Below are 69912 nucleotides of genomic sequence, written 5' to 3' on the forward strand. Positions count from 1 at the left end.
CCGGTTCCCCCAGCAGGGAAACATCTCCCTGATCTGGGCTTCTGCTGCTATATAGCAAAGCTCGCTAGGAGCTGGGTGGGCTTTAACGCCCCTTCCTACCGAAGCCTTCCCCCGGCACCGCGGACTATCACTGCTTCTACGCGCATTGATACATTAGCGCCGTGAGCAGCGTTCCCCTCCCACCCGGCGCCTGCGCTCCGCTCACGTGGTGCTGCACGCCCCCACCCCCCGGGGGGCGGGGCGGTGCGCGGCCATGGCGGCCCCGGCGGCCCCGGCGCGGCGGTTTCTGCTGCTGCTGGCGCAGGAGCACCTCGAGTTCCGGCTGCCGGTGAGCGGCGCGCGGGGCCGAGCTGACCCCGCGGCTCCCCTCCCCGTGCCCCTCCGCGCTTCCGAAGAGCCTCGGGAGAGGAGAAACTGGGTCGGGGAACGAGAACGGGAAGAGCTGGTTATTAGCGATAGGATGAGGGCGTGAGGGGTTCGAACTAAAAGAGGGAAGGTTTAAACTAGCTATTAAAAAGAAATCGTGTGTGCTGAGGGTGGTGAAACGCTGGTGAAACGCTGGGATGGGCCGCCTGGGTGGGTGGTGGGTGTCCCATCCCTGGGAAACATCCAAGGGCCGGTGGGACGGCGCTCTGAGCTGATGCCCTGAAAGTCCCAACTCAGTAGTCAATGCCAATTTGATTATTAAGCAAGTATAGCATTAATACATAATACGACACACAGGGAAGCGTTTCATCTCCTGCGTGTCCGTTGAGGCTGGTTACAGGGCTTTTATACGGGTTAAACATACATATTCATATAGATTCTGAGAAACACTGGTTACATATTCCTGGAAATATTGGCTAAACATACATAGAACTCATATCGGCCACTCTCGAATTTACATCACGGTTACTTTGTGCCTTCAGAATCCTCTGATGCTTTTTATCTTATCCCCTTCCTCACTGTGTCCTCTTGGTGAGCTCAGGTCTGCCCTTTGTTCCTGCTGCAGGAATGTCATTTCAACCACTTGATTTGTTCCTTGTTGCAGCTAGTAAACGAGCTAAGCTCCTGTTAAAATCCCATTCTTCCTAACTGCAAGCTGGCCAAAATTTGTTTCTTATTTATTCTTTCCTTCAGAACAACCTGATGGAGGCCCTGGGGGACTGGACTAGATGACTTTCATGGTCTCTTCCAACCCAAACCATTCTGTGATTTTGTGTCTCGTTTTGGTGATTTAGTTTGTTCAGCTGTGTAGCTGCTCCTGGCAGTGGATGGTGTGGGTACTTAAGTGGTTGGTGCTGTCCCAGTGACATGCAAGGTCTTCTCCGTCCTGGGTGCTTATAAAGCTGTGTGAGACGAGAGGGTATGAATGTCTTAGTTTTCTGGAGGAGGACACAGAAAGCAGCCAGGAAAGGGCTTCTCTGAAGACCTAGGGCCTGCCATGCAGATTGGGATGGAGCAAAGACCTCCAAGCCCTTGGCTGGTATCCTGGTTGTGAGCCTTCTCTTTGTCCTGCTGGTTACACTGAGGGCTGCTCCCTTCTGGTTTTTGATTCTGAGCTTGTCCCTGTGCAGTCAAAAGAGTTTTTGCCACTGTGACAGATGTGGGATCGGAGAGGAGACCTAATTCTGCAATAGGATTGCAGCATGTCAGGTGTAGGAGCCAGTGAGCCCTGCCTTGAGTACAGCAGTCTGCTTCTCATTGACACATTTATGCCAGTTGGTTGCAAAATTTGGGGTGCAGCGTTTGTTCTCTGTCATTAAATTGATTTTACCTTATCAAGTGGCACTTACAGAGATTATTAAAACAGAAAGCAATTGTAACTTCTCTGATGCTCCCTGGTGTTTTTTATAAGTGCTTGGTGGATGTCTAGTTTAGCATACAGTCAGTTTCCCTGCTTATAAGAAAATTGTCTTGTTAGCAAATTTAACTTGTGATTATTTTTTGTTCCCCGTGGTGACTTACGGGGTTACTACACACTCTACAACCACTTGAAAGGAAGTAGTAGTGAGGTGCTGTTGGCCTCTTCTCCCAAGTAAAAAAGGATAGGACGAGAAGACAATGGTCTCAAGTTGTTGCAGGGGAGGTTTGGAATGGAAAGGGTTGCCAAGCATTGAAACAGGCTGCTCAGGGAAGTGGTTGATTCACCATCCCTGGAGGTATTTAAAAGACATGTAGATGTGGTGCTTAGGGACATGGTTTAGTGGTGGAGTTGGCAGTGCTAGGTTTAAGGTTGGACTTGATGATCTTAAAGGTCTTTTTCAGTGATTCTGTGGTTCTGTGATTTCTTGCAAAGGGGCTACATGAAAACACCCCTGACATTTGCCTCTCATTTCAGTTCCAAAGCCTTTTTAGTGGATGTTTTTTTGAATTAATAGCTTGTATGTTGAGATTTGCTGTTTTGCGAGTTCAATTTACAGTCTTTGATATAATTTACTCTGGAAAAGACACCTACTGAAGTAATCTGTTGAGATACCTGTAAAGGAGAGAGGTAACAGTAAAGAGATAGATGCTGAGTGCTGGTCCTGGCTCTGGTTCAGAGTGTTACTAGTGAGGCATTGCTTTTACATGAATTAGTCAGACAAATATTTTAAGAATAGATGGAAGACAATGCTAAATGGTGGCATTTGATTACTGAAATTTACCTGAAGACCTTATTTTGTTGTACAACTTTTCGTAATGTAATTGCCTGTTCCTTTGCAACTGAACTCAGCGAAAGGTAGTCAGGTGCTTTTATAACAGGAGAGCCTGAATTTTTTTTTTTTTCCAGTTCATGAGCAATACATACAAACTGAATTAATTTGTGATCCTCTGCCCTGTCCACACAACCACTCTTAAGAGAGTTTCGCTGTCATTTCCCCATTTACCATTTGTAAATTGGTAATAAAGAGCATTCTTCTGCTGCTGTCTCGAAGATTTTGTTCATAGTACCTGTGAATTTATAGTATGCTGCTTTTTTTTCATTTTTTTTTTTCTTCCTTTCTTTAAAACATCAGTTATTGCTCCTAAAGCTTACCCTTTATATTTTCATTTTAGGAAATAACATCTTTGCTCTCACTTTATGGTGGACAGTTCAGCAGTGAGCAGGAAATTCGTGTAAATGTACGTATGGACCATATATTTTACTTGGGTGCATGTATGGCGTACAAGTATGTTCTTTATATTCTTTATAATAATCATATTTATTAAAAACAGTTGGCTGAATACATTTTTAAGTTTCTTAGGAAATTAAGGTATCTTCCTAATTCTCAGTTTCAGTAGGGACTCATTGTTGAGTAAAAGATGCACAAAATGCACCTCAGAAGGTTTTCATTTAGTAGTGTGAAAAGAAACAATGCCATCTGCTGGGAGTCTCTCTTTCCTTTCCAAATAGCTGAACCATGACAACACGCAGCAGCAGTTTGAGTTTGGTGTTTGCCTCCAAATCAACTGGGCAGTGTATCTGAAATAGTGAAGCTAGGAAGCTGTATTGATTCTGGTCTCAGTGCTTAAGTTGGAGAACGTTACTCAGTTCTAGTTACTCATTGTGCGAAGTGTTAGAATTTTTAGAGGGTGACTAACCTGGAGGAGCATGCACAAACAAATAATATTCTAACAAGTCAACAATATGGTGGGAAAATGAAATACTCGCATTTTCTGTACAATTAAAAGATTTTTTGTTTTTTTTTTTTAATTTTTTGTCTTCAGCATGCATATTCTGATTTTATAGAACAGAATTGTTTAATTGTGTGATTTGTATGACGTCTTCCACCTAGGCATTTGCAACACTTCTCTTTCTTTCAGTCTCCGTTTTGGATTCTCAATATTTCTTCGGAAGACATGGCAAGGGGACTAATGAAACGGACAGTATGTGCAAAGTAAGAGGTGAAAAATGTTATAAATTATAATGTAGGCTGTGGAAAACTGTTCTACTATATTGTGGCAAATATTAATTTTGTATGGAGTCTTAAACAGTCTCTGATTGGCTCTTGAATTTAGATGGTGTCATTGAAGCCAGTAGGGCTGACTACGTAGCACACTTGTCCTCCTTAGTATATGATCAACACAGCATCTTGAAATGGTGTTCTTCACTGCAGAGCCAGAACTTCTTTTGTAGCGCCACTGACATTTTAGTTGGCTTGAATAATATTTAGTTACTGGCTTGTTTTAAAATTGATATGGAATTAAAGTTAGAAACGGTGATGCATAAAAACTGAAGATCAAGATTGGAAGACAAAGGTAGTGGTTCCTTGTATCTCCCTCCTAGTGCTGGTATCTAAGCCCTCAGCCCAGGCCACTGGGGTAGAGGTCATTCTAGAAAATTCAAGAGCAAAAGAATATGCCAGAGAGTGATTGTTCCAGCTGCTTTTGGTCCTTTTTAGAGGTGTCTGAGTAATATGATTTTTAGTGAGGCTTGATAGATACATCAGAGAGATGGTTTGGGATGAGAAGCAGCATAACTGTGGTGTGGCTTTGTGATGTACTAACCCTGGAGTGTCTGTGTTGTCCTGTTCAGGGTGGGTTTGGGCATCTCTTGGGAGCTTTTTGTGTCAGGTATTCAGTTTTGTCTACAGTTACTTGGGCTGTCTGCTCCTGCCTAAAGAAACCTCATGTATACAAAATTGTCCTTATGACAGTATGTTTCCAGTGGGAGTAAACTGTACTGCTCTTCAAAAAGCAGCTGTAGGCAACTAAGGAAGTAAAACATGACAAAACAGCTTGCTGACGTTCAATATGCCGTGCTCTTTTAACTAGTGCATGCTCATTTTATGTAGAAAGCATTACTGACCCATGATTATTTTTCCATATCTACTACTCATTCTGGGGAGATATGTTAGAGTAAGATTGCTGTAGCATCTCCCTTGTGCTGCTAAAGAATATTAAAAGGTCTGAAGCATACATTTATCTAAATAAAATCTCACCATCGCTTTATGCTTTTTTTTCCCAACACATACGTAAGTGTAAGAAGTAAGAAATCAACCTAAAGGTGTTGTAAGAGCTTCTCCAACAGCGGAATGTAATTCAAAGGTTAATATTAGATTTTCTATAGTACAGTCTATGCTGTCAGCATTTCCATTGCTCCGTCTTGAAATATAGTTTAAATTCTCACAGTGGATGAATCGAATGCTTTAGGAAAAAATCAGACACTGTGAAAAATGTACTTTTTGCGGGGTTAATGCAGGCTAGAAATGTAGTCTTAAGTAACTGATTAAGGAAAGGAATCATTTAACAAAATGGCTTACTACTGGGCTTTGGTGTCTGCTATTGTCACTTAGTAAAATGTGATTCTCTCTTATTTTCCTTTGAGTGAGCTAAACCTTTGAACGTTTTGAAGATTTAATTTCAAGAGTCACCTTTGAAAAGGTACTGCACAGCACTGTTAATCTTAAGGCTGTGTTTATGGTGTGTCTAACAATGTATGCAGTGACACTAGAATTTCTGTACTAAAAAGATTTTTTCCTTTGATATGGTAAGGACGCTTGGCTGAGATATTTGAATGCTGGGGGAAAGGTCTATGATGCGGTGTTGTGCTTTCACTTCAGTAGCATCAATCATCTCATCTTCCAAGGCAGTGCATTTCTTAAAGCCAGCAATATGGAAACAGTATTGCTTTCTGCTCTACTGTCATGAGACCTCACCTGGAGTACTGCATTCAGTTCTGGAGTGCTCAGTTCAGGAAGGACATGAATTGGTTCGAGTGAGTCCAGAGGGAGGGCCATGAAGATGATCAGAGTGCTGGAGCACCTCCCATATTGAGGACAGGCTGAGAGAATTTGGCTTGTGTAGCATAGAGAAGAGATGGCTCTGAGGAGACCTTATGGCAGCCTTCCAGTACTTAAAGGGAGCCTACAGGAAAACTGGGGAGGAGTTCTTTATCAGGGATTGCAGTGATAGGATGAGGAGTAATGGTTTTAAGCTGAAAGAGGGTGGATTCAGCCTTGATATTAGGAAGATTTTTTTTCCTGTGAAGGTGGCTCAAGGCACCAGAACAGATTGCGCAGGGAAGTCATGGATGCCCCATCCCTGCAGGTGTTCAAGGCCAGTCTGGATGAGGCTTTGAGCAGCCTGGTCTGGTGGGAGGTATCCCTGCCCATGGCAGGGGGCTGGAACTGGATGATCTTTAAGGTCCCTTCCAAGCCAAACCGTTCTGTGATTCTATGAAAGCATGATATTTAAACATCTGATGATATCAGACATTATAACCACTTCTTAAAATGGGGTAGAACCTCTGATGTTACCATTACATGTAAGATGTTACAGTTTTCATGGTTTATTTTACTCTATGACATTTTGAAAGTCTTGACCTTTATTAGCCCAATGTGTACTTACCCCATAAAATTGATAGGTACAAATGAATTTTGTCTTGTTTGTTGGTATTGCTGTGTGCCAGGAAAAGGTCTTGTGATATCCAGGGGTATGAAGACTGAAATTTACCTTTCAGTATATGTTACCAAACAAAAAAGCTTCATCGAAATAGCAGTTTAGGACTAAATTAAGTGTGTCTGTGTTAAAAATAAAACTTAAGTATGGGTGAAGAGTTAAATAACGCAGTTCAGTACTCTATGAAGCAACACCTTAAATATATTGGCCAAGGGATTAAAAGAATGAGGTATCTGCAAGGCATTTTTTTTCCCCCACCCTCTGTGCCTGCACTCTCAAAGTCTTTGTAATTTCAGGTCTATATTTGAACTGTGGGGTCATGGAAGGACTGCAGGAGAGCTCTATGCGTCTTTGAAGAACTATCCAATGGACAAAATGGTATGCACGTGAAGGATCTGTATAATAGGGTACCTTAACCACACTGAGTAGCACTGGAGCTGTACTAATGAAAACATCTTTGCCTTTTTTTCAGTTTCCATATCTACAATCAGATTCTACTTACAAAATACGAATACATACGTTTAATAAAACACTGACCCAGGCACAGAAGATACAAAAGATAGATGTAAGTAGATGTTTAAGAAAACTTCGGCGTACAATGTAAGGTATTCATGTTTTGCTTACTCCATGTCATCAATGTTGTCTAGAGTGTATTTAAGTTTGGGTTTCTTGAAGATCTTAAAGCAGTTTAAAGCTTATGCCTTATCAGCAGATCTGTAAATGAGATCTTTGTGTCTGAATTAACGACATTCTCCTCAAAATTCATTACTTGATTGGTTTTTTTTCTTTTGTGAACAGACCACGTAAGGCAAAGACAAACAAATGTCACTACTGGTTTCAGCCCAGTGTGCTGGTGAGACTGAAGCTTGATGCCCAAAATTGTGAGATTCAAATGGTTAGGTGGTAGATTTTTAGAAAATCTGTTGTTTGATCTCCATATTAGGTGGTTTTTTTTTTTTTTTGCAGAATGTGGAACAAGCCAGTTCAGTGACTTCAGTTGCAAGCTGTGGATAGTGTGCCGATTTCATGTTCTGTCATGCTCTTGTCTGCGCTTGTGCTCTCCTTCTAACTGCATCAGTATTTTAATTAGGAAACCTTCCTAAATTACTGTTAATTTTTGCTTTTCTACATTCTATTTTAGAAGCTATTTGTCCTATTTACTTTATTTAGAGAGACTAAAATTATCTGTGTTAATAGTAGCTAACTTCTCCTGCCTGCTCAGTTTTTGTGTAAGTGGAATAATGCTGAGTATGTAAATAGATGTAGCTGCACATCACTGAAATTTTAAATCCTGTTGCTCATCATCAGTGTTGTTTTTATAATTTCAGAATTGCATAGTTAATATGCACAGTTCATTTCCTCTAAAGTTGGGTTCTGATCAGTTGATACAAAATATTATGGTCTCTGATTTCTAATTCTTAATAATTTGAGCTATCTTTATTCGCAGAAAGGCATTTCAGAAATCCAGAAGAAACTGAGAATGTAGTTTTAGTACTAATCACTCATTTCTCACAAATGGAATTGCAGGTTTTTTTGTTTGTATTTTTTTTTGGTTTTTTGCTTGTTTGTTTGTTTTGGTTTTGTGGGTTGCATATTTAAAAAAATTGACTTTGTTTTCTTTTTGTCTCTGTTTTTCTTTATTGTATAGGCCCTTGAATTTCTGCCATTCAAAGGAAAAGTAAATTTAAAGAATCCAGAACACGTCTTCTGGATTTTGGAAGACTATGGTATGGATCCTAATAATGTTCCAGAAGAGCCTTTTCATCTTTATTTTGGTAGATGGGTGCGTGAGTATGCTTGTTTCAGTTCTTACGAAATTGTATTTTCAATTACTTGTGTTCTTCAATTGAAGTGTAAAACATTAAGTTGAATTTTCAGTGGAAGCAGGCAATATTACTGTAACTGAGTCTGTCACTGCATGATGCAATGATGAGAGCCTTGAAAGTCCTTATTGTGACTAGGAAAAACCAGGTTAATTGAGCAATTTAGAGATGGAAAAAATTGAAGTTTGTATCTGGTAAAACACCTTACCTTGCCCTCCACTGTGAGAACTCAACACAGCAGTGAGTCTCTGCACAGCTACAGTGGTGTATTAGGTTATTGTGGGCTCAGGTGGAGCTAAAAGCACCAGCAGCTTGTGTCAAATATGAAGAAAGGTTTACAGGAGCTGTAGATGGCTTGCAGCCCTACTGAGTTGCATCAGGCCTGCTGGGGCATTCGGTGCTTCGAGTGGTCCTGACAGGCTGCTCAACAGAAAGGCGCAGACTCATCCTTGAGGCTTTGGACATCAGCAGGTCCAGTGCACAGGTCGGTGCCTGCCTGAGAGGACACTGACAGTGCAGTGATGTACAGTAGGAACCGTGCTTAAAAACTGTCTAGCTGACATTAGAAGACCTTACTAAGAATTTTCTTGCCCGTTGGGTGTATGTGCTCCAAACCTGCTGCATTTTTGGACTATCTGTGATCTGATCTTTTGTGTCTTGTGAGGAAAAAGTGGGTCCGCAGAGGACATATTTCAGAGTGACACCAGCCACTGGTGGGAATATGTACTTGCAATGTGCTTGGTCAAGGGCAGTTGGAAGGAAGGAGAAGCACTACTGAATTGTACAGCTATGGTCAAGGACTGTGTACAGAGAAGTTGGAGATCCAAGTGATCTCTTAACATATGTGAATGTTCTCCATGCCTGTGATTAATGTGAAAGCACCCTGGCTTGTGGCAATACTGCGGAACACTACAGCTGTTTTCCCATCTGTGCTGCATTCCTGGAGTGTTTAAAAATGAGTAAACCAACCTGAAAAAACAGGCAAGTGTGTTTCGTTTATCAAGGAAGACTGATGGTGACTGGAACTGGGGAATATTGTTGGAAGAGCTTTTGAATGCGTTTTCTTCCAGACTGCTTTGGTCTTTTTCAATATATTTTATAAGCCTCATATAAAAATGTTGGCATTCGGTCTTTGTTTTTCCAGTTAATTCTGATCTGTCAATGCTAACCTCCATTTAGATTTTGAGCATGACAGAAAAGCTAGTGAAGATGGAAGTTCTGTGTGACCTTAAACATGTGTATGTAGCATGCATTTCTACTCCTCATAATTTTGAAATTCTTTTAACTCTGAATTGCCAGGAATTGTTTTTCTGGTACCTAGAATAATAGCAAAGTTGCTCTTATTTTTATTTCTTCATAAGAATTTTCCCTCTAAATTGTTTGTAAATTTTTGACCTGCGTCTTAAAGAATTTATCTAGGTGTTGGACCAAGGTGTTGTTTCTTGGAAAGAAGCCTGTCATATTTTCAGACAGCAGAAAACAAGATGATGTGTTACAAAACGAAGAGTTACCTGTTTGTTGGATGGTGTAACTTAAGCAAGTCCATTAGCCTGTCTGCTTATATCTTGCATCTAAGGCCTGACAGTGATTAAAACATGTTTCAACAGATTGCAGACGGCCAAAGAGAACTTATCGAGTCCTACAGTGTAAAAAAGAGACACTTTATTGGAAATACAAGCATGGATGCCTGCCTGTCTTTCATTATGGCAAACCACGGGAGAGTAAAACCCAATGATCTTGTGTATGATCCATTTGTTGGAACAGGTATATTTCTTTTTTTTTCCCTACGGGTGGGAAGAGCTGGGAGATTGTTTTACTGATCGCACTGCAGAATCATAGAATGGTTTGGACTGGAAGGGACCATGGTGGTCATCTAGTCCAAATTCCCTGCAATGTACACACTTCTTCCTGGCACAGTGGCTTCTGGTACTTGACTGATAATCAAAATGATATCAAAATATCAAAATGATATCAAAAGCAAAATGGTGATTATAAAAGGAATCTTTCGTTAACTTAAAAGGGATTTTAGGAGAGGGAAACCAACTTCAGAAGAAGCAGTTAATTTTGCACTGCTAGCAAGACCATGTTCACTGTATTGTTTTATATAACATGGCTGAAACTAAGAGTTCATGGTCATGGGCTGCTTAAACTGAGATTTGGCTAGAGAGCTCCCAGCACTCACTTCCAGAACGTTACAAGCAGCAGCATTTGTGGAGGTTCAGAGGAGTACTGAGGGCATTTCTGGTCATATAACACAAGAACAGTAGTTAGGTTATGGCATTCAATAGTGATCAGTTCCTTGTACCATCACATCTTGTTTCCGGGGTAGTATCCTTCACATTGTCTGTTCGCCCTTAGCTGAACTTTTCTTAGTTAGGCCAGGAGGGGGAGCTTTTATTCCATGTAACACTGTGTGTGGTGTGGAAGTACTTCTTGCCTAAGCGAAACTCAGCTGTTTTGTAGGTGAAATAGAAGTTCTATTGTGTCAGGTTGTACCATTTAATCATACAAGAATATATTGTGTTAAGCTACCAATAGTAGTTTCTTCAAACGCATAACAAAGACTGTGTTTGTAACCTGGATTTTGCTAAATATCTATTAAGACAACATTTGATGTGCATAAAATTAAGAATATTTACATTAATGAGAGTATGGAGAGAATTCACTGCAGAAATCACTGTAGAGAATTTAGAGACAGAGGATACAACAATACAGGGTCACTGGTAGGACAAATTCTCATTGGCATGTGGCTTTTCTGTGCCATAGAAACCAGATCAGTGTTATAATATTTTCAGAAACACAAGGCTTCAGTGAACTATATCATTGTGCCTTAAATTTTTGTTCATATATGACCTGATTTTTAATGCATGCTAATGTCTTATGAAATTCCCTCTTCCTCCTGATGCTTGTGTTCCTTGCAGATGGGTAGTGGTCTTTGAAAGGTTGAGGAAATTCCATTACTTCATTTCTAAGTAGTTTGCTTAATTTCAGTGTCTATGGTTTTGTGTCTTTTTTTACAAAAATCTGCTGAACCTAAATCACGAAAAAAGTTCTCAGAGAGCATTCATTCTCTTGGGAGTGAAAATTGAACAAAAAAATAAAACAAGTGTAAATTTAGAGGAAGAAAAATCACATAGAAGTAGCGAAGCTATAGAAATTCAAGATAAATGTTAAGTCCTGTTTCAGTTCAAAAGATAACATATACAAACTTTTTTTCCAAATTGCCTAATGATTTTAATTGTGTTTTTTTTTGTGGTTTTATTGCGCTGGACATCTGTAGTGCATAGATACCAGACTAAAGGTACATAGGGACACCTGAGATACTGGGTGGCACACCATTTGTCAGTGAAGTGTATTTATGATTAAACAACTAAATGGTGGCTTTTGCGCTTGCTTTTGGTGAGTAAACCCCAGGAATTTCAATAGTCTCTTGAATTCTTTTAGAGGATTTTCAGGATTGTCAGTGCAACAGTCCCCTGCCACTGGAAATTTGGGAGGTAGTTCAGAGTTGAGAGTGATGCAGTGAGTTGGAGATGATGGATTTTGACAGAACATACGTTCTAGATTTGAGGAGTGTTTTGAAGAAGCTGCAGTTCAGATTTCTTTATTGGTGTAACTATAATACCTGCCTTGGTTTCTTTTTGATTTTTACACTGAAAAGGTAAATAGTGCCAAATTAGAATGATCTTGCAAAATGGTGTTTGCTTGTTGGAAACAAACTGTTTTTGCTGAGTGAACTACATGTCTTCCAAATTAGTGTAGGAGTAGACAGTTTGAATTTAGCCTTGGAGTAAAAAGTGCTTTTGACCAGGCTGGTTTAGGAGACTTGATTCTCATTTTGTAAAACAGAACTGGAATGGCCAGGATTATTTTTGAGTTGTAAAATGTAACTTCCATAAACTCTTTAGTTATTCTTTCCTCAGTGTTGGAGTCTTAGAGGTTTCTTGAAGAATAAGTCCAGTTTTTCACCTGAATACTTTTTACTTCTGCCTAGACGATCCTCTCTGATTATCTCAGTCAGATTATTGTTTGTACCTTGTGAAGATGTTTGTCCTTAGTTTTCCCATAGCCAGCTTGTGATACTGCATAATGACAGGAAGTTTTTCTTCAGCATCTGGAGGATGGTGGTATGACCAGACCCTCATCTGTGCTGCAGAGGGAGTGGAATAGTATAGGACTGAAAGGCATGAAGTTCTGTGCCATCATCATTCTGCTTATAGTCATCAGGGGACACAGTGATCCTCTGATTAACCTTTCATATACATCTGATGCAGTAGGTCAAAGGGCTGGCCATATTTAAGTATTCAAGTATTTATGCTGGCTGTATTTAAGTATTCCTGCACCTTCTGTGTGCACACAATTAAATTGGCACCAGCTGAGATTTATTAAAAGCTGTAAGTTCATGTTTTCCTAACTTTTTCCTCCTCCGTAATTAAAAACAGTCTTAGATGGGCAAAGTACTTTCTTCTTACTTTTTTTATAGGATTGGGTGGTATTCCATACTTGGGGTTAGGGCTAGCTAAATTTGTCTTGACCCTCTGGAGGTACTGCCCATCTGTTCTGAGGGATTGCAGCCAAGAAGGGAAATGGGTGACTCCTCTGGGGTGAGTAACCTTGGTTTTCCCTGATCCATTTCACAAAAAAAAAGCAGAGGAATTTTTTTTCTTTCTCCCTAACCTTCAGTTTTGGTAGAGTTCATAGGGTGTGGGAGTTTTCCAGTGTCCTGAGCTGGGATATTTAGCCAGTGCATGCAGTGCATGTCATGGATTACTTGGTGCTGAGTGGGTTGCAAGAGTCAGTGCAGGCACACGAGATGCTCCTCTCCATGTTGCTGGTGAGTGGGAGAGTCAGTGTCACCCGCTGAAAATACAGAAAACCATAAACACTCCCAAGAACAGTGTCTAGAGTTAAGGAGTGACATAGGGTATAGCAAGATGAGGAAGACCAAATATAGCATACAAGGGACTTAGTATTATTGTCTCTGATTACAGTTGCGTAGTGATTCTAACCAATAGGTAGTTTTAATCCTTTTTTTATTTTCTTCTTTCTTTTTTTTTTTTTGTTTGCTTGAGTCTAGCTTTGAGTCTAGTGTGCTACTGGTGTTCCTGAGCAAAATATTCTAGTGCAGATAATATCTATGAATCTATGACAGCAGTTTGTGGTTTTCCCCTTTTCTCCCCTTCATAGGTGGCCTGCTTATCTCCTCAGCACACTTTGGAGCATATGTGTGTGGTTCTGATATAGATTACAACACAATCCATGGATTAGGTATGTTACACATTTCTAAACTGCTGAAATCTTACTCTCTGGAATTTAAGAATACTGATGATAGTGGATGATACTTAGTGGGTTTTAAAACAACCTTAATCTTCACGGGATTTATTTAGTCATGCTTATTTTTATTGACCAATTTTTATGTATCCTGACTAAACTATTCTCTTAATTTTTAAGCAGGAACTATATATTAAGAGAAATAATGAAAACAATTAAGAGTTCTGGATACTAGTTACCACAGCTGTGTGCTTTCTTAGCCTGTGCTGCAGGAAGCTTCTTGTAACCTAACCCAGGAAGTCTAATCCCATTCTCATTTCTCTGAAAAACTGCCATGCAAATTTTATCTGACTTATTGGAGAGGGATTATGACTGATAGTGAGAACATCTTCCAAACCAATATTTTTGTGTTCTGCAACGCTCTGTGTAGATGTTGCTGCAGAACTTTTCTTATGCGTTTTTATTTCTTGCTGTTTGTGAAGTTTATCACAAACCCTTGTGACGGTGAGTAGTATAATGTATGAGAAACTCTTTTTTTGTATATGATTTTTAATTATTTTCCTTTAAAATGAATAGCAGAGTATAGGAACACTTTTCCTATAAAATGTTTTATTGTTGAGTGTGCTTTTTTTTTCCTGTTCTGTGCCCCACCCTCCCAGGCAAGGCAACCAGAAAGAACCAGAAATGGAGAGGGCCAGATGAAAATATTAGAGCTAATCTCCGACAGTATGGTTTAGAGAAATATTACGTTGATGCACTAGTCTCTGATTCTTCAAGACCAATATGGCGAAAAGGGATGCTGTTTGATGCAATCATTACGGATCGTGAGTTAGTCAATGCTTTTTGTTGCCTAATAACAGTGGCTAAAAGGTTATTGCCTATGTGTATGCCTGTGTACATTGATTTAGTGTCTTGATCAGTGCTCAGATCTGCAGCTTTTGTATTGCCCAAAATGACTGTTGAGAGTAACACTGTGGAAATTGTATCTGCATTTGACATCTCTGCATTTATTTTAAGCTTAGTTATAAATGTGTAACAAAGCTGGTAATAAAATACTTTCTTCCATGGAGAGAATATTGTTTGCCAGTAGAAATGGATGTGGCTGAAAATCGTCGTTTGAAGAAGTCTCATTCAGTAAAGGCATAACTGTATTGATGGATGGAGACTTCTTATCAGAATGCTCCATATTGCTCTTAGGACTTGGTCTGCAACCACTGAAATCTTCCAGGCAGCTCTGGTGGACTTCTGGAGACTTTTGTTACGTGCTCATTGGAATGCTTCCATAGAGAAATTTTAATGCATTTCCGATACGCTTTACTAGAAACACTAGCAGTTTGGAAGGATCCTCTGCTCCTTTAGCAACCTGTGTAGTTAGCACCATTTGTCATGCCTGAGAAGGCGCAGAGGCTAAGGAAATAAAGACCTTGATACAACACTGATCTCTAGTGTTGGCTCTTATGCTGACACATTCATATTAATTAGGAGTAGGGAGTGTGGCTTTTCTTTGTACTAATTTTTATTTGGCCTGTTTGGCAATAAGACAATGCATAATATTAGTATGACTTAGAACTGAGTTTGCAAATTGTGTCACAGCTTCGGCATTTACAAAATGGTGATACTGATGCTTCCATGATGCTGAAACAAATCTCACAAAAGAACAATTGTGTTGAAAATGAAATAAATACATTGTGCTATTAGAAATGTGCAAAAATGTATGAGAAAAAGCTGTCTATGGCTCTTAGCTGTGCGAGAATTACCATTTGTGCAATGTGTAGGCAGTAAATTCCGATAGGTACAATTTCATTTTGAAAAAGGTTAGCTACGTGCTGGAAAGGAGATGTTTGTGTCTCTCAGACAGAAGAGAATAGGATTATTTGTTGCTGTTGGAAATGTAAGGAGTATCTTTTAATGAATGTAACAGAAAAGCATTGTACTTTGTAGCATAGCAAAGGTCTAGGCTGCTGGAAGCCTCTTACTGCTGAAGGGCTTTCTTTGAAACAGTTTTAAAGTAACCTCTTGGAGCAAGAAACTTTTTAGTAGATCTTGAGGAAATTACCCTTGCCAACTTCTGCTTTGTAAAAGCTGTTCTTTTTTTTTAACTTTACCTAAGTCACATTTTGTGCACTATTGTGTATGTAGAATATAATTATATGTTATTTGACAAAGGTTCTCATCTCTGCGTTATGCATTTGCTTTGTATAGCACCATATGGTATTAGAGAAGCTACTCGCAGAACAGCTTCGCAAAAGGAAACAGTTAAGTCAGCTGAGAGAAGGTAGGTAAGCTGTTTTGTCTGTTGTAGAATATAGAAGTCTTAAAGGAAATCCAGTCACAATTTTTTTTAGAATCTTTATTATTTCTTGGTTGGCTGTCAGCAGTTAAAAAAAAAAAAGACGGTAATAGTAATTAAAGAAGAAAAGCCCTTTTTGTTCTCTTTGCAAAACTAGTATGCGACTTCCTGAAATCCTCTTGGTTTTGTTCTCCCTGCTTATCATTTGCATGTGTTCAGATTTCAAATCCTATTTCTTGTCTTTATGAGCGACCATTACCTTGTGTTTCCTATGCTTAGAAAGTTCCCTTCAGTCCCTGCAAGCTGCAAAATCAGTCTAGAATGGAGTACCTCTATCATATCTCGACTTTCTCTCTTGAATTTCCACTACTCTTTTCGCTTTATATATAATACATGGCTTCTTTACTGCCTGGCTTTTCTTGTCTTCTGCCTTTTACTCTAAATTGCCCTTAAGAAAGATACTGTGCAAAATAACTATTCCTACACATGCTTGTAGTCCTTTGACTTCCACAAGTGCTAGAGATGATAGTCTCAAGAGCGAGAAGGGGAACTTTGGAAGTCATGTTCCTCATAGTAGAAGTTGTCCTCCTGAATTGTCCTACACAGTTTTGCAAATCTCAGATAGGGGTATTTTGTTGTTTGGGTTTTTATTCTACTTTTTTTTTTTTTAATTAAAAATGAAGGTTTTACCCATGCTTTTATGTTTACACTTGTTAATTTTATGTTTAGCGCAGAAAATCACATCTTCGTTTCATCCAGTTATCATCTCAGTGACATCTTTTTTGACCTCTTGAAGTTTGCGGCAGAGTATCTGGTGATGGGAGGAAGATTAGTATACTGGCTGCCAATATACAGGCCTGAGTATGTATTCTTGATTTCTGGTATGTAGCGTGTCAGAATGGATGCTATATTCACACTGTGCTTTCTTTTGGGTCATAATGCAGCTGGAACTTCTGTAGTACTAGAGCTTAAGAGTAATGCTCAGACTTCAAATATTAGAACTTCATATGAGGGAAAGCAGAATTTGAAATAGGGTTTTTGAATGAAGATAATTCCTGCCTGTTACCACAAATTCAAAGCCTTCACATGTCCTTGCAAATGCATGTTCAATGAGTTGAGGTTTAAGCTTAGAACACTAGACTTTCAAGGGGTAGATAGATTTCTAAGATAGTGGTAGCAAGGCCTTATTAATATGTGTTTCAACTAGAGGAGTTGATAGAGGTGCATGACAGGGTCCCGTAAGAGAACATTCTTGGCTTTCTAGGGTTTGGCACTACTAAGTTGGCTTTCTTCTGAGAAATTAAAAGCCAGGAGATGGCAGTGAGAGGCAGGAAGTGTAGGGGAGCAGCCTTGTTAGGGGCTCAAGAGACAAGCAGCAGAGACTGCTGGATGCTCATTAGTGCAGCTTGAGATTAGAACTGGGTTTAAAAGGAAAGACATCTGTTTGCTTACCTGTACTTTAGCATCTCTTAAATAAGGTTTTGAGGGGGGTTTTATTTGGTTGGTTTGTTGTTTTTTTCAAAACTGCTTCACAGTGACGTGGGGAGTTTATGTGCAGTGGCTGTTTCCAAGTGTATTCTAGATGTGGATGTTTTCTGAAAGTAGCTCCTGTGGGTGTTTTATGTTTCTATGTTCAGTCAGACTGTACATATATAAAGAGTGGTTGCCATCCCTGATTTCACCGTTGAAATGGCTTGTGACAGTCCTACATGTAATTACTACATGCTGTTTTGAAAATTTTTAAATGAAAAGGAACCATTTCCGTTACATGTTTCTGTAACAGAAGAGTGCACTTAGTAGCTTTCATATTTTGACAACAGAATTGATAACATAGGGTTTTTGTCTTATAAGACTATTCAGAAATAGTCTTACAAGTTAGCCATTAAGAGTTTCACCTGATTGTTCAAATATCTGTATACATGCTTAACCCTGACAGACCCCATGTAGTTGTGAATCCTTAAGATTTCCATGTCTGTAAACTCTGTTTGGAATTACTGAGTTTATTCTGTTTGTTAGGATACCAGAACTTTTTGTCTGCTCATTGAATATTGGGAAGGGCATGCTTCTTCAATACTGCAGTATTACATAACTATGAACTGCTCCTTCTGGTTCTACTTTAGTTGCTGGCCTGGGGAGATCAGCTCTCTCAAACTCTAGCTGGGTTGCCTCTTAAAAAGTAAATTTGTACGTACCACTGTGAATTGACTTTATGCAATGAAGGTTGAGATACTGAAGTTGCTCTATTAATACAGAATATTAGTGTAGTCACTTCGTTTTCAGCTGTAATGATGAACACAGGAACAAATATTAAAGCAAGTATGTGGAAAGAAGGTAAGATACTGTCTGCTAATATATTGTGCTATCAGATACCCGTTGGCAACACCTGCCATCAGGTTCATACTTGAGATCATTGTGTATTACCTTAAATTAAACCCAGAACTGGATTGAAATGGATATCTGTTAAACCTTCTGCTGCTATATTTCTTATTTGATGATGTTGTGAGTTATACCTGAAAGAATGTAGGAATATATGCGTTAATGCTAACAGACAAGGCCTTTTAACAAAATGATAATGATCTCTCCCTCTGCGAGATAGCATCTCACTCCAAAGTTTACTCTTTCAATCTGACATTGAAATCATTGTTGAGTCGGAATTCTTTTAATTCCTAGCAGTCAGGCTTTTCTATGGTTATGAAGAGGAACTTTTAAGATGTTGTGGCAGACTGCCTATCTTCATAAGAGGGAGAGCCAGTTCGATGGTACCAGATGCATCGTCTTGTGTAACAGAAAAACAATTGAGAATTAATTTGATGCTCCTTTTTCAAAAGCATGTTCTAAATTCACCTAGCAGAAGTGGTGATTTGATTTCATGCACGAGAAGTGACTGAAAGGTTGTTTCACCATCTGGAAGTTTTGGAACAATGCAAAGAGGAAGTTTTTTCCTATTTACAAGTCTGTATTTGTTTGTATTTGTCTTACTTGTTTAACAGCTCACTGTTATCTTGAAGAAATGTTAAGATTTCTATCAGTAACTATATGGATTCTGTTTTGCCTTTTGTTGGATTTGACTTCTCTTTCTCCTGGAATAATACATTTACTTTGTAAAGTGCATTCAGAAAATCCACCTCTTTAGAGGAAAAATATGAAGCTCCTCCTCTGTATCTTTTAAGTTCAAGTTTTAGGTGTGGAAGTTGTTTAGCTCTGCTTTTTAATGTCTGACTTCTGTTCGTCACCAAGCATTGGGGAATCACGAGAGCAAGCATTTTATATGAAATCATAGTCACAAACAATACCATCTATCATATTCTGTATTACATTGAAGTGATGATTAGAAGAAAGCTTATTACAAAAACTAAGACTAAGTGCCAGTTTGCATTGCGGTATAGAGGAAGGATGTCTGATCTCATGTTGATCTTATTAGCTAGGTCAGTGCTTCCTGATCCCTTAGTCCTGTGCAAAGCTCTTAAATTCTTTCAGCATTTGGAGAAACAGAAGAATTGAAAGCAATTTCGAGAAAGCTGATTCTATAGAAAAATAGTTTGATTCTGAGATGGAGGCACTTCCAACCCTGTAGCTGCTTGCTTCTATTGCAAGCCAGTGTTGATACCATTTGATGTTAGAAGATAATGGATTTTTTTTCTTCCCTTTAGAAAAAGAAGTTACAATGCAGTAGATTGGTAACACCTAATCTTGAAGTCCAGGAACCTCACTGTCTAAAAAGAGCTGGTTTAATATGATTTGTGATTGAAGTGTAATGGTCTCCTTTTAGGGAGCCAGACTTAAGTCTGCAACCTAAGTTCCTGCAACTTAGTATATGCTGATTGTGGAATAATTTTTTTAAAAATACAGCTCCTGGTTGGATAAGTTGTTACGTGTGACTGGCTGAGATATTTTCTACTTGAAATTATACAGGCAGGCCTCGGTGCATACACTAACATCATGTAATTATATGTAGAAAGTGGGAGTCTCTTTACAGTGAAGTGGAGGTCTTTTTACAGTGAAGTTTTAATTTATTCTACAGATTTTATGTCACAAGATGATTGGAGTTTATGAATTAAAACCTCTGGAGCACCAGTACTGGAATGTCTTTAATCAGATTAAAACGCATAGAAACTTTCTAGCGTTAGCTATTTTGTGAAGAATCTGCATGAATTTTGTTTCAGATGCAAGTGTTCCAGTTCATGAGCATTTAGCTCTATGAATGTTTGTTTCTTCCAGATATACAGAAGAGATCATTCCCCGTCACCCGTGCCTGAAACTCATTAGCAACTGTGAGCAGATGCTTTCCAGCCACACATCAAGGCGCCTGATAACCATGGAAAAGGTGAAAGAATTCAAGGTAAGCTCAATTATATTGTGTAAAACAGTAGCTGTTGCATTAATGAAAAGTTTGTGCTATTGAATATAGCATTTGATCCTTATTTCTGTCGCAGTGGAGCTTTTTTGCGATGAGAGATTGATTCCAAAGTGTAAATACTAAATGCCTTTGTGGGTGTGGCAGTACAGCTAAACGGTATTCAGTTTTGTTATTTCATTTTTAGAGTGGTACTTTTTTAGCTTTTGGAAATAATATGTATCTGACATAAGCACTGAAGCACATTGTTGGTTTTGTTTGTTTGTATTGTGACATAAGTGCTTCTCCTGAGCCACTGAGACCAGGGAATAATGCATTCAGGTCTCCTTTCTGTTCTTACTGCTTTTCTTGCCTAATGCTGTTAAAAAAGATGCTAAACAAAGGTGAAGCATGTTCTTAATGAAAACACATGCGAAGGATGAGCACATGTTTTTAGTGTATTCCCTATCAGTTGGAAGAGCTATTTTAAATGACAGGAGTTACAGTCAGACTGCTGTCTCTGCATGGTACTTGCACTAATAACACAGCAGGATTTCAGTACTGGATTCATAATACTAATGATGATGGAGGTTCTCAAGCAACAAATTCTTTTTTTTTTTTTTCCAAACGCTGTATGTGGATTTGAGAGCCAGAGCTGCCAGCTTCACCAGCAGTGATCAAGAGAGTAAATTATGAAAGTTTTTGATGTGTGGGTGGGTATTCGTGGAGGTTTTCTGCAGGAGTTTGCTCATTGCCAGTGCTGTAGGATAACATGCTCTAATTTAAAAACTATTTTCACCCTTCTATGAGTAGACTTCCGTTATTTGTTTTTCTTGTTTTGTGCATCACTTGTCCTTCAGTACATGCCTTGACAGGCTCATGTCTGGAAGTGCTTAACTGGGAGCACCTGAGTCTAGTTGGCAGGCTTACTGCTTAAATAAAACTGTGCAGGTGCTTGCACTCAGGACTCCAGATGTCTTTTAGATTATTTAAAGATATCAAAGCCCATATACTCTTTCTGATGATGCAAAACTTGTCCAAATAACAAAATAAACACTGACACAGTAGCTAGCACCTGCTTGGGTTATGGTTATTGTTTGATGTCTTAAGATTTCCCCACCCCCGTGTCCCTTACCTCGGACATTTTTTTTCCTATCGTGATCAGCTTTTGAATTGGATACATCTAACTCACCAGATATGTTCATAAAATTCAATAGTTGGAGTTTGGCTGTTTTTCCCCAATGAAGGGGTGAATTTTTATAAATACACAAGCATTTATGTTTCCACACAGCTCCTGACTGTTTTACTAAATTGATTTATAACAGGCACTCACAGATGCCTTTTAATCCAGTTTAGTGTAGGACTTGGAAGTTGCAAAGAAATTTTACATGTCATGTACTGTCATTGTGCAGTCCTTTGGCTTCCCCAGTGTTTGCCACCAGTAATGAACTGCAGATTTCACAGCAAATTCATTTTCACTATTAATATTCTAAACTCTTAACCAGAGATGAATTCAGTTACTGAACATGAAATTAGTGGAGCAATTTGATTGTACTTGTGCTATAAAGGAGACCAAAGCAAATGTAAAAAGTGAAAATGCTTACTTGAAGCATTGATCTACCGTAATTAATCATAAGCGTGAAGATCATAAATGTTAGATTAAAAACATCACAAAAGGTGCTATATAACTTGCAGTCTTGTAAGCATCCAGTCTGTTCTATTTAAGTTTATGATGAAATCATGCCGACTGGAAAAGATTTCTTACTGAACACACAAGTTGATATGAATAGGCTTTTCCAGCATGTGAACAGGGAGAATAGTTGTTTGTTTTTTAACGTTTAAGGGGTTTTTTTTTTTGGACAGCCACAGTGGTCATTAATAACTCCCTCACCAGTCTTAAATTATAGTGATAATAGTAAAAGTGAATGAAAGCAGTTTTTGTAGAGGGCAGCTAGTAGTAGCCAGCTAGCAATCGCTAGTCTTCTAAAACTCTGAAGGCAGAATTAGCAAAGTGAAGAACAGGAGTGTGGAATGGGAGAAGAACAAAACAGAAGTGATACAAGGTGAGAAATTACCAGCCTGATGTATTACTTTTTTCTGTGTACATCAGTGTCCCTTCTGGTATTAAATGGATATGGATCTCCTCAGTATCTTTCTAAATCTGAAATAACTTTCTAATTGATAGTAGAGTGGGCAGGACTGTGTGAGTCTACCCTCATTGAACTGTGAAAGGAGGTTGTTTTTAAGCAGTAAAATCACAAGTTCAGCTCTCCAATGACATTCATATGTAAGAACTGAAACACAGTGGCAGCAGAAGAATGAGAAGCTGTTGGCTAAGTAGGTTCATGGTGTAATATCTGTCGACTGTGATCTAGTAGGAGTCCAGGCTTCTGCTTTAGGTCAGAGGAGGCTTGAACCAATTCTCCCAGCTTGAATCAAGTGAAAATGCATCTTCCGTTGTGCCAGTTTGTTTTGCAAAAGCCTTGAAATATATGGTTATTCAAGACTGAAAAGTCTCAGCCTGAAACCAATATCTTAATTGACATAATTATTTTTTATTTAAATGTCAATTAACTGGTAAATGGTTAATCAGTGGGAAAATTAGTGTATAAAAATTTACAGCATTATTACCACAGGAGTACTTGAGACTCTGTCTGTGATCAACCACCTAGTTTCAGAAGGGATGGACTTAGTATCAGTGTTTAACTTGTAGGGTTGTTTGATATTCCTTTTCTTTGTATGCATATGTTCCTGTCTTCCGAGGCTTGTTGATTTCCCCATGCTGAATTATTTCATCTATTGCCAAATTACTTGTTTAATTCCACTGCTGGCTGTCTTATAGAAATATATGGTATCCATTTAGCTGGTAAATGCTACCCACTTCTGAAGTTTCAAATGACAACTTCTTAAAAAAATGTTGGAGGAGGCATCTGTAATTGACAAAGGCTAAAAGAGACACCTAGAAATTGTGTAGTAAGATGAAACAGAAAACTTGACTGGAGGATGAACTCTGAGCTTTTTACTGCCCATGAAAGCACTCTGGAGCATCGGGCATCCAGATCCACCACACTGAACAGGTCCAGCATTTCGATGTTACGTGGTCACTCCAGAGTCTTTACTGGTGTAGAGTTTTTCCTACTGAATTTGGCAATGTTTGTTCCTGGATATGACCCTCTTGTCCCCGAGTTGGGAACTGCTTGGTGTTATTTATAGCTGCTTAAGATCAGTACAAATGGTTTCTATAGCTACTGTCCAGCACCAGATGTAGAGTGGTAGGAAGCTTTGATAAGGCTAGAAAGGTTTTTTTAAAACAAAAACTGAATGTGGGTAATTGCCCTGAGGCTGAACTGCGGTATGCTAGATTCATAAAAACGTTTAGAATTTCACTTAATATTTGCCAAGATTTAAAAAAAAACCACAAACAAAAGCTTTCTTGTTATTTTTAAGCTTCCTCCCCTCTTTTTCCACCTCTTTCATTACTTACTTGAGATCTGTAACACCTTTTTTAGTGTTGTCTTTGGAACAACTAAGTGTTGAGTTGGAAACACAAGTTAGCTAAAAGCAGTTTGGTAGTACACACTTTGACAAGAACTTTGTTCGTTTTCAGTTGTCACAGAAGTAATCATAAAACATTTCAGAGCAAAAGGTTTATGGGATAACCGTTGTTTGCAATTAGTCTGATGTTTTGAGAACTTAAATTATTCAAAGTGAGAAGCAAGGATGGTGATAAAGAATGACTGGAAATTAATGAATGTCTTCAGTTCTGACTTTTTACAAATAAAGGAGAAGGTCTTGGCTGGTACACTGGAGAAAGAGCTGAGCTGGTGCCAGGCAAGCTGATCACTGCTGATCAGTCTTGGAAGTGATTTCTTGGGAAGTCTCGCTGTTTTGTGTTGAATAACCAGTTACAAACTTTATGCCTTGAAAAATACCTACGATTGTTTCAAAGGAAACAAATAAAAAAGCTGTTCACCCCTAGGTACAGCTGTGTGTCACAAGCAATACTTCTTATTCCTCTTCCAGTGTGTCATGTTAAGAGGAGGAAAGAGACTTATGTCCCTTAAAACATGGTAATTCAGCTCCATTCCCTGATTTTGAACCATCCATATTAACTGCACTGGACGGCTAATGCATTTGAGGGAGAGTTGACACTGACACCCTCCTTCTCTTACTGCAAAACATTTCTGCCACTTAGGACTTAACTGGGGATGTTTGAGTGGCTTCCTTCCTGAGATGAGCAGGTGCCTGTGCAAATAGTCACAACAAACTGTTTCATGAAGGTGATTTTTGACAAGTTCTTGTATCTGTAGAATTAAATATAGCCTCTTTCTAGTGCTCAGATTGTACCCATTCATCTCCCCATGTAGGTATAAAATATCCTAAGCTAGGATTTATTCAGAGATAAGTAGTCTCTGAAATGCGAAAATTCCTTCTGCTTTTGATCAGTTCTAATGTTGCCCATAAAATTGTTTTAACTAGTGAATGTCAACAGTGAGCAGCATCTCAGAGTTCAGGGTTTCTTATTTTCTTTCTCCCTTCTTAAGAAGCAATTCGTGATTCATTATTTTTCTTTAAAGCAGTTATGATCTTTATTGGACAGTCATGTCCATACAGGGGAGAGGTAGGGAATGGAGGCTCTTTAGCTGGATTTATTGTGATGTAGGCCAGGAGCTTCCTTTGCAAGTTCTCTTAAGAAATCTGTTCCTGACTGCAGATGCCCTCTCATCTCGCGAGCAATGCTTTGCATAGCTTTATATGAAGACTGGATTTCCAAAATGAATTCTGCTCTGGAGTGATGCACCAAGCCTGTTTCCATTTGGTAAATGCAGTTGCTCCTCTTACAACTGTGTTTAATGCAAAGTTTATTGTCTTCCATATCATATCCTCCCTTTGCCCTAAGCAGCTCAGGAGTAGATTGGTACAGTCTCTTTCTTCCTTCCTCCCTTAACCTTGAATCAGCATTTTGTTACTTAAGGAATCAAGATGAATGCTGTACAGATCTGTGACCTCTTAGAGGTTGTAGGGATTATTTTTTATGTTAAGATACATCTTTCACGGTCAAATAACCCGCCCATTTCTCAAAACAAGCAAATTATGTAAAATTATCATTAAAATGCATCCCAAAGTTATAAAAATGTATATTTAGGTCAAAGCAGGATGACTGACCTGCAGGGGAAGAATAGGTGGTCTTCTCCTCAGGATGGTCCTGTATAAGAGGCCTGGAGAAGTGGGTCCAGATTGGCTGCAAGAGGCAGCCTTAAATCCTCCTTGTTTCTTGCCTGCCAACAGCATTTCTCCCCATCCCTCGGACATGTTAAAAGCCTGTTGATTATCAACCTGAGAATGGTGTTAGAGGTGGCTCTCTCTGACAAGTGACCGAAAGACAATAGATAGTACTGTCTCTGCTTTGGGTTTACCGATATAATTTTCTCCTGGTATTTTCCAACATTGCAATATTTAAATAGAACTAATTTGGTGCTACCGGTGTATATGTGAAACACATTGGATATTCATATGGCGCTTAACATTTAACAAATTATAAGCCAGTGGCTGCTAGTGTAACTACTTCATAGGAATATCTCATTGTGTCCAGAAGAGGGCACTTGTACATGCACACAGATATCTTGCTGTGTTGAAAAACCTTTCCTTTCACTCTTTTAGAATGCGAATGAAGATATCCAAAGCAAGATGTGGTGTTGCTCTTGCTAGGTGAAAACCTGGACAGGCTACAGAATAGCTGAAGGGGGGGATTGTCCAGTAGCGTTCAGTTTATCCTTGCATTGTAATACTTTTACAGTATGAAAATATTGATGTAAACCTACTTCCGTGTTCCTACTACTTACGCTGAATTATTCCACAGTAACCTTATTTTTGGATATGGACAAATAGCTCTGAACTCTAAACTTAGGTAATGAACCAATCTGTATGTTGCTGCTTTGCATAAAAGAAATTACAGCATTTAGGATACATTGAGAAGAAAGATTTAGCAGAGCAGAGGTTTAGTTCTGTCATATGCTTGTTTTTATTTTCGCTTTGCAGTTTAGTTGTTCTGTGTGGGGATGTTTATCTCCGTTCCATCTTGTTATTGAGCGTAATAAACTAACATAAGTTTATGTAAAACTGTAAACTGTAAAACTGTTTTTAAAAGTTGCAATCAGTTTTCTTGAGCACTCAGATTAAAGTTTGATGTATCGTCTTACAGTATTGGTAACATTAGTGGACAAGTATCTTAGTTGTATAAAGCAACAGTACATGTTGAAATAAACCTTTATTTATATATATAATAGGCCAATTTTCTAAACTGTGTACCTGACTGGTGTCGAACAGGTATTATGTGTAGGGATTTTACTGTGTCAACTTTAACTTTTAGAAGTACATGAATACTGCACACAAGAAAAAAAAAAAAATGCTCTGTTAGCGCTTCAGTAACTGTAGGAACTCATTTTAATCATTTGTGTTCCTCTTCTGTTTGTATCTGCCTTGCACAAACCTCTGAGTGATTGAATTCTCTAGATGATATTTCTTCTGGAAACTAACCTATGTGTTTTCCTTTATGAAGGCTTGTGTGGCATAGTACCAGTGCTCTCATTCATTCATGCAAGGGTTGGATGCTGATGTTAGCTGAGATATTTCCAGTGATGTAGAACTATTAAAACTTCACATGACTTGTGCTGACAGCTTGCATCGTTTTGCTGTACAGACCAGAATAAGGAAAATATGAATGAATACGTTACAATCAACCGCTCCTGCACCCCAAACCTCCCCTGTCTGCTTATAGCTTGAATTTTATTAGTGTCAAATGAGAATCCATTGCATCTGGATTTTGATTTTTGTTAAGTGCTAAGACTTTGCAGTAGGATGTATGTGTTCTTGTTAACCTTATTGGAAACCTTAGCATTCTAGTTTTGGAATTCTTTAATCAATCTAATGACTTATGTTTGCCATTTAATTGTAAAAAAAACCCGAAAAGCAAAACCAAAAACAAATTCCAACCCCGACAACTTTATTCTTACTTGTAATTGTCTGAAAAGGTTTGGAGGAAGACCTGAACATACTACCATAAAACCTAATGCTTGCATTTTGATGCCACGCAGGATCAAGATCAGAATTCTTACTTGTTGGATGGTCAATATCTGCCATACAGGGGACACAATTCATTCCGTGAGAAGTATTTCAGTGGTGTGACAAAGAGGATTGCCAAAGAAGAAAAAGACAATCGGAAGTAAAATATAATACAAGCAGAATTAAAAAACGAGGAAAGAATGAAGTTTGTGTTTCTTTGTAAGGACATCTGGATATGAACATTCATTTGGATGCTTCAGAAAAATAAATACCGCTTTTAATTCTAAAACAAGATGAAACCCACAACACAGGTTGAGAACAGTTCTTTTTAATTAGCTTTGTTTATAGTGGATTTTATTGTACAAGTTTTTTTACTCTTATTTAATTTATATTTGTACTTTAAAGTACTAACGATGATTGACTAAAACCATTAGTATTGTTCTTTCTCCATTAGTGTTTACAAAAAAGTAGTAGTATTATTTGGCTTCTTAAACTGTGAACATCTGGCTGTTTTAGAAACACATGGTGGTGATCAAGGGTTGCTTATTAAGAAGATAATTTTCATTTATTTGTTTTTTTTTGTAAATGGTATACAATAAACTAGAAAAGATTGTTGTCAGTTTTTTTTAATTGTTGCATGCAATAACTGTTCGTTTGAATTCCGATGGCTCTGGCTGAGGCTAGCGGTGCTTAGAAAAACACCCCAAAACCACAAAGAAACAAGTGCACATGCGTGTGCATACACACACACACCTCCCAAAAGCCTCTGTGACCTGACAAACTCTGGAGAGCCTGTTAAACCCTGTGAAGCCTGTCCACATCTGAAGCTCATCTGTACCTTGGATTTGCTTTTGCATTCCTGAACCTTGACTCTTGGTCAAGCCAACTGTCTGCAATTTTTGGTTCAGAAACTGATAGTTAAGGCAGTAACAACAACAGCATAAAATCAGTAACGGTTCCCTAATGGTATTAAGCCTAATCAAATCTCTGAAATTGAAGCTTTATTCGTTAAAAAGGCAAACTTTGCTGAATCCACACCATGTCCATCAAGAAAATACCTCATTTGAAAACCACTAAGCCCATTAATTCAGTATGTTAATGGCTGTTCTCATTTTGGTGGTCAAATATTCTTCAGCAGGGTGTTGGTGAATGTATCTACTTACTCCAGCCAGAGAAAGCCTCGCTTCTCAGCTTGCTGCAAGTTACTGACTGTGGTCATGTTAGAATCTTTGTACATTATGAAGTGCCTTCACAAAACCAATGATACCTAGGAAGGTGTCACGAGTCGTTGTGTGTGTCTGCTTGAGTTCATTAACTGAATTTGCTCTTCCGTGTGTTGTGGTCCTTCGCTGCAGAAGGGAGAGCTCACAAACTCAATGACAACTTTGTCTGACCTTCTGGATCTAATCTGTGGTGTGTTAGGAGGTTCTGAAATAGTGATTTATTTTCTGTGTTTCCATTGTAAATCACTTTGTTTTGAAACTTTTAATGTCAGCTGTATAATAGTTGTTCTGGGCTGAATTTGGAGCAAGATCAAAGCTCAGACATTTTTTCAAAAGCAGAATTTGAATTGATCACTCAAATATTACATCAAAAAATTACTGCTTCTGAAAACCTGTCTTCATACAACTTCTGACTTCAATTTTAGCATTACAATTTGGCATTCAGGTTTTATTACTTTACAAATTAAAATTACTTTCTGTTCTTCATAGGCAAGGACTTTTTCTAGATGTATAATATTATGTACTTATAACTTCATTTTCATGAAAGTTACCCTACGAAAACATGAACTAAATGGTTATACAAGAAGTAAGGTAGTGGCAAATCTGGCTCTGTCTATTCAAAGAGAATGATTTAGTTTTATTTCTTCTCTGCCTGGTCCAACTATTAGTCCATTCAGCAGTGGTGGTGTGGCCTCTGTTTAGCAGTTCATACATAACAGCTCTATCATTACTGAAGAATACCATTTTGAGCAGAAACTGTGAGCCTATTTGGGGCACTGCATCAACATCCACTAATCAAAAAGTTTAGAATTGAAATCAGATGTTCAGTGTCTGTCCCCTACTTTAATGCTATCATTTGGAAATATTTCTGATCTTTAAATTTCTCCTCACTTAATACATGTGCTCCAGCCTCTTGTACGTGCAGACTTGTGAAGCAGAGGCATTTATAGCTGTAGAGCTGTAACACAGTGCTTGTGCTCGCTCTAGCAAAGGGCTGTCAGGCGGGTGAGTTAGTTATCCTTTCGGCAGAACTTGGCGATCTATGGCCGCGGTTTCTGGCGCTTTCGTTCGATCTGGTTCCATTCAGTCTCTTTCTGTGCGGTTCAGTTTCCTGTCCCTGGCAGGGAGGGTCAGTTCATGAGCCTGCGCTGAATTCATGCTGTTGTCATTCTCTCCTTTGGGGTGGTTTATGCCATTTTCCAGTTTTGAAAAATAAACGTTATTTTTGGAGTGCTTTGTTGCGCTGCAGCAAATTGGGTGGAGGGAAAACGACTGCAAGGTCATACTGGCAGAGGCTGCCTCTTGGTGTTGAGGCAGCAAAGGGAAGGAGCCCCTCTTTTCACAGAATCCCTTTTCTTGGTGGAGGTCTTCCCAGCTGCCAAGCCTCCCCTGTAGCTATGGGAAGAGGAAGTGGAAAAGGAACAGGATAAGATTTTATCTGCATTAATTGTGTGTCCTACCTGGTTATTTCTCTCGAATACTTCTCTTAATTAGTGGCCAATTTAAAGAAGTTTTATAGATAACAGGTAGCTACAAATTTTATTTAAATAGGGAAAGGTGCTGAAGAAAAAGACCTGGTTAATATCTTTTCCAAGGAAAAGGCTGCAAAATGAGTTCAGCTTTCAGAGAACCTGCATGGATACGAGACTTGGAGACAAAAATTATGATTTTTGTTGCTGCTGCTACCACCTTCTGCTTCTAGATCTTATCTTTAAAACAAAAAGACCCAAATAACAGTGTACAAAGAGCTTTTTTAGAAGGAACATAAAGGTCTTGGCTGAACTCTCCACTCGAGCTATGAGAGTAGCTCACAAAAACTCAGGCTCGATAGTTTCTCCTCATTGCTCTGATGAGAATTGTGAAGCAGATGTGTTGGCTTGCTGAATGTCTCAAGGAGAGTGTAGTCCTCCCTTTAAACCAACCTAAGAAACTGTTGTCAGTTATTGGGGCATCATCCAGTGGGCATGACGAGAGCAGATGATATGCGGTGGTTAAGGATTCCCATACTGGACAACAAGCAGCTCTGGTGTTAGTTGACAGGAGGTTGAACTCTCCAAAAGGCAAAGGTTGTTCTCGGCTGGCTCAACTTCCGTCACCGCCATCTTTCTCTTTTCTGACTCTCCTTTCCACCCCTTCACAGAAGCTGAAAAGAAAAAACCAAAAAGGTGTTCTTTCTCTACTCTTTAGCTTGGTCTGCAGCTTAAACTGAGGTCTAGAGTTGAACAAGGCTATCTTTTCAGTCTGGAGACTTCTTCCCTGCTACTAAAAAGACAAGAGAGTTGTGGATACCCAGGAGAATGAATAGGTTGGTATTCCTCTCTACCTTTCTCTTCTGTTTGCTATTTGGAGAAAATGTGGTATTTTAACCTCGTTCTCTAATGTCATTGATTTTTGTGATTGCATAGTTTAAAACAAAATATATCTCACCTGCCTTCACACTACACTGTTTATGTATGTATCCTCACAACTGTTTTCATTACAGTTTTCTCTCATGGCTGCTGTTATTTTCTACAGTGCCTCTAATAAGTTGCAGCTTTCCAAGCCTATGGATGAGGAGAGCACCACTCAAAAGAGGCACTGGCTGTCTGTTCTATAAAAGGCTTTACCAGACTCAAGGTCCCAGAGAAAGGACAATTTATCTGGTTACACTAAGGGTACTGGAGCACTGAGATAGGTTTGCCATGGAAGATCTTTTCTAATTCTTGTGGGTTGCTTACAATGAGGTCGGCAACTGAAAGGTAAAATCCATTGGTCTTGGATAATTGTACACTTAGTGAGGTACCCCGGAGATTACAGATTGCTGATAACCCGCAGCAAACCTAAGCACAGGAGGCTTCATCCCTGCATGTCACAGAGGTACATTTGCACCCATGTGTGGTTCTTTGTTAGTGGTTACTGAAAATTTTGCAGCTTCTTCAGTAGCACGATGCCTCTGCTCAGACCTGTGATTGCAGAGCAGCTGGTATGGTCAGCGACGAATGTGCACAAGCACCCAAGCACTGCCTGCGTTTGTTCTGCTTTCCTGTTCTGGTATTACCCAGAGCGACCTGACAAGCAGCAGGCTGAACTTGATGAACTACTGCTGTTTGCTACGGGGAACAACCTGCCAAAAAACCACACAGGCCCCGTGCCACTGGGGCCAAGGAAGAGGGACCTCCCCTCTCACCCCCAGCTGCCTTGCCTCTTCATAAAGCAAAGAAAACGTCAACCTCAGTAAGAGATTAATTTTCTAATAGCCATGGAATAGCATTTTTAGTCTTATGTAAAAATGTCAAAGGAGGCAAAGATGCGGACTATTTCTTAATTAAATATAGATTTTCTTTTGTTTTTTTGTTTTTACTCTTTAAGCAGATCAAAACATGTTTGTGCCAAGAACAGTTATATCCCACCTCCCTTTCTCTTTTTTCTTTTAAATTATATTTTATATGCTTGGCAGAATTAATGATGAAAATCTTTCCAGCTGTGACTTTGCCAGAATCCCTTTCTGAAGCTCCTACTAATTTGGATTAAAACTGGATGGATGAAAGCCTCAAACAGCAAATCCTGGCAGTCGATTTGCTGAGGCCCCACAGCATGTACTTCTCCAACTGTTCTTATCTTCTGAGGGAAAAAAAAAAAAAAAAAGAAAAAAAAAAGCGCAAACATAATTTTCTAATTACACAGTTGTTAGCGCTCTCCTTGCCTTTCCCTTCCCTGGGCTGGGACAGCGGGCATCTGTGTGCAGGGCATGGAGCGCACAGCCAGCAGCTCCCACCCACCTGAGGAGCTGACTGGGGCTCCTCTTGGTGGGACGGACCTCTGGTCTTTGCAGGGTGATGTTTGGATTGCAGGGTGGTGGGTTTTTTAAGGACTATCTCATACCAGCTACTCTACATGTTAGCAGCCAGCATGCCTTTTAGAGAGAGTTGTTGAGCTCGGAAGTAGCTGTTCAAAATGGCAAAGGTGGTTGTACAGTTCTGCAGTCTCAGGGATGTGAAGCCACTGAACATCCCAAATCCCCGCTGCTGGGCACTCACCTCACTTGCTTAATTCTAGCAGTGTTGGCGCCGTATTTTCTTACTGTCCAGGCTTCCTGGAGCCAGCAGCTGCAAGCTCTCCTACTGCCACAAACAATTAAATTAATTTCTTTAAATTGGACAGTTCGATCTCTGGCAAGTGGCCCGTGTTCCTTCCCCTCCTCCTTCTCACCAGGAGAGTATTCTGGAAGCTTGGGAGCTTGCTAAGGCCTTGCTCGATATGTTTCTGTCTTTGTGATCATGCTGAGACAGAAAGGCGATGCCCTGGGACACTGGCGGCCTTTGCCGGAAGGTGCCCGCTCCAGGTGTGGGGCTGCAGCTCACAAGAACGTGTGAGAGCTACTTGTGAGCACGTTAGCTGAGATGCCAGCACTTGCTGGAGGGGATGGCAGGAGCTCCTCACTGCCTGTGCTCCAAGTGACTTGCTGACCTGCCTGGAGCAGTAATGCTACCAGCTATATTTATGGCATATTCTGCTGATCATTATGAAAAATAGCAACAGCAGCTTTCTCAGATGGGCCACTTACAACACCTGATGAATCTGAAGATTGTGAAGGAGGCAGCTGCTGCTAAAGCATTATGGAGGACAGCGTAGGCAGCTACATCTCCTGTTTCAGCTGTGCCTGCTGAGACTGAACACCATGCAGCCTCTGATCCCTTGTGGGAGACCTGCGCCTTCCACTCAGCTGAGCGCTTTGTTTCTAAGGATGTGCTCCTTGTCAATATTAGCTACTGGTTTTCTCTATCGGCTGTTCAGTAGGTGTGAGCAGATGCTTGACAGGCTCCCTTGACTTGCCTGCCAGTGACTTGGAAGGAACAGGGGGAATGTGCATTGACTGAGTTCTTTCCTTCTCAGCATGCCTTGAGGTAGGGATGAATGTAGTCCCAAGAAAGCAGAGAGAGGAAAATGAAATATCTCAGCTGAAGTCCAGCCTGTCTTTCAGTCAGGAGAGGCAGAGCTGGGACATACTTGCAGCCATCATCTCGGATATTTCCCTGTCAAATGTGCACAATTTGTGAGCAAGAAGTACTTCTCTGGCTGCACTTTCCAAATGCATTTTGAGTTCTGTAACAAGAGGATGTTTCCCTTCTCATCCTACTATTAGTACAAAGAGTTATTCAGGGTAATGTATTCTCAGAAACTCTTTATAAACCTATTGCCTTCAGATTGTACCCTTGAAGATATCTGCCATAATTCACCTGCTTATAGTATTGCAAAGCCAAGGCATGAATTTAGGCACACCTTATTAGAGTTATATTGTTTAATTATCTTCTAATTATAAAAAATCAGAAGGTCTTTAGTCCTGCTTTTGAAATAATAATAGAATGTTTTAATGAGTTGCTTTGCGTTCCCATCAACTTGTAACTCTTAGTCTTGCATGTCAGAATCTAGAAGTTGATAACATGAGACACAGGGAACTTTCATTTTTGCAGGAGCAATTCCCGTTGTATTCAGTGTTAGCATGTGCCATTCGGAGAAGAGAATTTAGGTAAAGCTAATATAGTAAGTTCTTTGTTGACAGTAAGGGCTTTGTGATCCTTACGGTGATAATGGGTTGAAATTAACTCCCTGGAAAAACTAAAACTTTTAACAAAGTAACCTAGTAAATGATTAATTTCATACTATTTTAATTTAATATGATACAGTTTTTAATTCATTCAACTCTACAAAAATAAGGAGGGATGGATGATTTTTGTATCCTTCCTCTGATTTTTTGTCTCTCTAAGAATCATTTGTACTTTAGAAATATATACCTGATTAACAGGAGCTATGCATTTTACTCACCACAAATTAACAGAACATAATAGTTAGTCGTTTCCCATGATACTTCCTCTTGTCTTGTTCTATAGAATTCAGACATGTTTTGGGAATAGCACTTCCAAAGTTTTGAGTTGTTTAAGCCATACAGTACTCTGAATTTTTAGAATTTCCAATAGCAGGCTTTCAGGAGTTGTTCCTAGTTTGAGAAAGCCTGCTTTCCAGATACCCATTTTGCCTGGGATCATTTTAATCTCCTTTAATGTTTTTATTAACTGGGTCTCATATCACGTTTGGTACTGCTGATCAAGTGGGCAAGCCAGGACTTTGTCTTTTACGGGAATGGCACAACTTTAGCATTATTCCAGTCATCTTAAGTTTCTGCGACACACTGACAATCCGTGTTTAGATTGAGCTTTTGACTCCCCTAATCTTTCATGTCAAATTTGTATCTAAAGCAGTCATGTTATCCTCCTCCTAGTCAATGGAGATGGATAAGTCCAGAACACTTGTCAGTCTGCTTCTGGAGCTCTTGGATGTGCACAAATCAGATTTGCTCATTTAAGAATTACACAAGCTGGAAATGTCTATTTTTTTACTGAAACTCTTTGTTTACCGTGAAGCCAGTTAACTCACATTCATTTCACATATGCATATCAGCTGCTGCTTCTCTAATGCTCAATAAGGATATGGAATAGTTCTGCCTCTTCATTTTAATCTACTTTGTCCATCCAAAAATGATTCAATTTGGTTTTGATATACTCCAAAACCCAAGAATTCATTAAACATACAGGAGAGCAAACACCCAAACATCAAAATCTCTCCTTTCATGATGTCTTTCTGTGCTCACAGAATTTATTTCCCTTTGTCCTGTCGGCTGCCTTATCAGTTTTCTGGCTTATGTTTTTGATAAGTTGCTTCCTACTTCTCCTTTTTTCCTGGGTTATCTAAATATTTATGCATCTAATTTTACTTCTCCTTTCACTAGATTGTTACTTTATATCTATGATGCTTTGGGGAGCTGATGGGTGAGATACCAATCCAGCTTGGGAGTACTGGATTACATTTTATGAAAGGTTCTGCAGAAGAGTTATTGCTTCGTAGCAAGTCCTCAGCCTGTGGTTTCACAGGCAGGGAAACTAATGTGACAGTGCAGTGCTGCTGAAAGGAGAGGAATCCCCTATTCCCTGGTCTCGGCTTTTCTCACTCTGTGCTCAGCAGAGTTGCCTACTCTTGCAGTGACTCTACTTCTTACTGGAGCGTTTTCTTGTGCAAGTTCGACTTACTAAGCCAGCAGAAAACTATTCTTTCTGCTGAAAAAGATTACGGCATGAGAGTGAACTTTCATCCATTGGAGCTGAGCTGTTGGATCTACTCTCTGTGGTCAGGAAACTGTAGTCTCTGTCACATCGCTCCTAGACCTCAGGCAGAGTGTGGAGATTGTGCAGCTCCTCACTGAATTGTGAATTAAATTGTTAAATTGTGGATTATTGAAGACAAAATGTCATTGGTTGCCTTCCTAAACACAGATTGACCGTGTCTTTAAGAAATGGGAAGATAAACTAAAGTGAGAAGGATGGCCTTTAGGAGTTATTTACTCGTGAGGTATGCTTTATTGTGTTTTTCTTTTAGATGACAAACTATGGTGTAGCTGCTGAAACCTTTATTTTCTTGTTGAGATCCAGGGACAGGATGCGCCAAAGTTAATCAAGAGGAACCATGGGGATCAGTAGTGGAGCCGCAACTTGGCTTTTGATCCATGGGATTGGATCACCTTGAAGAGCTGTGAAGAGATTTGTAGCCCAAGGGCACTTGCAGCTTCCTGTCAGGTTATGGAGAGGTTTAAGATGTTGGAAAGTCCAGCCACAGCGTGTGTCGCTGCAGCAGAAACTTTCTCTTTTTTGTGCATGATTGTGGATCTTTAGATATCTGATGCTCTCTTTTTCAATACCTCCTTATTATTACTTCTGTTTTCCTTTCAGAAATTTTCTCTACGAGCTGATTTGGCTCATAGTATTTTCCACCCCTGTGAAAATAGTCCCTTTGGGACATAATGTGTTTCTGATTTGGTCGTTGTCCTATTTGGATTTGAACCTCAGTGACTACTGATTTTTACTGAGAAATCAGTTCTTTCCTCTCAGTCTGCCAGCTGAGATTCCTCTAATTTGGATGCTGCAACTTTTTGACCCAGGCATTTCAAAGAGCACAACTGAATAGCTGGTGTGAGGTTGTGCTGAGATTTTTTTGCTCTCCGAGTGTGATTTGGTGAGATGGTCATTGTCTCTGTCGGTGAGGTCTGAGTAGCAGGACATAAACCAGACTCAATGTGTGAAATCACTTACTAGTTAATCTCACCCTGAATAGTAGAGGGGAGCAGCAGTGCTGTGTAGCAGGTTAGGTTAGTTGCCTAGCAAACAGCAGCAGAGGAGTTTAGGGAGGTGTTTGGAACAAGATGCTATGTGTGTACTAGAGGGGGTATAATACCCTAAATGCTGAGATAAGGAGGCAGGACAAGTGTGACTGACCAGCAGTGGTAACTGCAATGGGTACCCTAGATTTTATATCCTACCTGAAGAGGTTTTCTGTGTGTGAAATGTAAGTAGGCATCCTAATGGCTATAAATTGGAGGGAAAGATTTAGACTAGACATTAGGAAGAAATTCTTCACGATGAGGGTGATGAGGCACTGGCACAGGTTGCCCAGGGAAGTTGTGGATGCCCCATCCCTGGAGGTGTTCAAGGCCAGGTTGGATGGGGCCTTGGGCACCCTGGTCTGGTGGGAAGTGTCCCTGCCCACAGCAGGAGTGTTGGAACTGGATGGTTTTTAAGGTCCCTTCCAGCCCAAACCATTCTATGATTCATGATTCATTCTGTGATTCTATCCATCTCTGAAGCTGAGAACATCTTCCCATGTGAAACATCTGCCTTCAGCGATTCATGGTGAACACTCCTTTTATCTGTTTCTGTGGTTGTTCTTTCTATGAATAGATGGAAACCTAGGAATCCTTACCCTGCAAAGGTTCCTTCCACTGGGCTTGCATAATTATTTTATGTATTTTTATAAACCATATGACCATTTGAGTATCTTGTATTCTTCAATATATTTGTCATCACAAGATCCTTATGAAACAGATGTTACTCTTACAGTGTGACTTATCCGAGTTCACACATGATGCCCGTGGTGGATCAGGAAAACTAACATCTCCCATACTACTCCACCATCTTTTCTTCTAGGATTGATCACAATGAGCTCAAAGTGCTGTACGTCTGCTTGGATTTTTTTCTGTGCTAGGAGATCAGGGAAGCAAAGTGTTCTGGATCTGTAAATCTAAATCTGGATCTGCCTGTGAAACTAGTAATTTTATACGGTTCTGTTCTAGCATCTAATATTTTAGTGCTTGTGGGCGCCATCTTACATTCATTTGCTTTCTAACTGGAAAGAGCCACTGATCCGCAGGAGTGTGCTGAAAATACATGAAAGAAAGACTGGTTTTAAAATTAGTGAGGAAATTAACAGTGAACTATAAAGTAGTTGTCCATAATGCACTGCACATTCTGCAGGTTATGTAAACTGCTTGGTACCGTGAGCAGAAATGCAAGTAGATTTGTCAGTGATTGATAATATTTTCTGGATGATCTTCAAGTAAAAATTCGAAGGTTGTAATCTGCACAATTAGTTTCATTCGCCCTGACTTGTAAGGAAAATACGTGTTTATTTTGTACCTAACTACAGCAATACCTAGCAAACTTAAGAAAAACCTATATTGTAGCAGTTATCTTCAAAGCTTGTCCGAAGATTTTTTTCCAGGAACTACACAACTGTGTTAGGGTTTCCAAATTAAAAAATGAATGTTTGCGATTGCTGATGTCAAGAAAGGCTAAATTATCTATGGAACATTGCTAGTCTGTGAACACCAATGGCACTGGGACTAAAAGATCCCCACAGAAATTCATTACAACTGGTAATTGTTGCTTATCAGTTCGCATCTAAAATAAGTGTCTACTTCATATAACTCGTGGCTGTGCTCAGATGCGCAGTATGAGAGACACAAGAATAACAGTTAATTTTTAAGAAAGCTTTCTCTTATTGATGGCAGACCTTCACAGGAGTCATATGAGAACGGAGAGGTCATTTAAAACTTACTGTTCTTCCATGTCACCTTCAGGCAGGTTTTGCCAGATCTGAAATCTAGAGCAGTGTTGACACTATTCTCTCACTCCAGAGAGAATAGACCATTCAGCTCCTCCTCCATCACTCAGCAGAGCTGTGACAAGGTGAAGAGAAAATCATCACAACATTTCAGAGATTCTGTCTTAGCCTTCTTCACAGGATGCAACACATCAGTGCAAAGAGAGAGGACAGGGTGGTGAGGTACCTCCAGCACATGCCTAGAAGATTATTTTCAAAGTTTTGTATTTGTTCTTCTAGAAATGAATTCCCACTCTATGATGATGGATATTTTCAGTCTTAAAGGTAAGAGGCTAGACTATCAGATTACTGGCTGCCAGATACGGACAACTGATTGTGTTGGCTGTTTCAGCCTGTGTTTTTATGTCTGTGCTTAACTCTACCTTTCTAGCTTCACTGCTACAGTTGGATACTGGGCTGCTATTCCTAGATGAATTTAGAATAATAGGCACTAGAGATGGAAAAATACCTAATGGTCCATTCCCCTATAGCTGCCAAATAGACTTTATTAAAAAGAGTCCAGGCAAATATCTTCCACAGCAATCTTTTACCATGAAATATTACATCCTCTTTATAGTCTGAGCAGAGAGCAGGAAACCAGTTTATTGCCTTAAGTTTCTGCCAATCTGTAAGCTTGGTACCCAGAGACTCTATTTTGGTACCAATTGCCTTTTGCTTTGCAGATTTAGAGCATCTGGCAAGTGGGATAGGGCAGTTATTGAAGTGTCCGACTAATCTGTTGTGTTAATACCCAAGTTCTAGAAAAGAGGGTGAGAAATATCTGTTGAATTGCAAACATTAAGCACTCAGTCCCGCGGGCTGCTTTATTTATAACTCAAAGCACAAGTGCTGCAACTTTGCAGTAGACCCTCCCGTAAGTGTAGGATGCCTTTGTAGCAACAACGGCTGCACGTGCTTCACTTCAACTCACTCCAAAACAAAGCTGTTTTGAGTGGGACAAGAGGAATACCTCTTTCTGAAATTATCCCTAGCTACTGGCTGTCCTGTCAGATACCCAACTGCACTGTTGCTTCTGAGTTTCCTAAGAACCGATCTCAATATTTGAGTTTATAAGCCAGGGTTTTCAGCATTCAAAGACGTGTGTGTGTGTGTGTGTGTGTGTGTGTGTGTGTGTGTGTGGAGGGGGGTGTTGTTGTAAATCTGGGCTCTGGAGAAGAAACTAAAATGCCTCATTTAGGTTATTGAACTTGTAATGGAAAAAAAGCCCCGCAGACACTGTAACGGTTTAATTAGTATTCAATTGCTTGTTTTTCAGTCTTTTAAAGAAAAATATCAAAGAATGAACTATAAAAGCAGATGCCTATCTCCAGAGACTTAAATTGTCCAGTTTCCAGTGACATGCTTTAACTCTCCTCCCACTTAGTAATTTTACATTGGCACAAGTTCTTTGGATAAGGAAGGACAACTGACCCCTCCAAAATTATTGTTCATACATCAAACTGGAAATGATGCGATCTCACAAAATCTGTAATCACATTAATTATAATTGTATGTGCATATTTTGTAATTCTGCATGCTCTAATCAATGTCTTGGAGATGATTCAGAGGGAGACTTCACTCTATGCAGTTTTGCACGTGCTTAGGTGCTTAGCCAGCTTTAGAAATTATTAAAGATAAGGAATTGCCAATGATCCAGCTTTTCCACTCCTTTCCCTGTTCCTCCCTCTCTCCATTCTCCACATCATTACTTAGATTTCCGTTAGTTCAGGTGCTCCTTGTTACATAAATGTCTGCCTGAAAAAAATATAAACCCAGAACCAACAAAACCCGGCCCTCAAAAAACCCACCAAAGCCTGGGTTTCTGTCGCGAAGGTCCCATGTCTTTGTTTCAGTTTGATCTTGTGAGAAAGGGGATCCTGCTGCATCCACCTTCAAGGTGATGTCCCAGCAGCCTGGAATGAGTGACAGATCCCCTCTTAGCACTTGCCTAGATGCGTGGTCATGAGGGAAAGGGATCATAGAATCATAGAATCACCATGTTGGAAAAGACGTCTTGGATCATCGAGTCCAACGATTCGATGATCTGTGCTTGGGTGTTACAGATCAAGACAGACACCCATTCTCCCCTTCTTCCCCCTGTGGTGGGAAGCCAGCATTGGTGTGCTAAGCTGCTTTATTTTGTGCTGTACATACTTTTTCATCCTTGGAAGGGCCAAAGTGTGCTCTGTGCTTGGCTCCAGAGGTGTCTGCTTTGCACCAGTAGGACTGCCCGCCTCTTCGCAGGTGGCAGAGCAGCCAATCTCTTAGGCACTGATGACCTGAGGTCTCCTGGTGATAGCAGTTCTTCTGCTAACGTTGTGGTAATTCAGTCAGATAAATGGTTGGGACCTCTACTTATTACAATATACAACAGAGCAATAAGGTGGGGTAGGAACTCAAACCCAAAGGAAATAGCCTCTGTTTGTATGAATTGGAAGAGATTTTGAAATCCCAAGGTCTCATCTTGTCCTCCTTTCTTTCTGAGTTTACCTTCCTCTTTCCTACTCATTACTTATGACAGAATGACATTTACTGAGACGTTTCATTTTCCTGACTCCTGTCCCAGAAGCTGAAACTCAGGATGAGGTAGGATCTGCGCCAGCTTTGGTTTCTTTTCTATTCTCCATTGGTTGTCATCTGAGTATTAACTACATTGAATACATACTATAAAATATATATTGGAAAAGCAGATACAAAGTATTATTTCTACTAAAAATGATCACTTTATTTATTATGGAAACCACGATCTTGCCTGTTGTTATTGTTTTAAAAAAATGACTAATTGTTTAGGCAGACCAGCAGTTTAGTTGGATGGTTAGCTAAATAGTGTAAGTTGTTTAAGGGTGAAGTAGTTGATTTTGATGATAAAATATGCTTAAATATTATTACAGTTGTATGCTTGCCTGAAAATTGAGGGGAAAGGGCTTTTTTTGGTCTTTTTTTGGCTGTATTCTTGGTTTTCTTGGCCAAGGAAATAATTCTGTGTCAATCTGATTTGTAAAGGAATTGTTCAGTGGAGACCCCAGAACTGTTGATTAGAACTGTTGGGAGTAATGCTGAGACTATGGATCTTTTGGTAGAGATGGAGGACAGAAGTTGCTTTTGTTAAGAGTCTGAGGAATAGAATGATCCTAAAGTTATTATTATTTCTACTTACAGGAGAAGAAGTTGGAAAACTGCAAAATAAAGGGTCACTCATACTTCCCATTCCATTTCTATTGCAGCTAGGGGGGAAGGGTTGATTTGTCCATTTTAGGTTTATATTTTGCCCTTCTTAACCTAGTTTTGAAAGCAGAAAGCAGGGGGATTTATAATGTCTTTGAATATTTTGAATAAGTATTTCTCAGTCTTTCTTAATTGGCAAATGATGTAGTCAGTAAAAAGAGTCAGTAATGAATAGGGAAATCGTGGGCAATTGAGCTAATCACTTTGCAAAATCCTTGCTTAATCTTGTAATCAAACAGTTTGATTAGAAGTGTTGATAATAAAAATGTCTTTATACCAATAAGTCCTGCCAAACCTTAAAAACTGATGGCTGGGTGACTGGCTCCCATTCTTCTCTCCAGCAGGTAATGATGCTTCCCAGCAAACCCCCTTGAAAGCCATGGGTATGTTTGCAGCAAAGTTTAGTCAATTTACCAGCCACCTCCTGATGCTGTAAAGCCCTTGGTGTTCTGTGGACACCAAGTAGCAGAGTAGCAGAGATGAGAGAGAGCAGAGCTGTGGCCCCTCACAAGCACTTTTCCTTCTTTTCTCTCTTTTACAAATTTTGTGCTTTTGAACTTAGCTAGACAAAGTGAGGATGCATTAGAGTTGCGTCTTTACCAGGAACTGAGAAACAAATGCAGTGTTTTCTGAAGGAAGGAAGGAAGGACAGCAGTTCTAGTGCAGGAGAACTGTCTCTTTTTTCCTGTGTTTTACCTGAGCGTGGGGAAATGGATGGAGAATCGTTTTGTGGTTAGACTTTGGAGGAGAGAGAGTGTTGAGAAGCACTTAGCATGCTGTTGTCCTTGGGCCATGGCTGGCCTAATGGGGCTGGCTGCAGGATATGCACAAGTGAGACCAAATCAGCAGAAATGGAAGCAGTGCACATTAATTTGTTCTACAAACCAAAGATTTTCAGGCTGGTTATTGTAGAAATCCAAGGTTTTTATCCGGCTAATTGCAGCACTACTGTTGGCTCAGCCTCTAATATAAACTCTGGGAAATCAGAGTTTGTAGAGGTGTATTCAGAGGTGATGTGTCAATTCTGTCATCCTCCACAGACTGGTTTATCCAGGCTTCAGCTGCCTTAGATGAGATGAGCTACTTTCTGTGACTCTTCCAGTCGTAAAATGAAATCTAGTCTATTGTCTCTAAGGTGCCGTAGACCTAGAAGTAAAGTTGGAGCTTTGGATGTGCACTTCTGCTTACATCCTGAACAGGAGGAGATCCGAGTCCTGCAAAGGAAGTTTACTGCTGGCTAAGTGACTCTGTGGGGTTAAAAGGGAGGCATTACAGTAACCTACTATTTGGAGTCTGGCACTCTAAATATACTCATCATTTCTTAATCTGTCCTTCGGTCTGGTTACAATTTACATCTTGAGCAATCGTACTGTGTTCCGCATTTGTGTTTGTGTTTTCTTTTTCTCTTGTTAAACCTGTTTTCATCTTGAACATTTTTCATTCTTCTTTAGCCCATAGCCAATGATAGATGACAAGGTTCAAATGTAGATGGTCAATTAGATGATCCAGTGTCCATCTCTGCCAGGTTTATTGCTTTTGTAATCCATTTGCTATTGTTTTGGCCAGCTGATTGCTAAATAGGTCCTGTTTATTGGACAAAGCTTTACCACCAATAATACCCCCCCTAACGTTAATTGTAACAAGGGAGTAGTCTGGAGTATTGTTGAGAGGTGGGAGATGGTCTCATATGGTCACAAAAATTATCTGCTTGACTCTTCCTATTCAGATCAGATTTGGTACATTTTTTCTGAAGCACATTTCATCAACTGGTCAAATCAAACATATACATCAACAGCAGTGTTTGAGTCCTGCTCATCTCAATCCTGTCAGTCCAGTATATTCTCTTAGCAGAAAACAAGATGGCTATTGGCATGCATTGTCATTAACTCAAGGGCTCTTTTGTTTATTGAGAGCATGTTTGCTTGTATGTTTACAGTCAAGAGGTTTGCAGTTTGCTTTCCTGAGGTTTCAAATTGCAGGGGCTTATCTGGTGGGACAGCCTGGCTTAAGGAGCTAGGTAAGACACTACTGAAAATTATTTGCCTACAGAAAGAAGCAGAGTTTCACTGGCAGCCACAGAGACAGAAATCCTCTGAATTTAAGACTGGGAATGGTGCCGTATTGTAAACATCATTATGAAAATGACTTAGTGCATATTTGTCTTAAATTTCAAAAAATCCATTATACAAGTCTAAGGCATATATGATTCATGCCAACTTCAAAATGACTTTCTAAGGCTAGATGTTCAAGATTATTCTAAATTTGACAATGACCAACCTTTCTGAAATCAGTGAAGAGAGTGCCTGCAAGCAAGATACAGCTGTCTGTATTATTATATTACTTAAATTCTGTGTATGCAGAAGGAATTTACTGTTAGCTGGATAAAATCACATAAATATTCTTTGGCATAGTTGTTCTCTACCCAGAAAAGTAGTGAATGCCCCATCCTTGGAGGTGTTCAAGACCACGTTGGATGAGGCTTTGATCAACCTGACCTAGTGGAAAATGTTCCTGCTCGTGGCAGTGGACAGGGGACTTGGAACTGGATGACCTTTTAGGTTCCTTCCAACACAAACTATTCTTTGTTTCTATGATTCTATTATTCTTTGGATGTAGCAGTCGGCTGATTTTATATGTATATTACTCTTCTACACCTAGTAAGGAAGCCTAAGGAGGAGGTAAATTGTTGGCGAGGTTCAACAGATACCGTATCCAATGTAAAAGAAATACACAGCTGTGCTTTGTTTCCTCAGGGAAAGCAGAGCCTTCTTTCACAAGGTAGCAAGCCCAAGAGAAGATAACAAGTTTGTTCTATCAGTTTTCCATGCCTAATACAGAGGTGAGAAAATGCTGACAAAGAGCTGGCTATGAAACTCTTCCACATTAAGCTTTCACAAAGTTCACCTGCATTGTCATGTTACTGTGAGTAATATAGGCAGCTGTGGGATGGTTGTGTTAATATCAGACAGGTAGATTTCTCAGGGCAGCTAAATCCTGATTTATAGGCACAGTTGAAAGGCTGTAGTATCCACCTAAACCTCTTGTCTGTTGTCACACCTACTGCAGCTTCAGTCTTGGCGTAGCAAGCCTTTTCAGAGCCCCACTTACCTCTAAGTACTTTCAAAGCAACTTCTCAAATGGAGCATGTCTTCTCCCATTGCAGCTGTAGGTTGGCCTTCATACTTATCCTCAAACTGGGTCTTTTGCAAGCAGACATAAATTAAGTTTCTTTTTGTGACGAAGGGCTAACTGGGCTTGAACACCTGCCTTCAGTAGGAGATTCAAGACAGAGCAAAGAGAGAGATTTTTGCTGTCTCTGGCTGTGGTCCTATTCTGTTCTTCTGTGGTTTCTTCAGGCCAGTGTAAATAACTTCATGCTCAGTGTGCTGGTTTCTAGGAATACTATTCTAAGGCACCTAATTCTCCCTGGGAACTGTATCTTGACTGTCCAGTTCCTGGCTGAAGACTCTGCTAGGCAACAGGAAATCTGCAAATTAAAACATTGCAACATCTAAGTCCCTGGCTGTACCCCAGCTTTGCTGGAGGACCAGTTTTCATCTGTTTGCCTATGAAAAATATACTCAATTGTATATCCTTCCTTCTTGCATCATTTAAATGATTCCTCATGTTTTCCACGGCTATTATTTTATTACTCATATGCAGTCGCTTTGCTGCTCGTTTTGTTCATTGTAACGCAGCCAATAGCACTCTTGTTTCTTGATCCCCAAAATATGTGGTTTAAGGTCCCACATTAGCAAAAGTTGGTTAAAGTTAAGTGGGCTTAGTCCTCTAGCTTCTGCTGTTTTGTGGTAGGAGCTGGAGTAGCTCATTTACCTATTTCAGAGATGATTGACTAGGCTGGGTGCATTCTCCTCTTCCCCAGCTCTAGTCTTATAAAAAGGTTGGAAGAGACTGTTCTCTGAGTTGATTGCTGACAGCAATCAGCACAACACTAGCCATCTTCACTTCTTCTGCCATTTACTGATCGCTCCAGGATCCTCTTTTTATGAATCCAAGAATTATTTTCTCTTCCTTCCCCCACAGCACAAGGCCACAGCTCACTAAAAGCAATGCTAACCTTGTGTCAAGAGGGAACTTCACTGCTAGCAGCGTCCTCCTAGAGAACACAGAGTAATCTGCTGTCCTGTGGCCAAAACACTCTGAAGTATGGAGGTGGAAGTGTCAACTGCATGCACGAGTGCTCAGAGATCCCACAAATTACTCATGGAAATCAGAGGTAAATCTAGTCAACATTTTTTTTCCACTGAAGAGCAAGTCTGAATGTTCCACAAAACTGGTGGATATTGATGCTTGGAAGATATTGAAGCTTGTGAAAATCCCTAAGTGATAATTACTAGGTAGACTGCATTAACTCCCTTCCAGACCTTTTTTGGGAGAGAATTTTTTTTTGCCCAGGAGAGGAAGGTGTCTTTCCTCTGAATGATGCTCAAAGGCAACCTTTGGAAAAAGGCATAAAGCAACAAAAATAAATTGCAGTATTTGTTCCTAAGGTTCTTTTTAGTGTGATCAGAAGTGTGTGCCCCCTTTCCCATAATTTGATTTTTCTGTCCTTCTGTAATAGGAAGTGCTCAGCACTAAACAAGCTTTTCTTTCAGATAACATGCTGCAGAAATATGAGAGCAAATCACTGTTACTGTCTCTAGATTTCTGATGTTGACACCGTAACACGCATTGCTCTGGGGATTATTCATCAGCCTTCTACACTGTGACATTGTGAAAAAAAAAACCCAATTAAAATCTTACCAGAAAACCCAATGCTGATGTTCAGGATTTCCTGGTAACAGAGTATTGAAACCCTGGAGCGGGGAGCAGAGCAACCCTGCCTGAACAGTCATGCACTGCGCAGAGACTCAGTATCAAAGACTGTCTGGCTTGCTGCTTACCTCTGATGGTGAAGTAAAGCAGACCCCAAAGGACTGAGCAGGGATTTAGGCACTTCCAGCTCTACCTCCTTATGCAGCCTGTGGAACACCCAGTTTGAAACCCTGCCCTTGCCAGGGGTACCAAGACAGCTTAACCTACCTTCTGGGAGTAAAAGCTTAGAAAGCTTTGCAGTGGGGAGCTTCAGTCTCCCCATTGAAGCTGCTGTCTTTGGGTTCAAGGATTTTAATGATCATCTTCAGAGCAAGCACCAGAAGAGACAAGGCTGTCTTGCCAGGCTGTGAGACCTCTCCAGAGACTGTGCAGATCTGGACTCCACTCTCCCACTGCGCCAAATCTTTCAGATAGAGGCAGGAGCCAACTCCTCACCCTCCCAGGTGACTGTCACAGATACTTCTTTGGTTCACGTAAAGCAAAAGAGATCGCATGTGAGGCAGTGCCCTACAGAATGGAGGAAATACCCTGTTTCAGAGAGGGGAGAAGAAATTGAACTGAGCAGCTCAACATCTTGCGAGAGGAAGGTGAATCTAAAAAATGTATGCAACCAGCATAGTGCTCAGTTTTGCAGTGTTTCAGTTCTGCCTGCAAAGCTGAACCTCTCATCTGTGTATCTAGGAAACAGATAAGTTCTGGATTTGAAAGAACTTGTCCTGAGCCATAGGAATAAAAACTTGTTTACAGTGCATAAGGTAAGATATACTGAGCGCTGTCACTATTAATAGTATGAACCGATTTCACAACTTGCTCCTTTCTAGCTGATGGTTCCCTGGCCCAAGCTGAGAGTCCTGGACTGTCATGAAGGAATTTGTTATGCATAACATATTAGCAGCATTACTTCAGATGATTTCTGATTATAGCTCTTTTTTTGTTCCTTCCCAGTTCCTTTTTTCCCAGGTCTGTTCATTCCCGCTCTGCTTTCCCCCTGTCTCTTCTGACTGCTCAGCTGCTGAATTTCTGGTCTATTTGTGTACTGCTCGATAATCACTGCACCCAGGTCCAGCCATGACATCCCAGAGAAAGGAAGGCACTGGATCCCTGCTTGGGTGGCATAGTGAGCATCCCCAAGGAGATCCCCAAGCCACTGGCTCTCCAGGCCAAGAGATGAGAGTCATATTCATATGCCAGAGCTCCAGGCTCTGTAAGTTAGCATTGAAACAACTAGGGGAGATTTATAATATACATTAGCTAAGCATCTGCTTCAGAAAATGTGTCAGATTTAAAGGTATGGAAATGTCTTGATTATCAAAATTCCCCAAACTTTAACAGTCAGCGGGTTTTATATGTTAATAATATTTGTGACAGTAGGGAGCCTATGTGCTGATTAAAATAAGACTGAAAGTTAGAATTCACCCAAATTCCTCACCTTTACCATTTACAAATAATGCTGAATATTGAGATTTTCACCTTACCTGTTTTAAGAATCTCTGCACCGGAGCCAAAAGGGATGGGAGCAGTCTTACATTGTCCTATAAATTCAGTTGCATAAAGTAGGTGGGGTAGCTGCATAATTAGATTTATTCTAATCTAACCTCGTATTATTGACAGAGTAGTGTATAAAAAGCATTAGGAGAAACTGATTTATATAAGGTGCCGTCTAAAGCAACTGATTTTAATAATTGGACAAATACGGAGCCAAAGGCCTGGATTTTCTGTTTATCAGCAACTTTTTCTGCTTCATATGCAAATTTGACAATATAATTAGTGTTGGGACCTAGCTTGTCCTTGAGCATGCTTGCAGAGCTGGCTGACCCCAAGGACAGGAACAAGATACGTCTCCAATGGCATAAGGAGGCCTCTTCATTTGCTGTACATAAATCTCATTCTTTAATGACTAGAAGGAGAACGTTTGAATATGTAAATTAACGTTATTCTTGGATGTGAAGTTTTATTAGCACACACTCTAAGTTTGTCATCAACCTGTATAAATTTATAGCATATGAGAGTCTATGTGCAATGCATTATCTGTTTTAAAGTGAAAACCTGTGCCATGACTGAGGAATCCACCCTCTGTGCACTACATCTCAAAGAAATCAACTCCCCATCCTACAACATGCTAGGAGAAAATAATGATGAGCAGGACGGGTAAAAGGATTTTTACTACAAATATCTATGTACAATTTAGGAGCATCAGTGCAGCTGCTGTGGTAGTTTTGCTTTTAGATTTCTGCCAGTATAACGAGGAAAGAAAAACTACAGGACTTGTTTTTTAATCACACCGTTGATTTTTTTAGGCTTTGTGTTAGTGGCATGTCAAAATCTTTGTAGGTGGAAATGATGTATTTACTGGACACATTTGAAAGCATTAACAAAACAATACCAAAATGGTTTAAATATGAATTTAGTCAAATATATTTTCAAGAGCATGATAAGTATAAAAGAGCCACTAGCGTTTTGATTTCAAAATAGCTAGCTTTTGTTCTCTGTCTGAAAACACACACCATTATAGTTGGGTAACTTTCTCACAGAGTGGGATGGAAAGGAGCCATGCAAGTATAAAAACCCTCTTGGAATCTCGTAGGAAACATCTGATAAAGGAAACCCAAACTCAGACAAGTTTAGGTGATTCTTGCTGTCGGCAGTGACAGCAGTGACACCTGTGGGGCCGGCTAATCCCAGAAGCCAAGGATGCATCCCTGGAAGTGCCTGTCTCTGAGTTGCTGCAGCAGCTGAGCTGGGGCTAAATTGGAAACAGAAATACTGATTGTCATGTCACCCGAATGCTCTGCCTCCAGCCAAATGGTAGATGGAAACAACCCACTACCAGATGTTCTTATGTTATTAATATTGTTATTATTGTTATTATAAATAATATTCCTTATTGGCTGGCTTTCACTCCTGGCACATCTGGAGCACACATGTTTGGGAGGAGAGCGCTGGCAGCCTGTCGCTCCCCTGTTTCCCTGCACACCTGTAAAAGAGGCCAGGCAGACCCTGCTCCCTGTGTTGGATGGTGAGGGGTGAGGGGGGCTGCCCTGTAGCCTCTCCGCTCCCCTCCTGTCGCCATTAGTGCTAGCCTGAGCTTTGGTGGTGTCCTGGCGATGCTGGCTGAGCGCAGCCCTTTGTGTTTTGGTTTTTTTTTTCTCATGTTCCTCTTTCCAGCAGGACAAGATCCTTTTGCCCACAGCCCTGTTTCGAGAGCTTTGCGTCCAGATGCAGCCCTGGGTTTATATGGTGAGAACAAGTCCTGCTGCTATTCCTCTTGCTGGACATTTTGCTGTTGGAGAGCCTGACATGACATTTCCATCATCTGAAGCACCTCTGGCCAGGTAAACAGGATGCTAGGTGCCAATGAAGAGGAAGTTAGATGGCTAAACCTCCCTATCTAACATTAGACTAGAAACTCAAAAAATATTTCTATGTAATTGCTCCCACTTCACGTCACCAAAAAATGGACTGATTTTGGAGGTGAAAATGGAGAGTATGGCATCACTCCAGTGTGGGTCTCATCATAAACTTCAACAAATTCTGTGTCTTAAGGATGTGCCAACTACCAGGCACTGCTTACTGTGAGCATCAAACCATTGCTGGAGTGGAAATGATGCCATTATACCCATTTAGGCCAACTGCCTTGGAATACAGGAATGAGCAAAATAAATACTGGAGGAAGTTGTGACTGACGGTGGTTCACTTAAAAATATTAAAACGCTAGGATACTATTAAGCATGGGATACCAGTATATATCTCTAAGCTGAGGGAGTACAGCTCTGGTATTAATAGATGGAGCTTTGTAAATGAACATCTGTGGTCGAACTAACTGTTGTAATAAGACAGTGTATTTTTAATTATTACGTTGTCGTGACATACAGAATGGGTAGAGCACTTTACATGTACATGGGAAGATGCTGTGCCTGCTGCTAGAGGTTTACAATCAATAAAAAATGAAGTACAACCCGGTTTGCCTGGGATGCACTGTATGCTGTTTGCGAAGGGGAGCGCTGCTGCTCAGGCAGCTGAGAGCCTGGCAGGGCTCTCAGTACCACAATATGGGTCCCACCGGGGAAGCATAGACTCACCCGTAGACCTTGCTAGAAACAGGAGAGGTGCCCAGGGCAGGTGCTGAAAAAGGAAAATGCCTGTGGTGGTTAGAGAACCTCTTCCCAGAGACAAACTTGGGTGGGGGACACCCTGGCCAAAGCAACCAGCTGCATTCTGGGTGACATCTCAGTTGTGCTGCACACAGGAGCTAGCTGCAATCATAACAAACCACATCATCACAGCTGACTTCAGTTGCTGAGGGCCTCTGTTAGAGAAATTCCTTTGCTAATGATTTCAGTAACGTTCATCTTTTTTTAATCTACACTTTGGGGTAGGCTCACCCACCGCTATGAGATTCCCATGCAACCAAGTTTTCTGGAGGCTGTCTTCTTTTCTAGCTGAAAGTTATGTCCAGGCAGAATAGAAGGATTTTACATGCTGGCATGGGGTTTTCCAGTTTGTGACTATGTGTTTGGGCTTCTGGAAATGCAGCAGCCATAGGGAACAGGCTGGGGTCATGCACAGCCCCTCCACACACACCAGGAACTTCCCAGGCAGGTCACACAGACACTGCCAGCCTGAAGCCCTCCTGGGAACAGGGGGTGCCCTTGCAGGTCTACAGCTGCAGACTGAGCCCCTCATTCCTGTACAGACTAGTTTGACATTTCTTCTCCTTCCCCTCCTCTTTTTCCTTTTGCACCTCTGGGGAACAGAATCAACGAAGTATATATTGGTGGAAGTGGCTTTTTCAGACATGTCGCATTCCCCCTAACGCACTGCTGGAAAACAAAACCAGTGCTAGTCTGAAGCCATAAAGAAACAGCAGGAATCCTTTTCTCTATTAAATCAACAAAGTATTGCCATTGATGTGAATAAGTCACAGACTTCATGCTTGCCACCTGAGAGACATTCACTCATCCTATGGAAAAGAGAAGCAATTAGGCTACATCATGGGCAAATGAAGAGGGAAGGGTGTTTGTTCCTCTCTTTCTTTCCCTGCTCTTTTAGAACCCAGTAGTTTTCTGCTCCAAGTGGAAAATAAGGATCATTACTGTATTCAGCCTTGGTCTTTTTTTTTTGTTAGATGCTTATAAATCTTGCTAATTAGCTGTAGAAATCATAAAAGCTCAGCATCATGTTTTAATCATAAACTCCTCAGGCCACTGATGTTCATGTTGTTCCCTGGATCCTCATTTCCATGTACAAATTACTGAGCCCATAACACTTTGGCAGCTCATCTCTCGTGCCAATGATATTTCCAACAGAATTATTATTTCAGTAACTAAGCCACAAGTCTACACCTGCAAAAAATAAAAATAAGAGAATAACACAGCAGTGGAAGCCGTCCCCCCTGGCCCGCCCTTGTACTGATGGAATATTAAAGCTTCTTCAAAGTAATTAAACACAGTTGCAAGTATAAAGTCTGGCTGACAGATCAGTAAAACCATTTTCTCTTTCCCAAGAATTTAAAGAAAAGTTCCCTAGTCAGCAGCTGAGGAGGGCAGGAAACTGTAAGCACCACACTTAGACACTAATGCTAACATGCTGAGAATTTCTGAGGCAGTACAACAGGTCCAAGGCATCATGGACACAGCTGCGGAATCAAACCTCAGTTGAATTCTTATCCAAATCACCATAAACGAGGTCAGCATCTGCTAAGACACTGGATAATAATAGCTTGCTTAATTACACATTTTGCCTGTAATTTCGTCCAGACCAACTTTCCTAGTGGCAGAGAAGGATGATATTTTCCAGTTCTTTTATGTTGCTGTGATTAGTGGATAATGCCTTTGGTGTATGTGCGTGCATCTAATTTTCACTTTCAACTTTAATGCAATTTAACATTGTCAAAATAAATATTATTCTTCACTTTTCCAAATTTGGTTTCAGCACTTGTAAAGTAAATATTTTGCTTTAGAATGTGGAAAGCCTGCGCCTGCTTACTGATGCTCTCTCTGAGGGGGAGACAGATCCTGTCGCTCTATCACGGCAGCTCAGGGTCTCCTGGCAGCCAAGGATTCTTCTTTCAGAGAGGACAAAGCCTTTCTAACCTGTGGCAGAGGAGCAGAGTGGGCAGCCAGGGATACCTGTTTTGGTCACTTCTGGCAAATTTGCCTTAGCTACATCCCAAATAATAAAGGGTGAATGGAATACGAGCTTTTTGTTGTTGTTGTTGTTGTTTTTCCTTTAAGTGAATTGCCGTACTAAACTCATCTTTGAACTGTTAAACATCAGTCACGCTCATTTACAGTCAGTAAGATGATGATGTCAGTCAAATTTCTGAGCCGCTCAGGGCAGCTGGGCATGGCTGTGAGAACTGCAGATAATCGAGCTGAGCCAAACTTGACCATTTGGATCCCCCCAACTCTGCAGTGGCATGGCTCATGTGTCATAGGGCTGTTGTGGTTATTCCTGATACACCTGTAACTGGTTGCTGGCAGTGAAGATCACAGTTGAGAAGAATACCTTGGTTTGCAGCTGCAGGAGAAAAACATATAGGACCTGCCCCAAGTTTGCAACTCCAGCCTGTGCTGGAGTAAAGGGAAGCTCCCTAGATCTGTTCTCTTGATCAAACAAAAGCACTGCGCAAGATAGGTAAGTTACATTTGCTAAAAAATAGGATTAAAAAGTCACCGATAATGAGTTTCTAGTTAAGTCTTATTTTCTGAAGTGTTTTCAAGTAAAAGTGAAAATTGAAAACTGGCAAACTTACAAGATCAATAGTGTTTACTTAAATGACTCGCCAATTAGCATGTCTGTGGCTTTTAGCAACATTGTATTCTTGCCAATCACACTGGTTTAAACTTTCTCTCATATATGAATTACACATCCAGATTCATGTCTCCTTTTCCCTTTTTTCCTCTCCTCTCCTCTCCTCTCCTCTCCTCTCCTCTCCTCTCCTCTCCTCTCCTCTCCTCTCCTCTCCTCTCCTCTCCTCTCCTCTCCTCTCCTCTCCTCTCCTCTCCTCTCCTCTCCTCTCCTCTCCTCTCCTCTCCTCTCCTCTCCTCTCCTCTCCTCTCCTCTCCTCTCCTCTCCTCTCCTCTCCTCTCCTCTCCTCTCCTCTCCTCTCCTCCACTGACTCCTACATCTGATCTCTGGAAGTCTGTCCAGCAGGTGAGAAGCATGACTTGGGGGAAGATGCCGTGCAGCATTGCTGGCACGAGAACTGAAGCAGAGATTAAGGAGACATTGCCACGTTCCCTATGAGATGTGTAAGCGATACTTCTTATTTCAAGTTCAAAGGTTTGCAGGGGGTAGAGAATCTTTAAAAATACACTTTTTAGAGGATCAAGTGGGAGCTGTGGTCAGCGCTGCTCTCCTCTGTCTGAGTCTGGCCAGCAGATCATCGCTGTTACTGTTTTGGAAGCAGCTGTAGCTACTGTCATCCATGCCTCTTCCCCCTGTGCCTGTGCTGCCTTCCTTCCAGGAGGCTCATAACAGAACGTGTAGAGTGCAGCTGGCCTTGCCATGTGGATGGCTGGGCTGAAGCCGGCTGATGATGGCCAAAGATTTGGCTTTCATGGAGTCTCAGAGTATAAATTCTCAGTTTTCACTAACATCTGTGAACAGATAGAAACTCGCATGCTCAAGAGGCCTGTCGCTGTACTTCTTTCTGTTTGTGCATTCATCCTTCGGTTTGACTTTGCTATCCAGGAGGAGCTGTGAGCCCAATTTCCTTTATGAAGCTCCCTTTGCTTGGACATTCGCGTGTGAGACATGCAGCTGCATTACCCTGGCTTAGTGAGCAGGGACGCGGCTGCCAAACTGCAGTGAGCTGCTGTACGTGTCCTCTCAGCCTCTTGGGCAAGCGAGGCAGGAGCCCAGGGGTACAAACCTCAGTGATGTCAGCTGAAGCCACGCTCTTTCACCTTGTGCTCACCATGAGCAAAGTGTGCTCGCACAGACGCTTGCTGCATGGCAGTGCGTTAAGCAAGGGGAACGTGATCTTGTGTCTAAGCCCTTGTTCAGCCTGAAACAGGCCAGATTTGTTGACCTTAAAGACACACTGCAAACCACATTATTCCTCATAGGCATTTGCAGAGGTTATGAGGCTGGGGAACATGTGGTTAAAAGGGAACTATGCCATGTATTTACATGATTTCATTTTATTCTTTTCCTTTCCCTGTGCAGCACGTTATTTTATTTGCTATGAAAATGCCTATGGCAATTGGATAGGCACTTTTCTGTGTGCAAGAAATCTAAAGAAATTAAAGGTCTTTGAGGGGTTTAAGCTGCATTTTATGTTTAGCTAAGATGAATCTTAACAACAACCTGGACTAAGATAGGTTTATACACAAGCACCTAAAGCTCCAGGGTGGTCTTAGCAGTTCTACTGAATCTACTCTTCATCTGCAGCGCTCCAGCTGTGTTTCCTGCTGTGAGTTTGCACAGGTGCCTGCATAATTTGGCTTCCACTATACTCATTTCTTTTGATGAGACACCAGACTGAAGAAGAATCGCATTACACCAGCTTAGCCTGAGATCAGTTTGCTGGGCTGGCAGACGGGGGAAAACCTCTGGTGAACTGTGCATGTCTGACACGGACAGTGAGGAGACCATCAGGCTCTGGACCCCTCAAGACCATTTTTAGAGATGTGCTTTACAGGGCTGACCTGCCCTGAGCATGACGTAAGGGAGCCCACACAGTGAGTCAGTGCTGGAACTGAGTTCTTAGCGCTCAGTCCTCTGCTCACGCTGTTAAACCACACTGAGATTAAACCAACAGAGGCAGAGAGAGAGCCTGGATATGAGGGAATTTAGTAGGGAACCTGCCTTGACTCATTAATGGAAACTTTTGAAAACAGGCAGCAGCAGTAATTTTATTTTTTTTCCCCATGCTGAAACAATTTGTGTGCAGTAGAGTCGTTCCCTGGAAAAACATTTCTTTAATTTATCTTCTTTAATTATCACTCATCTTTAGAAGCATCTGGTTCTGATATTTTATTAGAAAGTCTGCATGCTTGAACCAGGCCTGGGTGGTATTTCATTTTTTCTTGTTCCCATTTTCTACTGTTATGGTACTTCCCGTGGTGGGAAGTGATTGGCTTTGCTTTATTTCACAAGGCATAATAAATCATAAGGTCTCTCCACTTTAACATCATTATTACCATGTAAGCATGCTCAGAGACATATCCTGCAGATTACTTGGTGTATTTACTTGAGGTTAGAATGCCAAGCATTACAAACAGCGGCCTGGGTTCTTGTTGTGAAGATGTGCATACTGCTTATGGGAAGATGTACTTTCTGGCCAAGACCTTCGCATCTGACTGGTGATGCTGAATAGCTTATGATGTTCAAAACAAAACCTGATTTTTGAGAGAACTCCTTGCAATTTGGCCCCTGTAATATTTCTCAAGTTGTGCATACAAAGCATGAAGTACTTGGCATCCAGCTCCCTGCTGAGATTTTGAGCTGCAGTTTCTGTGAGCAATTGTGGACAGAAGAGAAAAGATTTCTGCTCTTATAGGTCAGTTCTTCCTTTGTTTGTATTGTTTTTCAAGACTAGTTCCCTGCTGAGGGACAAGGTGCTGTTTAGTTTACCTAAGGTTTACAAACCTTTTGGTTTTTACTGATTCTTTCTCCAGCTAAATGTAATTTTCTGTATCATATATGACCTTCTCTAGAGTAACCCACCAGCGATTTCTTTAACCCAAGACATGGTCTGTTAGGTGAATACTAACTTACCTGTTACAAGAAGATACCTGATTTTCTAAACAGGAGAAAAATGCCTCTCAGGAAATTGCAGATATAAGCTGTCACCATTTTACATCTGAAAGAATAAAACTGAGATCACGAAGCCAGCTATTAAAGGAGACCTTTAGAGAGAAATAAAGAAATGCAGGTACCAGTTGAAGGTTTTCAGTACCTTCAGCGCTGTACTTTTCTTCCAGTATCATCTGCTTACTCAAATGCTGTACTGAATTTTGTGGCATATACTTAGTTCATGTAACGTCTGTTTTCCCTATCATGCAATGTTTTCTTCTGGTTAGACAGAATCATGGCCAGTGTGGTTGGGGTAAATTAAATATAACATAGCAGTCACTTGTCCTCATATACAGAAGCCTGTGGGTGTTCACTCTTGCTCAGCAAGGGTTGTGTCCTTTCTTACTGATGCACATCTATAATACCCACAGAAGTCTCAATAAAATTTCACCCAAATAAGCAGTTTGGGTTTGGAAGAGAACTGCTAGTCCTGAAATGGAACTAGCATGGAAAAGCGCATCCATTGCATGGAAAAATGATGCTGTGAGGGGTTTGCTCAAATGATGATAAGCAGGACATGCATCAGCACTACTTACTGCCCTGAACCTGGAAGGCAGAAACTGAGCAGACCTGGTCCCTACCCTATTGCAAGTGTAGTGCAAAATCATTGCTATGATAATAGATTAAACATGATTTCCGGTGGCTTAAACTAACCTAGCTTACTTATTTGCAGTAGAGCAAAGGACACTAAGTCCTGGCAAGAGGTGTTTCCTTCTTCAACACCAACAACAATGCTTTCTTCTGATGTTATAAGCTTACTCCCTGTATCTGTTCAAGCACATTCAGTCCCTTTCAGGCTGACTGCAGGAATGCTTCTGTCCCTTTGGTGTCAGGACTCTGATGGGCTGCAAAGCCCATAGTAAGAGGAGAAAACAGCTTGGCTCTACCTGATGATCTTCTTGGCAGAAGAGAGATGGAGAAACCAACTGCCAGCATTGAATCAAGGTGATCCAGGACCATTTAGGCTGTGGAGCTCACAGGGTGGCCTCTACAACCAAATTCCCACCAGAGTTTGCTGTTGGCAACTGGATCTTGACCTCACCATGGACGGCAAGCCTTGTCCAGCTGGGGGGAGATTCAAGAGTTTGGGTCTCTTCTTGAGTTGCCAGGGGCTGCGTGCAGTACAGGGGAGAAAGTCTTCATCAAAACATTCAGCCATGTTTCGATGTCTGTGAACTTTTCTCCAACAGTGGAGTGACATGCCCACAAAATGTCAAAACCATTTTGTCAAAACTATAGTGTTGTTTCCTTTTCCAAAATGCATTTGTAAAATGAGAAGTTTTTCCCCATCCTCCAAGTTATCCAAAGCTCTGCCGCTTTGGCAACTGAGGCAGGTCTTGCTTCTGCAGACACTACAGTGAGTGCCTGAGTCTCAGTCTGGTGCCCCTGAACAGCTCCCCAAGATCTCTCTGGCTCTGAAAAGAGAGTCCTGCTGATGCAGCCAGAGTACATTTGTGCTTCTCAGTTGTCAGACTTTGTCAGACTTTTGGCTCTGTTTTTCCCACCCAGTTCAGTAGGCCCTGCAGGAAGCTGAACCAGACTTCTGCAAGCCCATGACTTTCTCATTGTCCTGTGTTAACTGAAGGGCTGGCTGAGTTCAAGCCATTTTTCTTCCTTTCTGATTGTTTTCTTTACAGTCTCCTGTTAAACTTAACCAAAATAGTTGTGCATAAACAGTTACCAGGCGAACAAACAATTAAAATTATTTCAGAGTAACTCTGTGTCCATCACACCGTGCACCATCCAGCCAAATACACAGTTGTCTGCTCCTTGTCCATCACACATACAGATGTCCCTAGGCCACCAAATTTACAATCACATAGTATGGTGAATAGAGAGACACCTGCCCTGACACCTGTTCTCTTCTGATCAGAATAAGCAACCTAAAGCTTCAGGGACGTTTCTGGAAAGGTTTTGTTAAGAAGATTTGAACTAGCCCCATGTGGCACTGTTAAAGTTTGGTCTTGATGGACTTAATGTTGTTTCATTGATTTTGGAAAAACAGTGAACAGATCACCCAGCTCTGAGGTGAAGTACAAATAAGCAGCAGCTCAGTTTAACCAAGAATATAACATCAAGGTACTGGAAGGTTGTTTCATTTGTTCAATGAAACAAATATTCAACACGTGGTGTCAGAGTGTCATTGCAGTGGCTAGAAAGCATAAGCTTTTTGTCCAGGTGGCAAGAAAAACACATCTCCAGAGTCTTTGTTGAATCTTAACAGCTAACCCTAAAAGAAAATAGGTGTGGACATTAATGTACTCTTTCATCTCTAGTTGAGTCACATCCTGGCCCTCCTCTGGGGAGGGAAGTAAGTTTTTGGTAGTGGTAGTTTTGTGAGGGGGTTGGATGGAGGAAAGCAATATGAAGAGGAGAGAGTAGCAATTCCACTCACATTGAAAACAGCCTGGCCTATCACCCAGAAGGGACAGAAACTATTCTGTGACAGTCCTCTTGTCCCAGCTACCCTGTCTGGGAGAACAAAAAGAGACTTCACCTTCCTGAGGTAACAAATGAATCATCTTCTGCCCTGACAAAACCACTGAAATAGAAAGAAAGAAAACTCTCCCTCAGAAAGATAGAAAATGGTCATGTAATTAGCAAGCTGGATCACTTTTTTTTTTCTGCACTTTTTTTCAGCTGTCATGGGTGTGAAGTTGACCTTATAGTTGAAATAGCAGCAGCCGTAACCTTCAAAGAATAAATTCCTCCATGCTTTTTTTAATAAGCATCTATCCTCACCAGCAGACAATCTGCATGGTGCAGCTGAGTTTCTAATTCTGCAGTACTTTCATGCACGAAGCACAAGCTATGGTTTCCCAGTCATGTTTTAGGACACAGCACTGACCCATTAGAGGAAAATTTTTCCATATTGCTCACTGACTGGATATGGCAGGAGTGAATATTTTTCTGGAAAGACCTGAGGTTATTCCCTAACAAATTGAATGTGGTATCTATGGCTGGGGATGAACATCAACACCAATTTGTCTGATGTACTTAATTGCCTCCGCAGGCACGTAGGCTGGTTAGTGCACTCCTTATGGGTCTTATTTTTCTTGCTCTCTATTGATTCTCTCCCATTAGTACCCTAGAGTCGGCCTTCTGTAAAGCACACAGTCCCCTCTTGCTCTGTCTTCTTTTTCAGACATTTTCAGCCTTCTTATGTCTAAAATTAAGCGGAGAAAGGAGTAATTACACTGTGATACTTAGTAGCTCATATGCGGCTTATTTAGTAAGTAATTGTTTTTACTGTTGAACATTTCTTTCCTTTCCCTTTAATATTTTCCTCTTGTAAGGCTTAGTGGTTGGGTGCTGCTGAATGTTGATTTTTGGCGTTTAGGTCTCGGATCATACCCTCAGAAAATTTAGGAAGAGTTTCTTATGCCTTCAGCTCTAAGAAATAATCAAAAGCAAAAGAACTCTCTGCATTAAATCTCATTGAATGACGTGGAGACATCTTGACCTTGCTGAGGCTGACTTCAAGATCATAACTCATGATTTGTGGTTGGTCAGTGCCATGACCTGTGACTCTAGGAAGTTCCCAGATACACTGAAAAGCCATCAGGATCCAGTTGCCAACTCATTGTTCTGGTGAGATACTTCTTTTGTTTTTGTGTCAATAACAGAAGACTTCTCTTCCAAAGGGGCCATTTCTCACTTCTTCTTATCCTCTTCTGACTATTCTGGAAAAATTAAGGGCATCCAGCATTAGCACCAGTGATGTGATCTCAACACGCAATACTTCTGGTTGCAACTAACAACAAAGACATAGCTTATTTCTTCAATAAATCAACTTTGTAGATTACATATAAGTCAGCTTGGGGAACCCAGCCATTTGCAAGGCAGGTAGTGTGTTTAGAATTCATTTCCTTCCCTCACTCTCCACATGTATCTGTGGCTTGACCTTTGTTAGAGATTTTTAAAGAATACATTGAATATATCACTTTCAGCTATATTTAGCTTGCCTCACATTAAGAGGATGAACTAAATGACTTGAGATCGTTCCCAGCTTTCTTTCTAGGATCTTTCTGCCTCTGACTTTAGTAGAACAAACACACTATGCAAAAATGTTAACCTGCATTTCATGTATGTTGCCTGTGAGGCTGTTTGTTCAAGCTGGACCCCTACCTGAATGGTATTTCTTTGTCTGTTTTCAGACTCTTTAGGCAGACTGTTTCCAACTCAATATTTTTCTTCTATGCCTACAGTACACTTGGTTTTCAGTTTTGTCTCCTTTTGGGTGTCCCCTCACGCTTTTCAGTTTGAGGAACTGGCTTCTTATGTGCTTGATTCCTTTCTTAGTAACTGCAAGATCTCTACTGTAGGTCGGTTAGACTGTGCTGGACAAGAGTAAAGGAAAGCTTTCAGGCAGGGTTCCTTCAATTCTCTGAACCTAATCTCTTCTGGAGATCCAGCTTTGCTATTTTAGGCACTAACAATGGGTGGGCTGTTCAAAAATCCTATTTTTATTGTTGCAGATCATTGGGAGCTGGTACTGATGCAGTAAGGCTTAATGCCATGAATAATTTCCAAGTTTATTGACCTGAGTTTCCATATGGGGTCAAGTAATAGTCTGGAGGGTTGGTTTGGATCTATTCTGTGCATGAAGATAAATAACTAAGAGAAGACACTACCCTACACACGGTTATGTCGAAGTCCTGGGCAGATCCGCAAAAGGAACATTTAAAAGGCCCTTTCAGTAACAGCTATTCCTAAGCAGAAGGAGCTCCTGCCTAGGTCAGCCAGTTGATGTACTTCAGAGGACACACTAGGACACTGCAGCATCAGTAATGTGTCATTTACTGAAATGTACAAATTATCTCCAAGATATATAAAAGACACTTCATTTTGTTTCTGAAATTTAATATAGTCAGATGACAGAATGGATCACAGAGCTCTAGTTTTGAATGCCTTTATTTTATGGGGAGCTGTTACTTTGTAGGGGTGTTTCTGTTTATGTCAAGTAAATGTTATTGCTGTTTTGTGTGGAAGCCAGATACCACCGTCTGCATAAAAAAATGCTACTGTTTTGGTACACTGGGATATCAAGTAGACATGTTAATATAAGGCTACATGTATATATTCCTTAAAGTCTCTTCCAGTATCAATAGTGGATGAAAGGAATATAAATGTATTTACTGGAATATCTGTTGATAACCAGAACATCGACACTTGCAAAATAAGTCTTATTTTTCATTCTTGCTCAATCACAAATACAGTTCAGATCCTCAGGATATGGGGGAACCAGCTCTGTAAGAGCAGTGAATAATCAAGCTGCAGACTTCTTTTTTTCCAGGGGAGCAATGAGAGGTGTTGAAGGATGCCTTCTCCTAGTCTGCTTCAGCCGATAATGTTGTCTGCAGAGTATGAGGTATGAGGTAAGTTAGCTCCAGGCATACTTGCTGTCCAGATCAGTGGAACAGCAGGGATAATTTGCAGTTACCTTGGGACCAGAAGTTGGGGTTTCCACTGTGTGGGATAGAGGGGACCAGTCTGTAGCTGGGTTTACTCCCAACATAGCATTGAATGTAGCTGGCATGAACACCAAGGCAGAGGAGCTATGAAGTACTCCCAAGTTCTGCCAGACAGACATGGGCAAAGTGCCCGGTGCTTGTAAAATGTTTTGGAGCAGGGATAGATGATAGAGAGCAAATCTCGCATGCTTAATACTTACAAATTACCTTTCCAAAGACACACTTCCTTCCTTTCAGCCAGCTGTTCTGCCTCAGCACACTTAGCTGGTAGTCTTCCAGACCTGCAATGTGAGTTTAAATTAATTTCTTTAAAAATCTTCCTCCTTGCTGCAGTTTTCTTACCCTTCTTCCCTTCTTTCCCAAAGCTCTGTCAACAGAGTCTGCTGTACTATATACGAGTTGCTTGAACCAAGGTTATTTTCAGCCATTCTTGTCCTATTTCAAAATAAAACTTGATGAGAAAAAGACTGCTCAGGCAAATATCTTCACCAACCTATTCTGCCCATTGTCTGATGTCAAAACAAAACAGTTTTGAGCATTTTCTTTTCATTTGTATTACATGGGTTTAGGTAAGGGCTCAATCTAATACTTAGCAAAGGCAATAGAGTCCTTTCATCTACAGGCTTGCATGGGCATTGGAACAGCCCCTAACCGCCTCTGTCTGCATTTTTCGCCAAGTCGAAAGCTTGGGGGTCTAGATTGGAGCCCTCACATGGGAGAAATAAACAGGGAAACTACAATGGATAGAAATGGGAGATCTATTTGAACTGTACCTTCACCCTTTTTCTGTTTCTCAAAGTCTGGAAGGACAATGAGAAACTTTGAGTATTTGCTGCTGACCCCAGTGATGTAGGTACTTGGCAGTATGTACCTCCACTGCTCCCGCTTATCCTGGTGGCTGTCCCTATGCCTTTTAACTAGGATCATGGGCGCTGTATGGATGATTGTTAGAACAGAGAGGGAAGACAGTCCTCAGTCTGTAATGTAAGATAATGCACTCAGATCCCAGTATTGTCAGTCTGCTTGTCTGATCATTCACACAGGTCTTTATATTTTTATATGCTTCAGCTTCTTATCAATAAAATAGGAATAATAACATCTTGAGAAACAAACACAGTGTTCTACAGCAGGTGTCCATCCAGCCCATTATCTTTTCTCTTATCACCCAGTAGCAGATTCTCAAAGCAGGAGTTCTTGGTCACAAATTTTGTGATTTATGTGGGAGTTTTTAAAAGCTGATTGAAGGATTTTTATTTTCTGTCCCACCCCTTTAGCAGTCAAAGAGACATTAAGCCTCCTTCTCAGCTGTCATAATTCATGGACCGACATATTAACTTAAGTCTTGGCATTCTCACTTCACCCTAGCACCCTGGTCTGTGACCTGTGACAGATGTGTGCTCTGATTCATGGTCCCTGCTGCCTGATGGCCCATGGGAAGAGTAACTTCTTCAGCCACTGCCACTAGATCTGGCAAGGACTGTGAATCAGAGCCCTAACGTTAGGGGAAGTGAGGGAACTTCTCTGTCCATCTAGCTGTGATTATACGACATGTCTGTGCACAGGCTTCATGCACAACCTCCCCCGCCAGGTTATTTATATAACGTAATCTTTCCTGAGTGTTTTGGAAATGTTTAACCTTTCCTTTAAACCAGTCTGATCGTTTTATTCTTATTTAAAGACAATGACTATGAAGAATCACAGGCGAATTTATTACTAAAAATGCCCTCTCCAACTGTGCAATACATTTATTTCAAAGTCTAATGGTCTTCCTTTCCTTTCTCACTATGTAACCTTTATTAGCGTCTTCCATGATTAATTTTGGAAGAGGAACACGAAAGGGGGAGCTCTCCAAGAATGGCATTGTCTGCATTCACTCTCAGATGCATTTTTTTTTAATTTATTTCTTTGTTAAAAGATATTTCATTCAGAGAATCCCCACTGAGCTTTTTATTGCAGAAAATTAGGGATCATAAATTGTCTCCCAGAAAACTATAAATCCAGTACTATTGAAACATTCCATGGGCAGAGCTTGGCTCTTTGATGAAATCACTCTTTTTCTTGTATAATTTATGAGCTTTTTTTCAGCATGGGGGGATTTATGCTTTTAAACTGCTCACCAGGGTTTTATTGAATATAATTTGCTAGCAAATTTATATGAGCCAAATATATTGCATTTTATCCACAATTATGAGCAGTAAAATTGATGGGGCTTTACTTTTCATTTTCTTCTGGCAAGCAGAGGAAACAAGAGTTTATCCTGAACTTGGAGTGAGGTTTCTTGGGGATACACGTGTACAATTAAAAAAGAAAAGAGTGTAGAGAGCAAGGCAGACGTGCCATTTTGGAAACTTTATTTGGTGTATGGGAGGAGGCAAGCTAGATTCCTCTTGCTCCAAAGGGACTGTAAAACACTGCCACTGGAGCCTACAACACACATTGACTTCTGAAGAGTTTGAATCACACCTTTGGGAGGGAAGGTGTAGATAAGCTTTAATAGCTGCTTGTATTTCAAGGTCCCCTTTGGTCCCATTTTCCTGTGATATTCTGATTTTCATTTGGTTCACCTTGGTATATTCAAAGGCACAAACAAAGCCCCCGGTATAATCCTAGCTCCTGTGATTTATTTTATTCAGTGTATCTAAATTGTGTTCATTTCTATATGCCTATTTTCCTTGAGGATTTTTCTGACAGACAGAAAATAGGAATAAAACTCCATGTATCATTAATCTTTCTAAAGCAGAAGAAGCCATAAAAGTGTTCCATATTCTCTTACTTCCAAGTATTGTTTCCTCGAAACAAGACTTCTGAACCCACAACTAGCTCAACAACAGTCAGATGCAAATATTGAAGCTTGCTTCTGAGTCGTTGTGTGACATTTGGGGAGCACCAGATCCCTTAGGTTACAGGGTATGTGATGGGAAGAAAAATGAACATGTAAGACTACATCTGGGCAAAATATGCCTTCCAGAAGGGCCTTACCTTGCCTGGAGCTTTGTGCTTTGGAGTATCACGTGCTTTGGGCTAGCATAGCTGCTGCAGCCCTTCCTGCCTGTTTCTCTGTCCATCTCTCTCTCTGTTGGCTTCATAAACTCTGAATCTTGTCCCTGAATAGCAATACCAAACCCTTACAACATGGACTTGTAGTCTGGGAGTAGAAATGCTTTAATCAATTTTGCTGAACTGGGGCAATCTGCTTTGTAGACACACACGTTACAGTGCAGCTTGGGAAAACGCTGAATTTCGCTCCTCTAAAATAGAAATATGATGGTGGGACCTTCAAAAGCAGGAGGGCACCAGTCCCTGTCTCGGACCCTGTGGCTGTCCAGGGAACAGGGAACTCACCCACCTCCATAATGTGCTTCTTCAGAGGAGAGAAATTACCTTCTGTCTGAGGGAAGTGTTCCCATGAGACATCTTAAGGAGGATCCTCCTAACTTTTCCCTCCTTTTTGGCATTGTCCTTCAGGTTTCACAGCAGGAGGGCTCAATTTGACATAGAGCAGGTACCTTGAGGTTTTCTTTGTGCTGAAGGGAATTAAGGCTGCAATTTGAAATGAGAAAATCAAAGGAAATTCAAATTTTAAGACCCACATACTCTTTCAGCTCTTTGTTCCACAAGAGCCTAAGCTGTTGGTATGGCCACTATGTTAACGGTGAATATCCTGTCTGGCTCATGCCCATTTTTTTTTTTTTGCCATAGCTGTATTATTATTTAAAAATTCTATAGTTTTTGTACTTAATGTATACAGAGTGATGATTGCTGGGGCCATAATAATGAAATATGGCTTTCTTAATGAAATTTCAGTCCCAGCTCATTTCACTGCTGACATTGAGGTGACTGCAAATAAACACTTTCCAGAAGAGTCAGTTAAATGGCTGCATAAGCAATTTATCTAGCACTGTAACATTTAAATAAATAAAAAAGAAGTATTCAAGTGTGGTATATTACTGCATGTGGCTTTATTCCCAATAACCTCACTCCTTGTCTTTCTAATAGTTAGATTCCCACTGACAGAAAACAAATCTCTATCCAACTTGGAGAATTTTATCAGATTTACCTCTGAATGTTAGATCAATGTGTAGGAAACAAATGGAGTCAGCAACATGATTTAAATTAGAAGTCTAACAATTTACAGTCTCCACTGGTTTCTCATAAACCTTATTAACATTTGGCATTGGGTACCAAGGAACTATAAATAACATTCCAAAGGAACATTTATATCTGCTTAGACTCTTGTTACATGTCTTCAACACAGCTTAAATAACGTCAGTAATACCTTCATCATGAACAGGAAATGAAAAAGTTACCCCATACATGTTTTGTCTTTTAATCAAATATTATTTTCTCTTTAGAACCGCAGAACTGTTTTTAAAAATATTTATTTTATTTATTCAAAACTTATGGCTACAATTTCCACTTGTTTTTCTAGATCTCAGTAGGGTACAAACCCCTCCCATCTGAACAGTTTCTCCACATGTCTCCGTGCAGTCCTTCCCTTTCTCCTTTGCTGTTGTTGGAAGTCAGGTTCTCTCCTCAGGGATGTGGGCAGGGGCAACGCTGTGACACCCTGAGCTGCCTGTGGGCAGAGATGGCAAAAGGAAGGAGGCATTGTCAGAAATTTCTAAAATTGCTTCTAAAACGTTGTGCAACTGTCAGGCTTTGCACTTACCTAGGGTGGGAATCATTGGTCCAAATGTCAACATTTACGTGGGAACATCTAAATTTCCTCGGCCTGTGAATTCAGAGGGAAGATTTTGTGATGGAACTGGCACCTAATCATGTTGCTGGTATCTGGTAGATGAACAAGGCAAGAGAGAAGAAATCAACATTGTGCACCAACCAATATAATAAAGGCAAAAATGTTAAAAAAAAAAAAAAAGAGTTAGCAGTCTGGAAAAGAACAAATAGTAAAAAGAAGCAAAATATCCAACAAATGTTGCCCTTGTTGACATGGTAAAAGGAGAATTTGTTCTTATAGATGTACAAAACACATTCATTTCAACTGCCTTTTAAAGGTTTACAGAGCTTATTTCTTTATAGCCAAAGAAAATAAATAGCCATGTTAGGAGAACAATTCATCTGCCCTACTTATGATATCTGCCTTAGGAAGAGGTGAATTGCATTTTAGATATGTTTGTTTCTCCCAATTGTTTATAGAGAGGGTTTAAATAATTAGTCCAGGTGTAGGTGTCTGTTGGCACCTAATAGTAGGTGACATGAGTCTTGGTGGCCATAGCAGAAAGGATGCTGCACATTGTGCAGGAACGATGTAGCAGCTTTCCACCACGACTCAGCAAAGGGAGCAAAGAAATGGGCTGCATAACCAGAGCTTCACACACATTGGTGCAGCCAGTCCCCTGGGATTGGTGCCAAGTGGTGTAGGATACCTCAACCCATCAGATGGGAAAGAAACTGTGTTAATGTCCTATGTACAGCAGCTTCTTTTATGAGGTGAAATCAGGGAAGAGCTGCATCCTCCTAATTACCTTTGGTCCTTTTCAAGGCATCCAGACTCCTGGTCATCTTGTCCGCTAGAGTCTCATCATGGCCTCTTGCCTTACTTGGACAGCCCTTCCTGCAGCACTCCCAGAGCCCACAGATAGAGCCTGGAAACCCTCAGCCAGCCAGCTTTCCACAGTTGCTCTCTCCTTTGTATCCCCCTTGTCAGCTGCTGTCAATACTTGTGTCTCTCCCGTTGTCTGCTGCCTCCTATTCCCGTATTCCCGTGCACACCATCACATCTGTGAAGCAGGCTCTCGTGGCTGCCTGTCCACTCAGCCACCCACACTCTCCCTCTCTGCCTAATGAGGCAGGTGAGACCCTTTCCTAAAGCATTAAGGAGGTCAGCACGCAGCGGTGAAACTTCACTTCCAATTTTTGTTTTCAGACTGACTTCTAACAAGGCACTTACATTCAGAAGGGTCTTTGAAAAACCACAAAAAAATAAAAAAGAAAAATGTGCCAAAGGCATAAAAGGAAAGAATACAGACAAAAAATTAAAAAGCCACAGAAATGCTCAAAGAAATATTTCAAAGAGGTGGCAATTAGATTTAGCTCTTAGAATGATGTGACAGTTTCAAGGGCAGAAATATTTGACATTCAGTAGCATAAGAACTGGTGGAAAATTAATTCCAAGAATGTCTAGCCATGAAGCCAAATGTTTCTTCACCTACAGAATTCATCTGCAAGAAAAACAAAGCCTTTAACTTGACCTTCAAACAACAATTAGTGGCTGATTTGTTGACATGGTTTTCCTGAAAATGGACAATGCTTATGAAGACATTGAGAAAACTGTATAATAAATTATATTTTCTTTGAGCTTTAAGGGGTGTAGCCAATTTTCCACTTTAAACAAGCTCTGCCAGGATATTCTTTTTGTTAGGTCTAAGAATTAAAATCAACAACAGCTTTATTGTAGCATGTGGTCTCGCAATAGACCTGAGGTAACTACTCAATATTAAATCTCCACAATAAAAAAGAGGAATAATTACACACTTTATTATAGATATTACATGATAAGTTCATTAGGAACATCTCTGAAATTAAAGCTAAGTACGTGATAATCTAGTTTTCCACTACCAAGTTATCTCCTCGCTGATACAACTGGAGGAAAATCATAGGAGTCAGAAGTCATTGTAAGTAGCAATGTCGCACAGAGCCCCTTCATCAGGGGGAAGGAGAAACTTTGTCAGACTTACTTTTTATTTTCAAAAGCTTCTTTTTTTCCTGCCTCAAGTGCCATCATTATTCATAGCAGCGGTCTCTAAAAGTGTCCCCAAAGATACATAGCACTCACATGCTGAGTTCAGGCTTTCATACAAACAAGTTTTATGGAATTTTTTGAAGTGCCCAAGTTCCATTTTCAGAAGGAATTTGAAAACTTGAGAGGTTCAACCACTTGAGAGGTTCAACTCCTACAGCGTAGCGGGTTGCCACATGTCCACTAAGTTGCAATACCTCTCTGTGTGTCTGCTTTAAGTCTGTGGCAGCTCTGAATTTAGCTCATAATATGAGAAGTTTAGATTAGGTCAAATTACACTGTATTTGTATGTACACGGACATTTACTGCTTTCAGCTTATGTGCAATCTCTGGTAACTCCTGTCCGGACAAATTTGAGTAACCTGACCTTGTGTTTGATATCCAAGTAGCAAAGTCAACAGGGCTTAGTAACAAAGGCACTTTGGAAAATTTTACTCAGAAATTGACAATTGCCTGTGAAACACTTATGTATGATTGATTTAAGGAGATCTGAGCAATTTTAGGAATGCAACAGTAAGCAGTTTATAAGAGGACAATAACTGCTGAAGGAGCTTCTCATCATTAGATGATCAGTCAGACATTGGCCCTTATGCCAAATTCCACAATATTATTGTATTGTATACAATACATTATACATTATCTTTATGCCTCTATATTCATATATAGAGGTTTACTGCTTAAATTTGCTTTAATATCTTCTCTGTGGAATATAATCTGTGTGATGACACAGATTAGGCGGGTGACTGTCATTCATCACAAGCCCACCAAAAATCCCAGTCAAGGAGCAGAGCGCAGCCATGGCACTTATATGCCATTGCATATAAGGAGACATGAGCCCCTGGAACCTCCCTGTTTGCCTTCCATTTGGGGCACAGGATGACAATGCTGGAAACACAGCAAAATACTCTGCCCCAAGCACTGACAGATGAGTACCTAGAGCAGAAAGCCTTGGGGAGTGCCTGAGATACTTGAGAGCAGCCACTGTTTCCATGCGACTGGTTACCTGTGAGTCGCTGATTGGTTTTATGACATTTTTTTCTGAAATGCTCTCATGCTGGACACTTAAGGCTTTGTTGTAAGGAAGCCAGTCAGTCCCTTCCTAACCCTGCCATTTTCCCCAGAGACAGCAGAGCAACAATAGTTGAAAGTAGTGAATGCCCGTGATTCGTGCGAATAAAAGACATCGGAAGAAATCACCAGAATGTGGCTTTATTCAGAGACAGCTTATGCTGCAGGAATTTCCTTTTTCAAATACAATCACGGGTTATTTTACCCCTGCTGACTCTATAAGTTTTGGTGGTAGATCACAGATTTTAGCAATTCCCTACTGTCTTGTTACTTTGTTTGGCTGGATATTGAGCTCCCGTTCTGCCAGCTGTCCAGAAATCCTGTATGAAGGCCACTCGGCATAAGTGGCAACAGTCAATCTGCACATTTGCACAGGGATTCTTGCAGCTGGGGCTTGTTGGACTTGCAGTAAACACTTCAGTCAATTGCCATTAAAAC

The 69912-nt window shown here is 40.5% G+C and overlaps 1 protein-coding gene across 8 annotated transcripts; it reads left to right on the top strand.

The window, feature by feature from the left end:
- The first annotated feature begins 256 nt into the window (after positions 1-256).
- TRMT11 (tRNA methyltransferase 11 homolog) lies at positions 257-52528 on the top strand. Of its 8 annotated transcripts, XR_008449109.1 has the most exons (14): positions 263-328; positions 3019-3084; positions 3766-3839; positions 6639-6720; positions 6815-6907; positions 7991-8125; positions 9773-9929; positions 13353-13433; positions 14096-14260; positions 15639-15711; positions 16456-16587; positions 19945-20065; positions 45577-45769; positions 46149-52525. XR_008449109.1 is itself a non-coding variant. In XM_054062462.1 (13 exons), the coding sequence occupies exons 3-13, from the start codon at positions 3802-3804 to the stop codon at positions 27283-27285; spliced, it is 1209 nt and encodes a 402-aa protein (XP_053918437.1). In that variant the 5' UTR covers positions 257-328; positions 3019-3084; positions 3766-3801; the 3' UTR covers positions 27286-27737. The 8 variants fall into 8 exon arrangements, 5 of the variants coding, with proteins under 5 accessions (XP_053918437.1, XP_053918435.1, XP_053918433.1 ...); XM_054062462.1 differs by lacking the exons at positions 45577-45769; positions 46149-52525 and adding an exon at positions 27154-27737 and having other exon boundaries at positions 257-328; XR_008449111.1 differs by having other exon boundaries at positions 16456-16607; positions 45577-52528.
- Positions 52529-69912: the final 17384 nt, after the last annotated feature.

Source organism: Cuculus canorus, chromosome 3 (genome assembly GCF_017976375.1).
Source record: "Cuculus canorus isolate bCucCan1 chromosome 3, bCucCan1.pri, whole genome shotgun sequence".
Lineage (NCBI taxonomy): Eukaryota > Metazoa > Chordata > Aves > Cuculiformes > Cuculidae > Cuculus > Cuculus canorus.

Bases quoted from the DNA above. Each gene is read 5' to 3' on its own strand.
- TRMT11 (XM_054062462.1), top strand. From the start codon at position 3,802: ATGGCAAGGGGACTAATGAAACGGACAGTATGTGCAAA. The intron at 8,126-9,772 runs GTGCGTGAGTAT...ATGTTTCAACAG, and splicing joins ATCTTTATTTTGGTAGATGG to ATTGCAGACGGCCAAAGAGA. The intron at 15,712-16,455 runs GTAGGTAAGCTG...TTTTATGTTTAG, and splicing joins GTTAAGTCAGCTGAGAGAAG to CGCAGAAAATCACATCTTCG.